The sequence below is a fragment of the Acomys minous genome (assembly GCF_964271855.1).
Source record: "Acomys minous genome assembly, chromosome: 2".
In the NCBI taxonomy this organism is placed as follows: domain Eukaryota; kingdom Metazoa; phylum Chordata; class Mammalia; order Rodentia; family Muridae; genus Acomys; species Acomys minous.
The window spans coordinates 45,454,858-45,526,946 of NC_140484.1; the positions used below are offsets into that span (position 1 = coordinate 45,454,858).

The 72,089-nt window shown below is 36.1% G+C and overlaps 5 protein-coding genes across 5 annotated transcripts; all 5 read right to left on the bottom strand.

Annotated features, from left to right (window-relative positions):
- Nucleotides 1-2,926: 2,926 nt before the first annotated feature.
- LOC311591945 (olfactory receptor 1S1-like) lies at nt 2,927-3,874 on the bottom strand (the record flags this gene model as incomplete). Its single annotated transcript, XM_084771788.1, has 1 exon — nt 2,927-3,874. The coding sequence occupies one exon, from the start codon at nt 3,872-3,874 to the stop codon at nt 2,927-2,929; it is 948 nt and encodes a 315-aa protein (XP_084627914.1).
- A 6,280-nt stretch (nt 3,875-10,154) lies between these two features.
- On the bottom strand, nt 10,155-32,175 carry LOC311591943 (olfactory receptor 10Q1). Its single transcript, XM_084771786.1, has 3 exons — nt 31,203-32,175; nt 30,812-30,846; nt 10,155-10,253 (listed from the first exon to the last, which is right to left on the bottom strand). The coding sequence occupies exons 1-2, from the start codon at nt 32,110-32,112 to the stop codon at nt 30,839-30,841; spliced, it is 918 nt and encodes a 305-aa protein (XP_084627912.1). The 5' UTR covers nt 32,113-32,175; the 3' UTR covers nt 10,155-10,253; nt 30,812-30,838.
- LOC311609370 (olfactory receptor 10Q1-like) lies at nt 15,473-16,408 on the bottom strand (the record flags this gene model as incomplete). Its single annotated transcript, XM_084802431.1, has 1 exon — nt 15,473-16,408. The coding sequence occupies one exon, from the start codon at nt 16,406-16,408 to the stop codon at nt 15,473-15,475; it is 936 nt and encodes a 311-aa protein (XP_084658557.1).
- Nucleotides 32,176-44,203: 12,028 nt separating the features above from the next.
- LOC311609376 (olfactory receptor 10W1-like) lies at nt 44,204-45,154 on the bottom strand (the record flags this gene model as incomplete). The annotated part of the gene is made up of 1 exon (XM_084802445.1): nt 44,204-45,154. The coding sequence occupies one exon, from the start codon at nt 45,152-45,154 to the stop codon at nt 44,204-44,206; it is 951 nt and encodes a 316-aa protein (XP_084658571.1).
- A 15,922-nt stretch (nt 45,155-61,076) lies between these two features.
- LOC311591938 (olfactory receptor 10Q1-like) lies at nt 61,077-62,036 on the bottom strand (the record flags this gene model as incomplete). Its single annotated transcript, XM_084771782.1, has 1 exon — nt 61,077-62,036. One exon carries the CDS (start codon nt 62,034-62,036, stop codon nt 61,077-61,079), a length of 960 nt encoding a protein of 319 aa, XP_084627908.1.
- Nucleotides 62,037-72,089: the final 10,053 nt, after the last annotated feature.

A 72,089-nucleotide genomic window follows, 5' to 3' on the forward strand; every position in this document is an offset into this window, starting at 1 on the left:
AGGTAACCATTGCTGTGGTAATTTCATGTATGTAACAGTCATGCCATGTCCATACATCAGCATTTCAGAGCTCTTCTCCTCCTCTGTTCACAGTTTCTCTGGTCCTTGGGTGGTGGGAGGCAGAGGTAGATTCACTAACGGTGAGCCGAGCACTCAAGGGCTATTTATTCTCAGCACTTTGATAGATAGTGACTTCTCTGTGCTAACCTCTACCTCTGAACTGCAGAAAGAAGCTTCTCTGACCAAGGTTCAGAAGCAGCACAGTGCATAAACATAAATATTTAGGAGTAGTTTGGCAATGTGACAACCTAGAAAAACAGTAGCAGTGCATCCCAACCACCTCATCACCTATGATCTTTCCCAAAATGATGTTTTTCAAGCTTACTGTACTAAGCAGGATGGCTCTTCTGTGGATCAGGCCTCATATTTTACAAGAAAACAGTAATTTTTATGCCACGATTAATCAGTAGGCAGCTTTGTTGGCTTGTTGGTATTGTAGCACACAGGATACAGTGCTGGAAAATACATTTGATTTTTTTCTCCCCCACAAGTCTGCATAGTACTTTATGTACCTACGCTGGCTAATAGGTAGGGAGAAAGTTTCCTGGTCAGCTAAAGGCTGATTTCAGCAGGTCTTGTTTGGCTCCTTTAGTATTGGAAGATGCTGTTCCCTTTTTATCTAATAAAAATAACATGTTTCCCCTGTCTTCTTGTGTAATGCTTCATTTTATATTTATTTACTTTTATTGAGACAGAATCTCACTGGGAAGCTAAGTTGGTCTTGAACTCATAGCCCACCGTACTCAGCTTCTTGAGACTCTTTACTACTTTAGGTTCCTTGGAAGTTTGTCATTTTCTTTTTCTATAGTCATTCCTTAGATAATTTCACTTACTCTCATGGCCTAAAATTTAAGTTGTTTAAATATAATAAATTTCTTTGCCAAAGCTCAAATAAGACTAAATATTGATCATTTATTCCCTCTCTTCTTTGCTATATCTACTTACCCCTCTCCTCATTCATTCTGCTATTGCTCATCCATATCCTATCCTTTGGGTATCACATACCTGTTCACATATAATCACCTTCAGACCACTCTTTCCTTTCTTTGAAATGTGATTTCCATCCTCTCTCCTGCCTCACTGCCTTCTTTCACTCATTTTTTTCTCTCTTGTCCCTCCTTACATAAAACGTGCCATATCCATTATCAAGTTCCCCTTCCTACTATTCATTTGACTATAGACTATACTATTATATTCCATAATTTTCATTTTATTTATTTACATTCATTTGTTTGTTTCATGCATTGTCACATAAGAGTCTTATTTAAAAGAACACACCATTTGTCTTACTTTGTGTTGATTCTCACTAGAGTACACTCAAAAATTTTTGTGTCATGAAAGTAAGTATTGCTGGCATTCTATCCATTCCATTTTATTGGTCATTCTTGTTCAAGCTGAAATACTTCTGTAATTTTTTGGTAGGGAGACTTATTTTACATTTTAGTTAACTACAGTTAGATGACAGAGGTTATTTGCGATGTCTTCACAAAATATCAATTGCTTTTTTTTCTCAGCCTGGCTAGTACAATAGACTAAGCACAGGATAAAATGCAAGCTATGCACACAATTTCCATTGCTTCGATTAATGAGTTTATTTATGGAAAAATATTGTCTTTGCTTAGTAATGTTTAAAATCATGTAGAATTATATTTACTTTTTTTGTTTTGTTTGGAAATACAATGAAATCATGCCTATTCCTTTAGTCTCAGGGACAGATCTAGATACTGGTAAATTTAGAATGTTCTTGGTGGATGTTTGTTGAAAATGGCAAGTTGAGGAATGATTCAGGAAAATACAGTTAGACATAAATCTAGGCCTTTTTACCATGAGGATTTATCAAGGTCATTATGGGAATTTGTGATACTATTTCTTCTAATTTCACATTCTTAGGTAACCTCAATATACAACCCTATTGCCTGTCAAATTAGTCTCTTCGCTTCTTGTGATTCACTGCAACTAGAGTAAAGTCTTTGATATTGCATAGAATCTATAAGAAAGGGGACACAGAGTAGCAGAGCAAGCCCACATGGATACAAACCAATTTAAACATATTTCCTAGATAATTAAGAATATTTTCAATACAATACCTGGCTATTGGAAAAGTTGATTGTTTACCAAGGTGGGGTTTGGAAGATAATGATAAAATCTTGTTTAACATCTTTTTCAGCCTGATAAATGTTTAACAGTCCGAATTTAGCTCAAAGCCCCCATTGTAATTAATTTCCATTGATGAGAAACCTAGTTAATGAGAAATTTATTTTTGCTGAGATCATCTACATCAGACAATATGTAGTCTAAAGTGGGTATGTTATTAGCAGGGATCAAGGAATACCCAAGTAAATCCTCACCTGAAGTGTCTCTGACTTGAGCTGTTCAACACTCTCTCTTCTTCTTTAATTTATTTACTCATTTTTAGTTTTTACATTTTCAATAAATGTAGTTTAATCATTTTACCCTCCCTCAAGTCCTTCCATATTTCTTACCCTTTCTATTCAACCAACTTCATTCAACATCCACTCTTTACCATGCATATTTCAGGTTTGGAATAAGTAGGACATTAAAAAGGCATACCCATAGATATGAACCATTCAATGTAAGTCAACATAAGCATATCACAAAAAAATTGTACCAAAGTTTATAGTAATATGTTGTAATCAAGTTTATGTTTTTATAGCGACTTACCATGGAAATAATGGGCCATATTTCCAATACCAAAACTTATGGTAAAGCATTTGCCACACACAGGTAGAAGTAAGAAGCTACTGTGCAGATACAAAATGGTTCACTAAAATTTGGAGCATCAAAACTATACTCCAAACTCTGGACTGAATCATTCATCTAATTATTCATATCAAAGTTCAGAGGCTTATGACATCAAAGGCTGGGGACGTATTTTATTGATGAGCTTTCTCAAGGCACCTTTCATATCTTTATTCCTCAGGCTATAGATGAAGGGGTTCATCATGGGTGTCACCACAGTGAAGAGTACTGCACCAATCTTGTTTGTGTCCTCAGGGTGAGTAGATGAAGGAAAAAAGTAAACCCCTACAATTGTGCCATAGAAGAGGAATACAACTGTCAGGTGAGAACCACAGGTAGAGAATGCCTTCCATTTTCCCTCTATGGATGAAATTCTCAGTACATCCCTGATGATGCAGACATAGGATAAGAGGATAAGAGCAAAAGGAAAGGTGATGACTGATAGACCCACAATAAATTTCACAAGTTCATTGATAGTTGCATCTGAGCAGGAAAGTCTGAGCAGAGGGTCCAAGTCACAGAAGAAGTGTTGAATGGTATTGTGGTTGCAAAAAACCAACTGATTTGCGAGAAGTGTATGTGTTAGGGCAACAATATTGCTAAGAGTCCATGGACAGACAGTGAGCAAAAGACAGAACCTAGGGTGCATGATGTTTGTATAATTCAGAGGGTAGCAGATAGCCACAAAACGATCATAAGCTATGACCCCCAAAAGAAAATTATCAATGACAACAAACACAATAGAAAAGTACATCTGTGTGATGCAGCCCTCATAGGAGATTGACTGACTCTTAGTCCGAATATTAAATAGCATTTTTGGGACTGAGGTGGAAGAGGAGGAAATATCAGCAAAGGATAGGTTGGCAAGGAAAAGATACATGGGTGTGTGAAGATGTATATCCAAGCCAATGGCCAGAATGATGAGACTGTTTCCAACTACAGTGACCAGGTACATACTCAGGAAAATCACAAAGATAAGTTGCTGTTTCTCAGCCTGGTTGGAGAGACCCAGCAGGATGAATTCGGAGATGGTGGTTTGGTTTCCTTGATTCATATTTTTTCTAATCTGAAGAAAAAAAAGGCAAACTCTTCATACTGTCTAAACAAAACAACAACAAACCCTGAATTGTACCATTTATCTGCAGTTAGTTTGTGGGTGTCACTTCTTTAATGCTGAAGAAGAAATAAATGCCTTCTATATTTAAGTGGAAGGGCTTCTTACTAAGGAATTACCTTAGCATTCCAGAGACTAAAATATTCCATAGCAATCCAGAAAAAATACTTCTCAATGATCATTTTCTGACCAAAATATTTATAAGTAGCTCTAATATGTGTTTAACTCCCTAAACTAAGAAAACAGAAATGTGCTCAATATTGTAAAGATTAATTATACCCTAGCATTATTTACTCCAAATTCAAAAAGAGTCTAGGGAGGTAGATAAGTTGGTAAAATGTTTGCTGTGCAAACTTGAGTACCTGAGTTTAATTTCTTGCACCCATACAAAGAACAGTAATGGTGGTGGTGTGTGCTTTTAATTCCTTCCTCTCTCTTTCTCTATCTTTTCCTCTGTCTCTCCCTGTCCTTCTTCCTCCTTTACTCTCTCTCCTTCTTCCTTTATGTGCAGATCTTCATGTGTGCCGTGTGTGTGTCGTGTGTGTGTGTGTGTGTGTGTGTGTGTGTGTGTGTGTGTGTGTGTGACTACAGGAGGATCCTTGTGACGTACTGTTTAGCCAAGGTTGCTGAATAAGTGAACTCCAGTATATAGTGAGAAACTGTCTCAAAATATTAGGTTAATAGCTCCAGAGGAATATTACCCAAAGTTGACCTTAGGCTCCCACACACACATTCAACACAGAAGGGTACAGATATGTACCCTTCTCATACCAACACAAACACACACACACACACACACACACACACACACACACACAAAGGCCCTGAGACATTCTTCACTTTCATCCTTTAAACCTGAGAAGATGGAGATTTGAGGGTTCACTGAGGTGAAGTGCCTGCAGAAGCATCACAACTGAGGTGTAGGGATCCTTATTGGAGAATACTATTGTATGGGCGCTCCTTGTTACAAAGTTAGAGGCAGATGACTCCCCCAAGTGATCCAAGAAACTTAAGAGACATGGGCTTGCCTCTCTCTCACTTCTGAATATGGGAAGATAATTAGCACTATTGAAGGGTTGGAGAGAGGTGAATGGTAGAAGAGAAGGCTTGTATTATCACTCACGGAGGAAGTAGAAACTATGTGAACTTTGTGTATGGAAGGAAGGACATTAGGTGGTGATTGTACTCAGCTTACCTTGTTAGGACTCCAATAAAGGGGAATACTAGTGGAATGAATGAGGTTAATATGGTAAAATACATGAGGTGGTTCTCTTATGAAAAGTATAATGAAAAGGACATTACACTTGTCAAGGAATTGTATAACTGGTCAGTCTCCAAAGTAGGCCATCTAAAGAAGCCCTAAATGTTCTTACGACTGTCTTACAAAAAGAACCCACAGCTAGTGCTTTCTGGCAACTGGGTTCTGTACTGTTTCCTTAAGTATCTTTGACTCTGTAAAACAAAACTGAAGGATGAATAGTAAAACAGCAATGAAAATGACAATAATTCATGTGATTTGGGGGAAATGAGGTTAAAGAATGAGATCAGAGTAAAGTCCCACTGCCCATTGCACGGCCCCCGATACCCACAGCACAGTCTCTGACCGCCTACAGTTTAGCCATTGACTACACAAGCTGTAGATTCTGACTACTCAGTTCCTAGCCCCTGAATATTCACTGCACATTCCATGACCACACAATACACAGCTTCTGACTGCCTGTGGCACAGCCATTGTCAACCCACAACACAAACCCTATACATACCTTGCATAAACCCTGACTACTCACTGCATGATCCCTGATCATATCCCTTTAATATATGTAGGGTCTGAGACCATGAAAGAAGGCACACACCTTGAACTAAAGTGATAGTGAAGTTTTAAAATGGATCTTAAAAATATCTTTAATACCAAAAATTTTTTTAGACAACAAATAGTCAGAAATCTATTTCAGCTTTCAAGTTGTGACCTAGAGACCAGGTAAAATTTCTGAAGATGTTAGTCTCTGCCTTTCTTCTCTTCTTCCAGAACTTGAATACCACCCTACATTTGCTATCTCTTTCTCTCTTACCCTTTATCGTCCTTCTTCAACAATAATGGTCTTTCAAATGGTTCTCTCTATGGAGAGGAGGCAGTCATTCGTCACCGCTGGGATTCTGGAAACCTAAAGGGTAGTGGGAAAAGAAGAATGTCTGAGGACACCTTACTTTGGAGAAGCTCAGCTTGTAAGTCAGAGGGGAAAACATGCAACATGGAGACTCCATGATAAAACTCAAATGGGGCAAAAGGCTGGCAGGGATTTGCACCTAACATACAGACTACCCTGAGAAGGTGCTGTGGTTATAAGTCCTAGGGTGGTTTCAGTTTTCCTAGAAAGGGAATTTATACAATTTTGAGTGTCTGATTTTAACCTCAATTTTCTATTCTACCTCTTCCAACTCTTAGCAATCTTCCTAAACTGCCCTAAATATCTGAGGTAACTGATAAGATGGTTAAGACCTCAGTTAAATTAAAAAATGCTCACCTCTGATTGATGTTATTTTTTTTTAATCCAAAGATTTGTTGTTGTTGTTGTATTTGTGACTGTAGAGGTAAAGACTGGAAGTAGTCCTTCTGGGCTTCTTTGTTAATGCTTTCATGATGCTGAACTCACATGGGACATTTAGCTCCTCCAAATTCCCCAGGGACACCATCTCCTGAAGTGTTTCCCTCAAGACAAACAGTAATTTTGACATAGTATTTTCCATAGGTAAATGGAGAAATAGATAGGCAATTGCTCTGGTTTTTTGTTTTGTTTTATTTTGTTTTCAAGTCCATTTTTTATGTTTGAAAAGTTCTTATAACAGAGTAAGTCATTAATATGTAGAGTAAATAGTCTGTTGTGTTATTTTCATCAATATCGGAATATTTTGAAATTCCTTTCTTAGTTATTTCATGTTGCCTGATAAATAAGGACATTTACTCACTGCCCTGAGAATTGAGTTATATACTACTGTAAGTGGTTATGACTCCAGTGAGATGACATCTCTAGCAATAGAAGTTATGGTCATTGTATCATTAAAATAATGTCAACATTTGAAGGGAATCTAAAGACTAAGTGTTTCAGATCCCTAAACTCTTAAATTTCAAGAAAAATAAATAAAGTCTATGTTTATAATTTTAAAACCAATGTTCAATTAATATTGAATACTCCTTTATATACTGAGAAACCTGAAGCAGTAGACTCTTATGCAAATAGAAATACAAAGGGCCATATCAGGCAGAGATACAGGCAAAATCAGTAGATGCCCCTCTGAATGCTTACATATGCTCTATAACACAGCACAAGCCTTTGTCATGCAAACAATGGACATTATTCCCCTTCTCACCTGGAAACAACTCAGTCTGTGGGTTACCTGTAGACGTGATATGTCCTGAGAAATATGAATTCATGACTACTACTTAGCAAAATGAGATAATATAAAATAAAACATACCAATCAGCCTATCACTACTCTTTCTGTATCAGCCACAGAAAAAGAAAATGTGAGTAGATCCAAATTCTTCTTTTGATAATTTATTTGTTCACCACCTCTTCTAATATTTTTGAAGTTTTAAAAATTTTAGTTACTCACTTTACATCTCAGTCGTAGCCCTTTAACTCCTCTCCTCTTGGCACCTCCACTCTTTCATCATCTTATACCCCTGCCCCTGCCCCCCGAGAAAAGGGGATACCTCCCCCAAGCACAAACTGGCCCAGCACTTCAAGTCTCATCAGGACTGTGTACTTACTCTTTCATAGTGTTCTGGTAAGGCAGCCACACTAGAGTGAAGTAATTCAAAGGCATGCAACTGAGACCATGTCAGAGTGAGCCCCCATTCCCTTCCTGGGACACCCACAGGGAGGCTAAGCTTTCCATTAGGTATATATGTGTAGAGGGCCTAGGTCCAGTCCATGCCTGGTCCTTGGTTGGTGATTCAATCTCCGCAAAACCCTCTGGGCCCACCTTAGTTGGGATTGTTATTCTTCTTGTGGAGTTCCTGCCCCCTCTGGGTCCTTATATCTCCCCTCACCACTACTCTTACACAAGGCTCCCTATGTTCTACCCAATGTTTGCCTGTGAGTCTTGGCTCTGTTTTGATCTCTTTCAAGGCAAGGCTACTCAGTAGACAGCTATGCTAGGTTCCCGTATCCAAACACAGTAGAACATCATCATTAATATCAGGGGTTGGATCGCTCCCATGGAGTGAGTCTCCCTTGATCTCTACTCTATCTTAATCCTGGCATATTCTGAAGGCAGGGTAAATTCTGGATGTAAATTTTTGTAGGAGGGGTAGGATTCTGTTTTCTCCACCAGGAGTCTGTCTGGGGGGGGGGCGCTCCTAGAGGGTGGCCTCTCTAGTCTTGATGACCCCTGCCACCAGGGGTTTCAGCTAAATTCATCCCCATATCCTTCCAGGAGCACTACCCCCCAGTTGCAGGTTTCCAGCTTGTTTAAGAAGTGCTCCCACCCATGGTTGCTCCTTTCTCTGCAAGGCCTCTATCTTCCTGGCCCCTCTCACCATATATCGGTTCCACACTCATTTCCCTCAGTGATTCCTCTCCTCTCCTATTCCCTTTCTTCAATCACTTCCACTGATCACTCTATTTCCCCTCTGAGTGAGATTTGAAAATCCATCCTTGTGTCTTTCTGTACCTTAGTTTCTCTGGGTCTGTGAATTATAGTATGGTTATCCCTTTCTTATGTGGCTAATATATTCTTATAAGTGAGTGTATACCATATGTGTTTTTCTGGATTTGGGTTACCTCAGTTAGAATGTTCCTTTCTAGTTCCATCAATTTGCCTGCAAATTTCATGATTTCTTTGTTTTAATAGCTGAGTAGTTTTCCATAGGTTAAATGTATCATAGGTTTTGTTGTTGTTGAGTTTTTTTTCCATTCTTTTGTTGAGGGACATCTGGGTTGTTTCCAGTTTCTGGCTATTATGAATAGAGCTACTATGAACATAGTTGAGCAAATATTTTTTGTTGTGTGGTGTGGCATCTCTTGGGTATATGCCCAGGAGGTGTAAAGCTGGGTCTAGAGATAGAGCTAGACACAATTTTCTGAGAAACTGCAATATTGATTTCCAAAGTGATTGAGCAAGTTTGTACTTGGTCTCTTAGGAAATAGACTTTATCATAAGTTAATTCTTGATATTTCATATGGAAGGAAAAACTTCACAGAAGTAAGGAGAAGTCAGTTACTTATATAGGCACATAACACAGATAGCAACAAAAACAAGAAGAAGAACAGTATAATATCAGGCAGTACCTCATTATTGTTTGTTCCAGAGGTGACGCATGGATCTATTCACCTTGCCTGCAGTTATCGTGGAAAGAGAGATTGTGCCTGTAGTCAAATATGTTACATAAAGTCTTCACTGTGGCAGCAGTATCTGAGCTCTGATTTTCCTAATTTACTCTAACAACACACTATTCACCCCCCCCCCAACCACATCTTCACAGGTTCTCTGAGCTACCCTACATTGAATCTAGGTTCCCAAACTAAGGCTTTCTACACGTCTACATTCACAGTAACAGCCATAATTGGGAAGCCAATGATGCAACCTGGAAATTCAAAGACAGCCCCATGGAATGGGCTTGGATTAATTACCCAGAGGAAAACACTCTTAACTTCAAGGTGTTTTGTTGTTGTTGTTGTTGTTGTTGTTTACCACATTATGCTTTATTAAGGCATTTCATCAACTGATCATTTACAATATGTTGTAAAAGGATGAATTCAATTTTAATTGGTACAGTGTTTTATCTTGTTTATCTTAAAATGGGCCCTTTGCTTCATGCAATTTTTCCAGCATGCTCTGAACATGAGAGCTTTCTGATTCAGTGACTGAGGCTTCTAAAATCCTGCAGACAGTGATGAACTGTCAGTATCTAGCCCTGCTAAGTATACATATGAACTTGTGTAAAGTTTAGAACTATTTTCTCAATAATTCTTTTACTCATATAGTTGTAGAACTAGAATTAGCAAAAATGATAACCTGTAAAACTCAAGACAGAAATTGGGAAGGAGGCACTTTTCGTAGGATGCCATGCTTTGTGTCATGGGTGATGGAGAGAATGTAAGTGTCCCAGTGGGTCTACGGTGTCCCTTATCTCCTGTGCTCTGTGTCCTAACATTCTAGGGCTTATTGACTGATAGCACATATCCAGAATGGGCAAATGTAGCAGGGTTAGAAGATCCTAGGTTCAGGTAGAAAGAAGATGCATTAACCATATAACTTACATAAATCCTCTGGTGGGAAGTTGGTGTACTTTACTTGCCCCATTTTCCTGGACAAAACTGAAAGGGGCACATAAAACAGACCCCAGATATATTGCTCTTGAACATATGCTCAAAGGGTGCTCCATCCTACCACAAAGACATTTTCTCAAATATGTTCACAGTGGCTTTATTCATAATAGCCAGACACTGGAAACAGCCTACATGTCTCTCAACATGAATAAAATATATGGTACATTTACAAAATGGAGTATTACTTAGATCTTTAAAAATGATATCATGAAATTTGCAGAGAAATAGACATAACTAAAAAAAAAATCATCCTGAGTGAGGTAGCCCAGACTCAGAAAGACAAACATTGTATGTATTCACTTATAAGCAGATAATAGCTTTTGAGTAAATGGTATTCATGCTATAATCCTCAGACCCAGAAATGTTAAGTAAAGAGAGGAGTCTGAGGGGACCACATGGATCTCCATGGACTTTGTGGGTAGACTGGGGGCAGATGGGAATGGGACCAGGAGAGATCAGGTGGAGGGATACAGAGAGAGAGAAAGAGATAACATGGGGAGAGACAACTGGAATTGTAAGGAATTTTTGGACAACGAGGAAACCTAGTGCAATCGAAACTACCAGGGTTCTATGAGAGTAACATTAGAGGGGATTCCTAATAACGGAGGATATGGAGCTGGTACTGACCATCTTCTGTAACTCGGCAACTTCACCAACCCAGACATAAAACCTTTGACCTACAATCTGTCCTGCCTATAAGTTATGATGGGGCAACGGTGGTGAAGAATTGATGTAAGAGGCAAAAAAAAAAAAAAAAAAAAAAAAGAAAGACTGGTCCAATTTGAGGCCCATGCCATGAAATAGAGCCCATATTTAACACTGCATGGATATCCTGTGACTTAGAATAGAAAATTTCAATAGTATGATTTCTAATGGTATTCCGCTATACTTATAGGTAGGTGCCTAGCCCAATCGACATCAGAGAGGCTTCCTCTGGCAGATAATCAGAGCAGATGCAGAGACCTGCTTCCAAACATTAGGAAGACAGGGCACTGAAATTTGAAATCTCTATTGAGTCCCTGCCCTTGGATCTTGGGGAATCCCATGGGAGAGGAGGAGGAAGAATTATAGGATCCAGAGTAGTGAAGAATACCAGGTGAACACAGCACAAAGAATCAACTAAGGATGGTTTACAGGGGCTCAGAGACTGAAGCAGTAATCACAGAATCTGTGTGTGTTGTCTCTAGGTCATATATATTTATATTTATATTTATATTTATATTTATATTTATATTTATATTTATATATAAATGTGTGGCTTGGTGTTTTGTGGGATTCCTAACAGTGAGATTGGACTGACCAACTCTTGGGACCCTTTCCTTCCCACTGGGTTGCCTCACCCAGCCTTAATATACCTATTCGTATTGTATCTTATTATGCTGTATTTGGTAGATATCTCTGGGAGGCCTATGCTTTTCTGAAGGGAAACAGGATGATCTTGGAGATAGGGGATAGGAGTAAGGTCTGGAAGGAGTGGAGGTGGGCCCTGGGGGTGGAATGTACTATATTAGAGAAAATCAAATTTTAAAATATTACCAATCTCAGTTATTTCCAGGTTCTGGCTATTATGAATAAGGCTGCTATGAACATAGTTGCACAAATATCTTTCTTGCATGGTGGGGCATCTTTCAGGTATATGCTCAGAAGTGGTATAGCTGAGTCTTGGGGTAGAGCTATTCCCAATTTTCTGAGAAAGTGCCAGATTCCTTTCCAGAGTGGTTGAACAAGTTTGCACTTGCACCAGCAGTGGAGAAGTGTTCCCCTTTCTCCACATCCTCACCAGCATGTGTTGTCATTCGAGTTTTTGATCTTCTCTAATCAATAGGTGTAAGATGGAATCTCAAGGTCGTTTTGATTTGCATTTCCCTGATGAGTAGGGATGTTGAGCATTTCTTTAATTGTTTCTCAGCCATTCGATACTCCTATTTTGAGAATTCTCTGTTTAGTTCTGTACCCCATTTTTTATTTTGGTTTTTTGGTTTGGTGGTGTTTAATTTCTTGAGTTCTTTATATATTTTAGATATCAGCCCTTTGTCAGATGTAGGGTTGGTAAAGATTTTTTCCCAATTTGTGGGCTGTCGCTTTGTTCTGCTGACAGTGACTTCTGCCTTGCAGAAGCTTCTTAGCCTCATAAGGTCCCGTTTATTAACTGTTGTTCTTAGAGTCTGAGCTGTTGGTGTTCTGTTCAGGAATTTGTTTCCTGTGCCAATGAGTTCTAGGGTCTTACCCACTTTTTCTTCTAAAAGATTTAGTGTGTCTGGTTTTATGTTGAGGTCTTTAATCCACTTGAACTTTAGCCTCATACAGGGTGATAAATATGGATCTATTTGCATTTTTTTACATGTAGACATCCAGTTAAACCAGCAGTATTTGTTGAAGATGCTTTCTTTTTTCCATTGTATCGTTTTGGCTTCTTCATCAAATATCAAATAGCCATATGTGTGTGGATGTATATCTGGCCCTCAGTTTGATTCCATTGATCAACTGGCCTGTTTATATGCCAATACCATGCTGTTTTTATTATTGTTGCTCTATAGTACAGCTTAGATCAGGGATGGAGATTCCTCAGTAGATCTTTTATTGTATAAGATTGATTTAGCTATCCTTTTTTTTTTTTTCATATGAAGTTGAGGATTGATCTTTCCATTTCTGTAAAATATTGTATTGATATTTTGATAGGGATTGCATTAAATCTGTAGATTGCTTTGGTAGGATGGCCATTTTTACTATGTTGATTCTCCCTATCCATGAGCATAGGAGATCGTTCTATTTTCTGATATTCTCTTCAATTTCTTTCTGTAGGGATGTGAAGATTTTTTCATAAAGGTCTTTCACTTGCTTGGTTAGATTTACACCCAGATATTTTATATTGTTTGAGGCTATTGTGGAGGGAGTAGTTTCCCTTAGACCCAACAAGACAGGAAAGACACTTACTTCTGATGGGTCGAATGCAGATGGCCAATTCCCTATGAATGTAACATGTATAGAATTCATTATTCTCATGATTGTCACATGGTTCTCCCTGCTGTGTGTAGTTTGTTTTATACATGTGTAATAAAATAAAAGTATTTTTAAAACATCAAACATTCAAAAAATTGGAATAATGAAATAAAGAAAAATCAATCTAAACCATAGTCAAGTGGGAAAATACAATAGAATTTTAAGATTAAAAAATGTGGTCTGACTTTCACACAAACTCTGGTGACCCATATTTGACCACCGTCTCCTGGATGGGGAGGCCTGGTGGCACTCAGAGGAAAGATACCAAGAAGAGACTTGATACCCTATGAGCATATACAGGGGGAGGAGGTCCCCCTCAGTCACATTCATAGGGGAGGGAAGTAAGGGGAAAATGGGAGGGAGGGAGGACTGGGAGGATACAAGGGATGGGATCTCAATTGAGATGTAATATGAATAAATTAATAAAATATATTAAAATAAATAAATAAATAAAAAGGATTAAGAGAAAAACAAAACAAAACGTGTTAAGAAAAAAGCCTTGTTTGAGTTGAAAACAGATAATTACTACACAGAAAATTCACCCTGAAGAAAAATGCAAAAATAAAATATCTCAGGCACAATTTATAAACCTAGAAAAATTATTACCAAGAAAATAAATACAATGGAGAGGAAACGAAACAAACCTCAGAAAAATAAAATTGTTCTATATGTTTTAATTCACTTTTTACATACTTATTTAGCATTTACACTTTAAAAATACTATCTTCTAGTTGTTGGAGAGTTGGTTTAGTGGTTAATGCCTTTTTCTGTTCTTGCAGAGAATAGGGATTCAGTTCCCTGCATCCACGTGGCTGCTCACAACCATCGTAACTCCAGTTCATGGGTGGGGTGCCCTATTTGGCTTCTTTTGGCAACAATACACATACATTTATGCAAGCAAAATACTCATACACATATCTTACAAATAAATAAACCATTTTACTCTTTTTAAAGAGAAGAATAAAACTAATATGAAAGCAAAGAGTACAGAAATGTCATCAATAACTAGAGTGGGGTTTTGCTACCCTCCCACAGCTGCAATATAGCAGATGCTAAGACAATGGAAAATCTGGTCCTTGTGCTAGATGATAGAAAGAAAGAAAATGAAATCAATTTACTGAAATGCAAAAATAAAGACAATTGATGAATTATGTAATTTATGCATTTGCATGCCATTATGTCTAAAATGATAGGGCCTATATCTTTGAGAATAACAGACATCTATATAATTTTCCTTAATGAAGACACTTCCACTGTGGAAAGCTTGTACAAAGCCATCAGTCTATCACATGAAGATATTAGTTGTGTCTGATAACTAATTGCAATTGCTAGAGCAATTGCTGTAGGAGGACATGGAAATTTTAAACTTTAATTATATTCATGGCAATTTGGGAATTAGTGTAGATGTAGACAGAGTGCACAAAGAGAGTAAAGAATCAACAGCTAGAGGGCATCTATGTTGTGCTTATATCCACTTTTTAGTGAGGATCTACCACGTGTGTCTTTCTGGGTCTGGGTTACCTCCTTCAAGATGATCTCTAGGAAGTCCTGTACAAACTTTTTCACCAACCCAAGGACAATGCATACAGTAAACCTACACCCTCTGTTCAGATATAGCCAATGGACAGCTCATTCTCCACGATTGTAGAGGGACCTGGGACTGCCTCTGACAGGAACTCTGGTGTCCACCTCCTGGTGGGGAGGCTGCGCAGGCACACAGAGGAAGGGTAAGCAGGCTATCTGGATGACATCTAATAGGCCATGGTCAGATGGTGGGGTAGGAGGTCCCCTTCTGTCAGAGGTCTATGGGAGAGGAATAGGGCAGAAAAAGGAAGGAAGGTGGGAATGGGAACATACAAACTAGGAGGTAACAATCTGGATATACTCTGAATAAAATAAAATAATAAAAAGGAATCAAGAGCCAAATGTAAAAGGAAAATAAATGTTTTTGTTTTGTTTTGTTTTGTTTTTCAAGACAGAGTTTCTCTTAGTCTTTAGCTGTCTTAGATTTAATATTTAAGGCCAGACTGTACTCGAACTCACAGAGATCCACTTGCCTTTGCCTCCCGAGTATGGGGATTATAGGTGTATACCACCATGTCTGGCTAAGTCTTTTGTTTGTCCTGTGGAGTTGATAGGTTTAACTGACAAATACTCTGTTCAGCATTTCCTCACTCAAGCTACCAACTAGTGTCAAAAGCTGCTGCCTAGAAGACACAGTTCCTCAGAGCATCTTTGACATCTTTGTTCCTGAGGGTGTAAATCAGAGGGTTGAGTAACGGGGTACCAAAGGTATAAACCAGGGCAATTTGGCGGTCCTCGTCATCTGAGGTGCTTGAGCGAGGCCTCAAGTACACCAAGCTACAGCAGCCATATTGCAGCAAAACCACAATGAGATGGGAGGAGCAGGTAGAGAAGGCTCTTTGGTGCCCTTCTGCAGAGCGCATGCGCAGAATCGTAGAAGCTATGAACACATAGGAAATAAAGATCAGTAGGAATGGGACTGTCAGCACCAAAATGCTCACTACATAGAGGACTGCCTGGTTTACATAGATATCAGCACAGGCTAGGCGCATGATAGGAGCCACATCGCAGAGGAAGTGGTTGATTTCTAGGCGATGTCTACAGAATGGCAACGTGAAGGTGAAAGTGGCAAGCTGCAAGGAGAGAAGGAGTGCTAGGCTCAAGGAACCCAGCACCATCTGGATACACAGCTTCTGGGTCATGATCTGGGTGTAGTGTAATGGATGGCAGATGGCCACGTATCTGTCATAAGCCATTACTGTCAAGAGAAAACAGTCAGTGCAGCCAAAGACAGAAAAGAAGAACATTTGTGTCCCACAACCAGCCAGTGATATGGGCTTCTGGGCCCCAAAGATGTTGGAAAGCATCAAGGGCACCACATCTGTGATGTAGCAGATTTCTACGAATGACAGACTGCCCAGGAAGAAATACATGGGCGTGCGCAGGGAGCTGTGTGTGCACACCGCCCAGATGATGGCGGTGTTGCCGCAGAGGATCATCAGATAAAGCAGGAGGAAGAGGATGAAGAGGAGAGCCTGGAATTCAAGGACATTGGTGAAGACGCGGAACACGAACTCTGGTGGGCCGGATTTGTTGAATAAAGGTTTTCCAACCACCATGTCTTCTGAAAAACAAAAATGGAAACAAAAATCAAGAAGCAAAAGCCAGAAAACAATGATTGCTGACTTTAGTTAAGGGCAGGGATGCTGAATCAGAGTTTTGATTAGGGGTTATCTATTTAGTATTCTTGTTTTTGTTTTTGTTTTGTTTTGTTTTCACATTTAAAAACTGTATTTTTATTTTATGTGTATAGGTGTTTTGCCGCCATGCCTGTTTGTGTAGCACATACTTGCAGTGCTTATAAAAGTCAGAAGACGATACAATATGCTCTGTAACTGGAGTTACCCAGGACTGTGAGCTATCTTGTGGGAATGGAACTTGGGTCCTCTAAATGAGCGTTTCATACAGTAAACATTTTACTAGTATGTCGAGTGCTGTGTCCAGAAGTTGCATTTTAAAATAGTTTTTTTTTTTTTGTCTTAGACTCACCTACGCCCTCTCCTCCTTCTTCCCATCCCCTTGTCCTTAGAGAAGAGGAGGTCTCCCCTAGGTACCAACCAACTCTGGTACATCAAGTCTCAGCAGGAGAGGCTTCCTCTCCCTCTGAGGGTAGAAATGGAATCCCAGCTAGGGAAAAGGGATCCAAAGGCAGGCAACAGAGTGAGAGACAGCCCTGCTTTAATCGTTAGGGGACCAACATGAAGAACAAGCTCTACACCTGCTCCTTATGTGTAGGGAGCCCAGGTCCAGCCCATGAATGCCCCTTAATTGGTGGTTCCATCTCTGTGAGCACTAATGGTTCCAGGTTAATTTACTCTGTAAGACTTCTTGTGGTGACCTGATCCCTCTCATTTCCTCCAATCCTTCCTGCAAGTCTTCCACAAGACTCCCTGAGTTCCACCTATTGTTTGGCTGTGGGTCTCTTCGTCTGTTTTGATCAGGTGCTGGATGAAACCTCTCAGAAGACAGTTATGTTAAGCTCCTCTCGTGTATGTCTTTCTTGGTCTTGGCTACCTCACATAGGATGATATGTTATATTTCCATCAATTTGCCTGCAAATTTCATGATGTCCTTGTTTTTAACAGTGGAGTAGTATTTTTGGTGTGTGGGTGCAAAATACCACATTTTCCTGATCCATTCTTTAGTTGAGGGACATCTAGGTTGTTTCCAGTTTCTAGGTATTAAAAATAAAGTTGCTACAAACATAGTAGAGCAAGTATATGTAAAGAACTCAGGAAATTAATCACAAACAAACCAAATAACCCATTAAAAATGGGATACATAGCTAAGCAGAACATTCTATACAGGTGAATTTCTAACGGCCAAGAAACGCTGAAAGAAATGTTCAATGTCCTTAGTCATCAGGAAAATGCAAATCGAAATGACTCTCAGATTCCATCTTACACCAATCAGAATGGCTAAGATAAAAAAAAAAAGTCGTGAGGATGTAGAGCAGGGGACTACTCCTGTATTGCTGGTGGGAATGCAAACTTGTACAACCACTGTAGAAATCAGTCTGGAGGTTTCTCAAAATATTGGGACTAGTACTACCTTAAGACCCAGTTATAGTATTCTGTTTTCATAGAAAACAATGGAGATTCACTCATAATATACTTTTTTCAAATGGCTTTCTCTGGACATATCCAGAGTCTATGAATTCTCTTTACAGGCCATACCAATAGGTTCTTCTCTTTATATAGCCTCTTGATGACATTTTAAAGACAACTGTCACGAGCTAATACTTTGCTTGTGTTTTATTGTACTTAATTAAATAAGTATAGTTATGGATATTTTATTTATTTATTTATTTATTTATTTATTTATTGTCATAGATATTTTAAAGTTGGGTAAATGCAAATTTAGGCCATCTTTTTGGCTAAGCATTTTTGTGCAAATAATACATACACAACAGACTTCTGAAAGTCTAAGTAGAGAAGTGAATTTTCAATATTTGATGTAGACAATGAGTATTTCAGTATAAAATGTGCCAACATTAAGAAATTGAACAAGATAGGCTGTTTATCAACTAAGGGAAGGGCACATGAGGGTGAGACTACGAGGAGAGGTGGAAGAAGGCTAGGATCAGGCTATAAAGTGACTAAACAAATAAAAAAAACTGTGTAAAAAGAAACAGAACCATTTCATCAATCAATAACATCATTCATATTTCTCTCCTTCATTCCTCATAAGTAGTAACTGTTCTTGACCTTTACCACTGCAGATTAATTTCACTGTTTCAATTTTTGTATGTGATTATAAGGCATGTAGTTTATTGTTTCTGCTAAATCCAATTGAAACAACTCCCAAACAAAGGTTCTGATTAAGACTAATCAGAATGTGTGAATCACAGTAGAGATGTTGTAAGGTAAAATAATATTTTTGCACCGATCAATAATAAAACATGTTTAATGTTAAATTGTTAACTCAAATCTTAAGTTTAAATTAATTTTGAATACTTTTTGAAAATATAATATTATAAATTATAAAAAGTCAAATAATTATGATATTTTATATTATAATTTATATAACTGGCAAATTTATAAAAAGAGATAAGAGAAAGTATAGCATACTAAGGTCCTATTGAAGAGGACTTAAGACAACACTTTTAATATGTTGTTTTTGTTTTATTTATTTAGTTTTTTTGAGAAAGGATTTTACTACCTAGCCCTGTGAGACATGGAACTCACTATTTAGACCAATCTAGCTTTATGAATACTATGATTATGGCCATGTTCCCCAAACCTGACAAGAGGTACTTTTAGAGCTGTCAGTGAGATACATATTTGTCTAATTAATCTTTCTAGAAAACCATGGATAGTATAAACCAAGCATCTTCATTCCAAATAGGCAAGCAGCGATTTAAAACTATAAACAGTAGAGTAAAAAGGGCTGAAGATGAAGGAAAGAAAATAATAGAGTTTAAAATGAGCTGAGTAAAATGTTTTGTTAGTGAAAATAAGCTTTTACAGGGATTTTTATTTCCCTTAAAGACAAAATATACAAGCACATGAGACAAAGGATCTGAGCAAAGTCAAACATAGTGAGACAAAACTTCACCATCACTTTTGTTTATCTTTGTTCCGTTATTGTCCAATAAAATATACATAGATACCAATGACTTCATTATCCAAATGAAAACACAAGAGAATCAATTGCACATGTAAGGCCCAACAAGAAATCCACAATGGTCGTTACTCCGAAAAGAAATGGAATAGAGACTCTCTTAACTGATGTTCACTTACTGGATGTGTCAGGTCAGCCAGTGTTCCTCATTTTCCCTGCACAAAGTGCCTCTTGCTGCCCTTGACCATGAACACAGAGACCCACAGTTTGCTATCCAGTATAGCAGCATAGCATTTCTATCTTACAAAGTATGTTGCTGTACAACTCACCTGATTTTTCTCTCAAACCACTAAATCACATGGCTTTTCTTAATAAGGTAATTTTTATTAAATGTGAAAAGAGCTAATAAAACATTGTGAATTTGAAAGTGTTTAATGAGAAACATTTCAGTGTTGGAGAAATACATGCTAGTTATACATTGCTAGAAACTGTTGTATAGTAAGGCATGAACCATACCACAATAATATACTAGAAGAACTCTAAAAAATATAATCACATATATTATATATAATCATATATACTACATTATGTATAATATTATATATAATAACTAACCATATATAATCATATTTGAATCTAATTTAACACTTACTGTTAAAAATTAATCTTGCAAATAGTACAAACACACTGATTTTAAATTTATAAATTACAAAATTCTCAGCATTATGTTAAAAGATTGATAAGTATGTGTTCATCTTCAGAATTTACTTTGAGAAAAAAATGTTTAGGGGAAGTATGTCATTGGATTAAAGGATCAGCAGGCTTTCTGTTTTTCTTTCTTTGCTTGTTTCTTTATTTCCTACATTAATTATACCAATTAACAAACATCCTTCTCTCCAAAACAACAACAATGAACAAACAAATGAATAAAGAATAATAAACAGCATGATGGTGGGAAACAACAAAAATAATTATGAATTTATAAACTATTACATTGAATATCATAACCAAATATAATTATTACATGTCCATAAAAATTATAACTGAAAAACGGAATAGATATATTTGATGAAAGGTACTAAGCTTTTTACATATGAGTGTAGATGGAAGAACTCAGTATCTTATTGTGAGATGACTGCCATGACATTCCCTATCAAAGTTCCCATTCAGGTTCTTAGAGAAAAGGGAAGTAATAAGTAAGTAGTAAGTAAGTAAGTAAGCAAGCAAATAAGTGAGTAAGTAAGTAAGTAAATAAAATTCTCAGTCATGAAAAATAAAGTACTGAAGGAAATTAGGCTGGATAATTATAAAATCAAAGCAAGCCTAAACTACACCTTCAAAAAGAAAGTCCAGGTACCATGGCAGATTAGAAGTCTCCTGAGTCAAATCTGATAAAAGTAAACAGACAATACACCACAGTCTCTATTTCTTTAAGAGATAATATTAAAAAAAGACAAGTTTACATCTCCTTCATTAAAGTCAGTCAAGAGTGATCCTGGCCAGTGCTGTCCTACACCACATAGCCCACAGATTTGCCAGAACTACAATGGAGGTGCTTTACACTCTTACATGGATAATGGAGGAACAGTAACAGTGAGTGCGCTGCAGAGAGATGCATCAAGCTACAGAGATGTGACCAGGAGCTGGATACTATGCTGTGGTTGGAGAGATTGAGGATAAACACAAGCTGCTGAGCTGGATCCTAAAGAAGCTTTGGCTCATTATGTACACCTGGAAGATGAGACTCCAAGCCTACACTATCTCAAGTCAGCTTGGGTGAGTGACTGTGCCAGAGCTGAGAACTACATAGCTGAACTCAATGTAATTATGACAAAACCTGACGAATCTGAAACTATGTGGAGATAATGGAGACAGATGCTAACAGGGAAAACTAGAAACCTGGTAAATTGGACACCTGCAACAGGAAAGGTAGACACAACTGGCCTTCAAAACCAAAGAAAGGGAGATGTGGCCACAAGCTGAAAACCAGCTGTTGGAAGTTTTCCCCAAAGCGGCATTCTTTATGGAGGATTCGAGAACATTTTTGAAGAAAGGGCTGACATCTACCAGGACTTGAACAAAAATTCAACACGAAGTCAATTTGAACCCCACTGGAATAGTGCAAATGCACATGGCTTATATTTCAGGTTTGACATGGGGCTACAAACTGCACCTCTCCCATCAGTGAAGTTTTCTACTTGAAATATTATATCAACTGGAAAAATTCAAAACCTATCCTATCAACAACAACAGCAATAAAAATGCTGACTGATAGGAAAGACCTTTAAATCTATTTTACTTTTATTTCTCTTTGTCTTATTTCAAACTTACACTTGCATAAATATCTCTTAATAGTTTTGATTGTGTTTGTTTGAGTGTGTGGGTTTGTGCTATTGTGCTTGTATATATGTGCAGAACTTGATATGAGAACTTATTGCTTGCTTTATAGGACATTGATAAGTCACACTGAGAACTTCATTCCTACTAGCTATATGTTAGAGTGCTATAAGGTGCTATGTGGGTTATTGGGGGGGAAGTAATCAAGTTCCAAAATGTGAACACTTGAGCCATAGTACCCAGTCACCTAGCATGATATGTTTGCTAGTACTGTAGTGACACTCATGTTATAGGAATAACCAACCATATTTACTTGTGGCTTTTCTTTCCTCAATGACTGTCTACTCTTGTTTGTTATATGCAACATGCAGCACTAGAGAGTTTTGTTGAGATGGATTTGGCTGCTAAATAGATAGTGGAAAGCAAAAAAAGCTATTGATGTCCTTGTTGAACAGGCCTGATGAGTTAATGATGAGAAATGCATTTGTTTTATAGTTACCTCTTTGTTGGTGATTGATAATGCCAATCTACAAACACTGTATATATAAAACGAAAATAGCAGAGAATCATCAGACCACAGTTATAGGTTATATATATGCTCACTAACAAATTACACATAAAATAGAATGTCTAGAGAATGTAAGACATGTAATCCTACTTTTTATAGCCGGTCTACCACAGCTGAAGTCTCAGGAGATTAAGTCCACTGCAAATGTATATGATGGTTATTAGAATTTCTGATGCCAGATGGAGCTGAGCCTGCGTATGTACCTCAAGACTATTTATATACTCATTTACACTGGTGAATTTTAAACATTGTTAAGAGAGTATAGACATCAATTAAAGAAAACATCAGTGTTATTCTGATAATGCAGCAAAAACAAACACTAAAGCTGAAGACACAATTGATAGGACATTAATCAACAAACAGGTGGCTGAGGTAGAAGAAAATGTTACAGAAAGAATGATGTGCTTGCTGTCATATGCAATAAGAAAGTTTTCATAGAAAAAGGAGAAACATTATTATCAGGGAATGAAACAATTGCATAGAGTCCAAAAGGGGGACTCTTAACGACTCAAAATCACCACATGAGAAAATTTGCCTGCTGTATATAAGGAATCAAATGATACCTTCTGGCAAGGTAACTAAATTGTTTGGGTTTTCTTCTACATTTTCCCATCTTTGTATCTCTTTGAGAAGCTTGGCTTAGAAATTTGAGAGGGAAGTATATGTTGAAATGTGACTTCATGACAAAACTACCATAGATAAAAGTCAGCAAGGATCTACACCTAAGGCATAAGGCAACTTCAAACGGCCACTTGATAATTACATTCTAGGTTGCTTTAGGATTGGCCACAATGGATACTATTTTCTTTCTTCTTTTTAATATTTTGGGTTTTTTTGTATACAGAGGGCAGTTTCTCCTCCCTTCTCTCCTCCCACTCTCTCCCTTCCACCTTCCCTCTACTTTCCCCATCCAATCCTTCAGAGAAGGGCAGACCTCTTATGGATATCAACCAAGCATGGCATATCAAGTTACAGTAATACTAGAAAGCTCCACAACCAGTATATCCCTCAATCCAAAGAATAGACAAATAAACGGTGGTACATTTATACAAAGGAGTATTACTCAGATGTTTACAAAACATGAAATTTCCAGACTTGCATATTTTCATTTGATGATATCAAATCTAGTTTTCCTACTCAACTCTGCTAATCTATCAGAAGTCTTGTGCAAATTGTTTTGTATCTTTAAGGTGACTCTCTAGGTGCTTAAAATCAAGGGTCAAATTCCAGCAGCCACACATCTGACTGATGACGGGATCATAGAGGTTAATGGGATCTAGACCATAAAGCTTTTTGCACTTACCAGAGCAGAGGTAGAAATGAAAGCACCTCTACTGGGCTTCTCAAAACTAGATTCTTTATCTGAGTCTCAGAGTTAATGTAATCATGGACTCACAGTGGCTCACATGGGATATTTGACTTCTCCCAGCTCCTTAGGGACAACATCCATGCAGTGCTTTTCTCAAGAGAAACAATTATTTTTACATTGTTGTCTGGAAGAGGCAATTGGGAACAGCCAAGTAACTTGTTTTTTCTCTGCTTTTTCTCCAGTGCTGTTGCTACACTGTGATTTTTTTTCCTTATGACTTAGTTAGATATTGCTATTTAGAGAAGGTGGACTGAGCCGGGTGTGGTGGTGCGCGCCTTTAATCCCAGCACTCGGGAGGCAGAGGCAGGCGGATCGCTGTGAGTTCGAGGCCAGCCTGGTCTACAAAGTGAGTCCAGGACAGCCAAGGCTACACAGAGAAACCCTGTCTCAAAAAAAAACCAAACAAACAAAAAAAGAAAAAGAAAGAAAGAGAAGGTGGACTGTTGGGCTGTGTATATTTTATATTCCTAGTGAAGTGGAGGAATGTTGAGAGTTGCTTTTGTACTTTCTTCTTATGCTGACTATGGGGGTATATGTAAGAAATGCCTGGAATATTGAGATGGTCTGCTCTGCCACTAAATGAAAGAAACCCCTTCTCTATCAGAGTAACAGGTAGTTTGTAAAAAACCAATGATTTAACACCCAGAGCTTTAAATGTAAAACAAAAATATATTGGCACTTAAAATACTGAGAAATAATCTCTAAATATTAATGAATTGTTTCCTTGATCACTACTAAATATGGAATAACAGATGCTGAAATGAACCAAAATAAGGGAAGCCCTATAGACATACATTAATATGCCCTTTATCCTAATATCCCTCATAAAAATTTGAAGTTACTTCCTACCTAAGTCAAGAATAATCATTCCATTTTTTCAATAAGTATATCAATCCTATGGTTTAACAAAAAAGATGATGGATTTTCAATCACATGTGCTCATGGTTAATGTTGAAAACAATTATATGCAGGCAAAGAACAATGGTACTCTATTATCTATCATCTACCTCCATATCTATCAACTAATATCTATTACCTATCAATCATCTATTTTTTCTGTATTAGCTATCACTTACTATCTATTTGTTTCTCTATTTTTATCTGTTATCTATTATCTATCAATCATCTATATGCCCTGGATAATCTGTCTTCTCTCTCTCTCTCTCTCTCTCTCTCTCTCTCTCTCTCTCTCTCTCTCTCTCTCTCTCTGTGTGTGTGTGTGTGTGTGTGTGTGTGTGTGTGTGTGTGTGTTTATTTATACTTCTATCCCTATCCCTTTATTTGTTTCTCTATCTAGTATGAGCTAGGAAAGAAATGTGATAGAGATAGAACCCTTGATTTCCTGGTTTTTCCATAGAAGATAATTCTGAATTGTTATTTTGGTCATAGTTTTAGGATTAACCTTCCACGAAACACACTGGAAGGTGAAAAATTAAGTGTTTTATTTAGAACTAATGTCAGGGATGTTTGGAGGATGAATATAGCAAAGGAAGACCTAGAAAAATATTTTTAAAATTTAATAGAATGCATCGCCTTTTAGTGTATGGCTACTATGAAAAGAGAAAACATAGCTGGTAGTTGTTCAGTCAGGAGAGAAAGAAAAGCTTCTTTGCCTCCAGGTCTTTTTATATACCTATCATGTGTTCTATTCTTTCTTTCTTTCTTTCTTTCTTTCTTTCTTTCTTTCTTTCTTTTTTTTTACTTTTTGAAAAAAAACCATTTTATATCCTAGTCATAGCCCCATACTTCCTCTCATCTCAGCCCCACTCTCCCTTTCTCTACACCTTGCCTTACTAGAGGATCCTAATGAAGCCTGAGCTGAACACTGGCTACATCTATGTAGGCGGCCCAGGTCCAGTTGTCCCTGGTTGGTGCTTCAGTCTCTAAAAGCCCCTCTGCACCCTTGTTACTTGGTTCTGTTGGTCTCCTTTTGGCACTCCTGTCAACTCCAGGTCATTTTGTCCTTTCCCCACTTTTCTACAGGGCTCCCTATGCATCACCCAGTGTTTGTCTGTGAGTCTTAGTATCAGTTTTGAACAACTGTTGGGTGGGGCCTCTCAGAAGACAACTCTGCTAGGCTGCTTTCTGCAAGCATAGTATAGTGTCATTGATAGTGTCAGGGGTTGGCTCTCCCTCTCTCATGGATTGGGTCTTGGCTTGGGCCAGTCATTGGTTGGACATTCCCTCAATCTCTGCTCTATTTGCTCTATATTTTCCCTGCACACCCTGGAGGCAGGGTAAATTGTGGGTGGGTGGGTATTCCACTCCCTATACCAGTTAGAGGATTTCCTCTTCAATCACTTTCTACTCTTTCTATTTCTTTTTCTATTTGCCATGGATATAATTCACTGGGAGCTTTTATAATTTCTATGTTCTGGTGCATTGGAAATCAGGAACCACTTTCTACCACTATTTCTCTGAGGCTCTTTGTGGGTACATGTTTTCGTGTAAGTTAGAACACGGTCTCAATGGCAGCTACTCATGATTATTCAACACTCTCTTAAGTGCAACACTAATCATTGGACTTTTCTATTGTCTATTCCACAGAATCAAGCACTTACCAACATTTTTGCCAACTTTAATTAATCTTGGAAATCAGCACAATAATCTAAGTTTTAGGATTTCATCACATAATAATGTATATTTTGCCATTAAGGGGGTGATGTTATCATTGTGGTTTGGATAAAATCATTGATGCAACAAGTACTAAATAAACCTGGGGAGTTCAGTCAGACTTAAAGATAAATGGCTGGTTGTCCTAGTCACAGAAGAAGCCCATACTTTTTGTAGTCTTTTAATCCAATGCAGAGTTTTGAAGTGGCTGTGACTTCTGTAGCCTCAGCATGAAACATACTTTATTACTTTTTACATCTTGAAGCATGATAACCAGAAGATATTTGTAGATGAAATATATTGTTTTAGACTTAACTACCTTTGGAACCGGAAAACACAGGTGTATCCCAACTTGGTCTCTGGGAATACTATAGCAAGGTAATCTGGTAGAAAATGGCCATGAAATTTAGAGACACAGATAAAATACAGAAAGAGGAAGGTTTTGTATAGACTTACAAAAGATAACTATTAGATATTAGTTACTTGTCTTGTTGCTGGGACAAAATATCTGACTAAAGAACTAAGCATGTTAATATATTATATAATATATGTATTATGAGTGTATACATACATATAAATATATACTAAAATTATTGAAAAAAGAGGCCATAAATTTCATTAAATAGGAGTATATTGGACAGTTTAGAAACAGGAAAGTGAAGGGAAAGTTATATAATTAATTTATGTTATGTTATGTTTTAAGGACAGCTTAAGAAAGGCTATATTTCAGATCATAGTTCAAGGACAGATACACCATCTTGGTGGTAGGAAATTCAGGAAGCTAGTGGTCACTCTCCAGTCAGAGTTCAAAAGGAAGTAGAGATGAATATTTGTGTTCTGTTTTCTTTCTCCTTCATATTTATCTCAGTACAAGAAACCCATAGTGTAGTGTTGCCCAAATATAAAGCCCCCTTTCTAGCTCAATTTACCTAATCTAAACTCTCTAACAGGCATGTCTTGAAGCAAATGTAAGGGTAGATTGAGGCTAGGGTCTCTCTGTTCTCCTTTTCAATGAAAAGCAAATTCAAAATGAAATCTAGAAAACAGAGAGTAGGAATACAGAAGGCTAAAGGCATAGGGCTATTTACATAAAAACAACATTATACAGGCTGAGAACGTCATAATTAGGAATAGCAATTAATTTTAAAAAGAGGCCATGAAGTTGAAATCCAGCAAGGAAAAATATATAAAGTTTGTAAAAAAAAAAAAATGAAGAGATCAATGTGGTAATTCTAATCTCAAAAACAAAAGTGTGTAAAAACTAATTAGTGAAATTAAAAAATTGACCAGATTATAGGGAAAAATGTATGTACATGAGGCATTTAGAATCTCAAAAGAACAAGGATAAAGTAATATGATAATATCTTCAATTCTAAGAGTACAGACAAAAGATGTAATATTTAAAGCTGCAGCAGTGAACTACTAAGGTTTACTAGGACAAATTACATTAAGATTATTTTAAGGTGATTTAAGTATTTTCTGCAGTGATGACTCAGTGGTTATTAATTCCTTTGTCTTTCATGTTTTGAGAGGCCTTTGTTTCTCCATTACTTTGAAAATTTCTGGTTCTGGTTATTATTATTATTATTATTATTATTATTATTATTATTATTATTATTAATTATTGAGACCATAAGATCAGAGGTAAAACCATCAGAATAACAGTAGCTCTTTAGCAGAAATTTTAAGTGCATGTAGGTATGAAATTATGTATTTCAAGTTCATGAAGAAAATAGCTCTCGGCTAAACAAGAGAGAATGTTACTGGCACAAAAAACAAACCTGTTGATCAATGGAACAAACTTGAACAAACACACATAAATCCACACACTTATGGACACCTGATTTGTGATAGAGAAACCAAAATTCACATTGGAAAATAGACAACATCTTTAACAAATGGTGTTGGTCAAACAGAATGACTGTGTAAAGAAGTGTTCAAATAGGTCCATACCTACCACCCTTCAAAAAAATCAACTCCAAGTGGGTCAGACTTCAACATGAGACCAAATATACTGAATCGGGTAGATGAAAAAGTGAGAATGTTCTCACTTTCCTTGCGAGAATTCCTATAGCCTTGAACTCATTGGCACAGAAAAAGACTTTCTGAACAGAACATCATTAATATAGGTAATAAAATGACCCCTAACGGCATTGTACTATACTCATAGATTGTATTTTCTTTAGATGGATAAGGGTTAGAAAAGATAGGATGAAGAATATAGGAAGCTTAGCCTGAGGTAAATACATATCAGTGTAATGCAGTGTGCTCCTGAAAAAGTCGTTTTTCACAAAAAAACACTTAAATATTCAGAACAAGTTATTCCTCAGATCTAGTCATGTAACATGCCATCACGATAAGAAGGGGAATTTACACTTGAAGTCCATGGATCAGAGAAAGGAATGTATGTTTATTTTTATGTCCCTTCTTAGTTTATGTTTTCCATTAGACCTGTTTCAACACAGAAACCATTAATGAATTTTCAGGTTGTGTCTGCATCTGGTCCCTTGGCGGGAACATAGGAAGGTTAAAAACTTTATATTTTGCAAAGGCTTTTCTTCGGAATTTGGAAGACAAACAATATTTTTTCCAAGTTGTATATTATTTTATTAATTTGTTCTTGTTACATCTCAATGGTTATCCCATCCCTTGTATCCTCCCATTCTTCCCTCCCTCCCATTTTCCCCTTATTCCCCTCCCTTATGACAATTCCTGAGGGGGATTTCCTCCCCCTGTATATGTTCATAGGGTATCAAGTCTCTTCTTGGTAACCTGCTGTCCTTCCTCTGAGGGCCACCAGGTCTCCTCCTCCAGGGAAAATGGTCAAATATGAGGAACCAGAGTACATGAGAAAGTCATATCCAACTCTCCACTCTACTGTGGAGAATGTTCTGACCATTGGCTAGATCTGGGTAGAGGTTTAAAGTTTACAGCCTGTATTGTCCTTGGCTGGTGCCTTAGTTTGAGCAGGACCCCTGGGCCCAAATCTGCCTACCATAATGTTCTACTTATAGGTTTCTAGGACCCTCTGGATCCTTCTACTTTGCCATTTTCCCATGCTTCTCTCATATACACTATGGAATACTACTCAGCTATTAAAAACAAGGAATTCCTGAAATTTGTGGATAAATGGATTGAGCTAGAAATGATAATAATGAGTGAGTTAACCCAGAAGCAGAAAGACTCAAATGGTATATACTCAATTATATCTGCATATTAGTCCAAGGGGCATGTCACATGAAAGCCTTCAATTACCAGGAAACTGAGATAGAGGGGAGGACATCCTATTGGGACTCTAGATGAGACAAACAATATTTTGTGTGGGAAGTTTTGGCACAATAGTTCATTATCAGCTCAGGCAACTTGGAATGTAGCAGCAGAGACTGTGAATTAGGTGGCAATTAGCTAGTCAGCTAGTGAGATGAATCAATTGGTTATGGTATCTGTTGTTAGACTGACAATCTGAATTCAATTCCTGGTCCAAGTAGGGAATCGATCCCTCCAAGTTGTCCTTTTCACCAGGGCATATAGTTTTTATTATGTCATTCCATCAAACCAACAATCACATGAACTATATGGTTAAAAATAATTTAAATGGTCATTAGTGCACTACTGTACCATGACGGATTAAATTAGTTTCTTGGTTTCTTGGTCTCAAGATATTTCATTGAGACATTGTTTTAACACACCAGTAAATTATAGACTCAAAGACCAGACACATTTCAGGACATGGTATAGGCAGATTCATATGATATTCAGGAAATATATGATAATTTCTCAGACCAATTCAAAAGCTCATGGGTTTTAGAGCTATTGAGTCTCAATCTCTTCATCTTATCGCCTGGATTTCACACACACACACACACACACACACACATACACACATAAACACACATATATACACACAAAAACACATATATACACACAAAAACACACATACACACACACACACACACACACACACACACACACACGCCTGCTCTAAAAGAGGTTAACACTGTTCTTGGCAATACAGCAAGAGATTGAGCAGAAAGAATCCACTATGAACTACAGAGTTTAGTGATTTCTACTTAAATGTATATTTACTTGAATGTTATGTGACTTAGTCTATACACTGAAAAGCAGACTTCAGCCTTGGACAGAAGTGGGAGGAAGAGTAGCTGAGTGCATCCAGGACCAGAAGTCATCAAGAAAGGAAGTAAGTGGAAAGGAGGGTGAAAGAGCCAACTTCAAAGACAGAATTTCCACCAGGAAGTCTTTAAGCTAAGCAACAAGTGTTAGGTCTTGATGCACTAGACTAGGCATCTATAAGTGCTTGGCCAGTGGAAGCTAATTCCTGTTTCCTTCCTGTTTCCTTACCTGAAGTAGAAGATGAAGTCAGCAGTGGAAACATCTGACACAAAGGAAGCCCATTCATTAAATAGGCAATTGCTGACTATATTGTCACACCAAACACAGAAAAGGAGATTATTTTGGAAAATATTCACCCATTTAAGAATGTAAGTCACCTACTTTTATAGAATGAGCTCTTCTGCCTCCTCAGGAGCCTGCATAGAAACAGACAGCAGCCTTTATTTAAATGCAGCATGTATGTGAGATTTCCCAACAAAGCAACTCTCTTGAATGAACTAAGAATCTTTAAAACAGTGAAGTATAACAGGGCTCTCATATTGGAAGCTGTCTTCAAATTTTAAAATTATCCCCTGAGTTCAAAAGAGTGAGTATGGCTACCATGGACAACACATGAGTTTAAAAAATTGCAAAGTGATGCTGAAAACAGTAAATCCCTATTTTCCATTTCTGTTGAATCATATAACTGACAGTGATCCAAGTCCCTTATTACCACCTGACGTCTTTAACCAGCCTCAGACCGCTTTATGGAATATGGAGTTCCTCAGTGCACCTTTCACATCTTTATTCCGAAGGGTGTAAATCAGAGGATTGAGTAATGGGGTGACAAAGGTGTACACCAGGGCAATTTGGCGGTCCTCGTCCTCTGAGGTGCTGGAGCGGGGCCTCAGGTACACCAGGCTACAGCAACCATACTGCAGCAAGACCACAGTGAGGTGGGAAGAACAGGTGGAAAATGCCCTTTGTCGGCCCTCTGCAGAGCGCATGCGCAGGATAGTTGACGCAATAAACACATAGGAGATGCAAATCAGCAGGAATGGAACTGTCAGCACTAGGATGCCCACTACATACAGGACTGCCTGGTGCATATGGATGTCAGCACAGGCCAGGCGCAGGACTGGGGGAACATCACAGAGGAAATGGTTGATTTCCCGGTGACGTCCACAGAAGGGCAAGGTGAAAATTAAAGCAGTGAGCTGCAGGGAGAGAAAGAGCGCCAAGCTCAAAGAGCCCAGCACCATCTGGACACACAGCTTCTGGGTCATGATGAGGCTGTAGTGTAGAGGGTGGCAGATTGCCACATATCTGTCATAGGCCATGACTGCTAGGAGAAAGCAGTCAGTGCTTCCTAGAGTTACAAAGAAGAACATTTGTGTCCCACAACCAGCCAATGATATGGGCTTCTGGGCCCCGAAGATGTTGGAAAGCATCAAGGGAACCACATCTGTGGTGTAGCAGATTTCCAGAAGAGACAGACTGCCCAGGAAGAAATACATGGGCGTACGCAGGGAGCTGTGTGTGCACACCACCCAGATGATGGCGGTGTTGCCGCAGAGGATCATCAGATAGAGCAGGAGAAAGAGTGTAAAGAGGAGAGCCTGGAATTCAGGGACATTGGTGAAGACGCGGAACACGAACTCAGTGGGCCCAGATTGGTTGAGGACAGATTTCCCAGCCAGCATGTCTTGTGTGGAGGAAAAAATAAAAAGTAAATGGGGTCACTCATTTGTTGAGTTGCTCCAAGCCCCAAGAAAAGCAGGTAGGCTGAATCTTGAGTTTGGCCCTGTGATGTCCTTCTCAAAACTTAGTTTCAATATTGGGAAATTAATTCACAATAAAGGTCTGGCATATTTTTCATTGGAGTCTTCATTAGTAATGAAGATGGTTATCTATGGACAAATTCCCAGGTGGGCTGGTAGATGTTTCTAGTCAAATACCTTTATCCAATTATTTAAGCATTTAAAAAAAAACTGAAATGTGCTATCATATTGTTTGCATGTAAAATGATATGTTTTGCACATATCTTTAGGTAATACAGAAATATATTTTAGGCAAGTTTAAAGTTAGATAAATGCATGCAATATTCACATTTCAGGATACATTCTTTTTTAAGCTGACTATTTTATATCATTAAGCAGATATTAGTATGTAAAGCCCAAGTAAAGATCTTAATTATTTTTGCCATAAAATTAAATTACCATCAAGATGAAGATATATAATATAATATCCCTTTTTTCTTTATGTATCAGAACTGTAACCACTCTTTTGGCCTTTCTTAGGGCCAATTAACTATGTTTTGATTCCTGTATGTAATGATAATGTATGTACTTTATTGTACATGGCTTCTATATCATATATGCAAATGATTCTTAGATTGTTCTTGGGATTCTGAATACTAATAATACTTTGTTATTCTCATAACTTATTATGGCCTACATTGTGACCATACTAAAATTTTCATGATAATTCACTTTACATCCAGTTTGCACTCCATATCATACTAAGCAATCATATTCAATCTGATTTTTCATTAATATATTTTTATATATATTCCTCTTAATTGAATTGATTTCTAAACTTTTTTATTCTGGCCAATTCAGATAAAATTTAAACTATAATGAATTAAATAGAATTGTGTTAAGGTTAGAGTAGTGCTACCTCAGATATGAACTGATGAAAAAGAAACAAAAAATGCAGTAGCAAAATTGAATTATACATTAAAATCAGTGTGTGAATTAAAGAGAGCATAATATTCATTAGGGATTGGATAATAATTATAGGTTAAGCAATTTCAGTTTTGGTTGCAATTGTATTTAAAAATAAGAAAGCAACAGAATATTATATAGTTTAATGTAAAAGTGTAAAAATAATTCTATACCTAGCCATAGTGGATTGTGTTCTAAAGCAATAGAAAAACTGGCTGAGATTTATAAGTACATGGAAATATATCTTGTTAACTGTAATCAAAACAACTTTTCAATCAAGACTCTGAGGTCCTGGGTTATTAATCAGAATATATAACTCCAGACTAGGAAACTATAGTGGAAAGTAATATGTTTTTTATCTTGGTGTAACTCTAAACAAGCAAGTGAAAGATTTATATGAACAGAACTTTAAGTCTCTGAAGAGAGAAATTGGAGAAGATTTCAAAAGAAAGAAAGATCTTCCATGCTCGTGGATCAGAAGAATAAACATGGCCATCTTACCAAAAGCAATCTAGAGATTCAGTGCAATCCCTATCAAAATACCTATATGATTCTTTACAGACCCTGAAGGATCAATTCTCAACTTCATAAGGAAAAAATAAAACATCCAGAATGCCTACAACACTCATGTACAATAAAAGTAACATGTTTTGAATAATCACACATAACATATACATTAAAACTGAATCATTAATGTTAAAATTATGAAAAGGAAAAAAAGACTGTTACCAGGAATAATAAAACATATATAGCATGAACATGTGTACTTAACAAATATACACATAATATAATAATGTACAAATGTAAAATAACTATGTGAGAAGTGAAATTATACAAGTAACCTCAACTAAATATTCAGAAGATATTTTATTAAGATGTGAATAACTAGGGGATATATATTTCAGGACAATTATGTATAATTTAAGACTCAGATTATTAATTTCTAAAGACGTGATTAAAAATATATTACAAAGTACAAATGGCTGAAAGTGAAGAAAAATGTGATCAAACAAGGTAAATATGATGCAAATAAATCAAGAAAATAGACTATTTCACTGATGAAAATAAGTTCAATAAGGTCTATGTTTACCCAATGAAATGAATGAAAGGATAATATCACTTTTAGAATTGTGCCTTAACCAGTCTCCAGTTTCTGGCCATCTGGGAAGTGGTGGAGTGGTGTGTATACTTTTTCTTTCATAGCAAGGGCTTCAACTTAAACCAGACATCATTGGTTGGTCACTCCAACGTTTGCCTTTTTTTTTTTTTTTTTTTTTTTGGTCATAATTGGTTGCTGTCTCTAGGAGGCCTGCTGCGTTCTGAAGGGAGGAAATGGAGATGGAGTAGAGGGGAAATGATGGGAGCAGGAAGGAGTGGAGTGAGACAAAGCTGTGGTAGTGAGTGAAGATTCTATTTTTAATAATAAAAACGTTCTTTATACATGAAACACAAGGAAACTTAAACAACAGAAAAACTATTAGCTGAAGAAACAGACTACACTAAACCAATTAGGGTCACTGAGCTATCTACAATCATGAGCAGTCTGAAGTGAACTTTAATGAGGACTTCTTAGCCAACAACCACTTAATTTGTGTGACATACCAACCAGCATTTCTTTTTTTTATTTTTAGTTAATTTATTCAGATTACAAATAAGTTATTATCATATCACTTGAATCCTCCCGTTCCTCCTTCCCGCCCGCATTCAGCATGCTCCCCTCCCCTAGGTCTATTTTTAAAAATAATTTTATATTCATGCTTGATATGAGTATGTTTTCTCAATTTATATTAAATTAATACCTGATGAGCTGAAGAAAGTCTTTTGTTTTAGGTAAATTTTTAATCAAATAAAACTCTTGACACTCTGTCTCAAAGTTGATGAGTTCCTTCCTCTCAACCAACCAAAAATAAAAGAACAATAAAATAAATGAATAATACATAGCTTGTTCTTGAATACACTTTAATAATAAAAAACAAATGTGTACCTGCATTGAAAAATTATGCTATACCTCAAAATGAAGTACATTATTACCTATGAATTAAAACAAAGCTAAAAGCACATATAATGTATTTTTTTGGGAAAACTAATTTTTCATATTTTCATATCCATGATTGAAAAAGCTTCAGTGTTTTCATCTTAATTTATTCAGGAGTAATGAATTCTATGTAGTATTTCACAGATGAGGAAATCGGCCATTTTCCCAAGGCTACAATATCATGTACTGTAGTGAGAATTTAATCATAGGCACATGATGGGTAAGTATCTCACCTTAATCACTTTATTTCTTGACCTCCAGTACTGTTCTCATTACTTTTATTATCTGTGAAATATATCTGAAAAGAGAATTCTCTTCCCCCTTGAGTTTCTGAGAGATGTGAATGAAATTACTTAGGACAGAACTGGCAGAGCACCCAGTAAATGTATATCAATTATCAATCACTTTTAATTCAACACATCTGCAAAGTCTTGACATTCTAGCATGGTGACAGAATTATCCTTTTTGTAGATATTTTTCAAATTGTATGCATGAAAATTCATCCCTGTGGGGAGAATTTAAGTATATTGAAAAGAAAACAAAAACTAAAATTTAGTTCAAGTGTTTTTCAAATCTCAAGGTACATAAATATATTTAACCAAATGACTTAATTTTCGAGCAAGACAATGTTAAATTCTTTGAATGAAGAACACATTAAGCAAATGTAGTAACAACTGAAGTTTTGTAATTCAGCAAAACTAAACTTCCCATTAGAAAAAATATTAAATTTTAAGAAATGTAAAAGAAAACAAACACATAAAAATTAATTTCATTAGTATTTAAAAAAATAGACAAATGGGAAATGACTTTTTGCATCCAGACTGACTATAACGGTTGAATTATAACTGCCTATGGCATACAAACTTGAGAGACAAGTATATTCTCAAATATCCAAAATGAATGTGATTGCAGTGTTCTTCTTTTGTAATACAACTTGATAATGTACAATGAAGGACTAAAAGAAAAGCATTCACTTTAACGAGGAATATTGTTTTTATATACCACCCTTGTATAAAATGCAGACAGGAATATTTGTTGCAATTTTCAGTAGAATGGAGCAAAATTATAAAAATCAAAGTATCAACAAGAGAAGAATGCTTATGCCTATGGTGTAAGTCTCTAAAATAATTTTAAATGGCATTGTGGAAAATCTAACAAGATCAGGAAAGCCTTTGCAAATGAGATTGTAAAATAGCATTCCACATAAAAGTATTACATATACACATACAATGAAAAGACAAACCTGGAAATACTAAGTGTTGGCATTGTGGGATTAATGGACTTGTCTTTCTGTTTATGGCTCTATCTTTCTTTGCATAAATACATTATAAATATCATGCACAGTTCTTCTGTTATATTATGAAAGATGAATCTTAGTTTTTTTCTTGACATTTCAGAAAGTATGAGACTACAGGATGCTATATTGCTGATTGTTTAGATTTGTGGTCAGATCTAAGTTTGAAGCTGTGTCCTTACCTACTAATTCAATTTTCACAGTGATCATATCACATGATATTATTTCACTCTCCAAATGTATGACAGGTAATGCAAATATGAGCTCTATTTACAAATACTGAATGTTTTAAATGTACATTTCTGGGTTAGCAGGGTCTAGAGTGTGCCTGCTTTCAGCTCTCTCATCAGGATGGAGTTCTCTTTTGATACTTACTCTTTTGTCTTATCTTTTTTGTAATGGGTAGTTCAGTTCTTAAGCATTATGTCTTCTCAGATCTTGGGTTTTTCTACTAAGCTTTTAATAGTAAGGAAATAAGTAAAAGATAAAGAACTATAAAAACAAAATAGAGGAAGGATTTCAGCAGGAGAATTATGAGAACATATCAGCAAAAACCAAATAAGATAAAACTTAGTTCCAAGAAGCTTTTGAGAATGGTTGTCTTCTTAAAGCACGAAAATCAAGGTAGTACCACTGCACACATGAGGAGGTGGCTGTGACCTGATTCAGAATATATTCTTTTTGTGGACCAAGTAAGACATAGATGTTTAGAGTTTGGTGTCTGCCAGTTCTAATTTTAATAAAGGTATGTCAAGGAAAAAGAGCACATATGCTTAAGGTCAAGATATGGCTTAAACTATTACTAAAATTAAAATTTATATTTGAAAATTTGATATTGACCTTTCTAAAGCTCACTATTAAAGGCTTTTAAAACAACTTGTGTGTGAACATATGTTTCTGTGTGACACTCAAGCACTTCTTTTTTCCACTACACTGGTTTTCTGAAAACCCAGTGATTTCACTTTTCATCATTAATATTCTATAGCTTTCCCCAAGACTGTTTTAAGAGACCACTCCAACTTTGCAATCATCTTCAAGTAAAGAATACATGTGTATGAGTGTTTACATAGACTTTTAGGAGCCTGATGCTAAAATAATCAATTTTTTTGTTAAAGCAAACAGGATAATAATTTCATTTATTATTATGTTAACTTCCACAACATCACAGGATATTTGTTCCATTTATTTCTACATTCCTGCTCCTTTATTTGGTTTTGTTTGACCTAAATTATATTAATTTGTTAATATGAAATTCTTTAAACAGTCTTTCAAAGCAAATACTCAGTGGCCTTTTCTACAACCCACTTATGACATAATTACTTTAGACCATACAGACTGTTACTTCTCACTTTATTTTACTTTGTCATTTGTTTATTGTTTTTCTGGTACAGATAATAATATTTAACCCTGGGGAGATCATTGATTAGTCATTGCTCAACTAATCAATGGATAGTAGAAAACACAAAAATAAAATTTGAGCTATCTTTTATACCAAATCAGTTCTGGGATGCTCAGTTGGCTGTAGAGCAGTTATCTTTCAGTGCTTAAATGCCATCACAATAACCTTGTATAAAGATACACTTAAAATAATTTCAATCCACTGTACATTGTAAACCTTTCCCTAATCACTATGTTTACTCAACTCTGGTGAAAGACATGGTATTTGTGAAGTTTATAATAAGACTCATCTTCATCCATTGTAGCTTATCACCAAATAAAACAACAAGGCAGGTATTAATTGAGTATAAACTATTAACTCAAGTCTTGGCCACAAAAGAGAATAAAAAGTCATGACTACTAATTTTAGCTTCATAATATAACACAAAATATAATAGAAGAATTTAAAGACTCTGAAGAAGTAATTCTTAAACTTGATCTTTAAGACAAGAATTATCTATCCATCTTTGGAAATGAAAAGTTTGCTGTCAATTTGAAAACATTCCCTTATATAGAGAGATTTACAGTACATGTTATGATGATAATATTTTATGAGAAGCCAACATAATTAATTTACATAAAATTTCAACACAGCTTATATAATTTTCATATAGCACTTTCTATGCTACAAGGGCATGCAGAAAATGCAGATGAATTGAGTTTTAATCTGATCTTATTATATATGTGATATTAGACACATCAATCAATCATGGATCATAAGTCTGTTCTCTATGTCTGTGAACGCAAATACAAGTATATACTTTAACAATTCGCTTGTGCTCCATACTTAATGTTAATAATCGTGATTATTTCACTTTCAATTATAAAGCATTGTATACATTTAGTTTTTCTTATTTGTGGAAAGAAAATAAACCAACAAAATGCATTCTTTTACTCTCTCACTAATTTAAAATTATTTTTCTTCCATTATCTATAAGGATACTCACCAAAGATGAAGTCAACTTTGCTGCTGAGATGTTGATTCTATAGGTGACTGAGGGAGCTCCCCCAGAAAGACTTGGTCAATCTTCTTATAGGTGAAAGGAGAATAAGAGTCCATGAGGTTTCTGGTCAGCATCTTACAAAGGGAACTATAATTCAGTATATGATACTCTCATAAGGTCCACATGACAGTAGGAAGTGTTCTTTATATGTTGACAGACAGGAGAAAAAGGCTCTTTAGAAATCAATGACTTGGGTAGACTGAATGGGAAGGACATCCACGGTACCCACGATGTAATGGAGTAATGCAAACTAAATCCTGACTGAGCAGATTTATGTCCTCATCAGTAATGTAGAGTAGATTCTGATACATTTACTGAGCCCAGTCTTGGCTGATCTAGTTAGATATCTGAATACCCTTTATGGAATCTGTATGAAATTAATGAGTCTCTCAAGAGGAGAGAAATCCCTAGTGGGGCCCCTTAACTTAGGTCAACTTCAGAGAGACAAAGGTTAAGGAGAAACTTTTCCTTGTGGTCACTATAAAAATTGCTCCCTGGGGATTCCAGGCAAGTATTAGTAATTCCTATCTGGCACCCAACATGGAATTAATAGTGTTACATTCCAGATAGTCAATTTAAATAGAATTCCTGAAGGCAAATGCACAGTCCAGATCCAGACCCTGAAGCATGTGTAACATCCTTGCCTAACACTGGCCCAACCACGTGGAAACCAGGATATTATTTGCAGTTCTAACATTTAATAATAATCATCCTCCCTTCCTGAGGCCTCCAGAGAAGTTCTTAAATGAACATTCTCATCTGTGATGGGAGATGATGGACTCCATTGATTCCATAAGTCTGATAGCTTTAAAGTGCAATGCATTGTGACATTATTCTTGAAAAGCAGAATGTATGAAGTACTTCTCAATGGTCTTTTTTGTGGTCTTGGTTATGATTTTTCTTTATTCTACCTCCTTTTCATTTCTTAATGAAGTTTCCTTTTGTTTGTTTTTTATTGTTTTTATTTCTTTCTCTGACAATGACTTTATGGAGGCCAATGAGAGGTAAAGGATGTTCTAGTCCACCTCATTCTTTTAAGAAGAACTTGGCGCTCAGCTTATGTTCTAGAAACCCCAAAATTCTCCTGTATTCTCCCATAGTACTGGAGCTATACGCACGTATAGCATGCCCAGTCTATCATATGAGTTCTAGGCATTTGATCACAGTTCCTCATGCTATTATCACAAGGGCAGATCTCACTTACTGTGTCATCTGTCTAAACAGATTCCTCTAGTCTTCAAAGCATTTTTTAGCATTTTTTAGAACTTATAACAATACTCCAATTCTAGGCTAACCCAACTCTTAGCCTCATTATGCTTTTCTTATTTGTCTTTTCCTTTTAAACTCACTCATCTCTCATGTTTAAATTCATGTACTTTATTATGGATCTAGGTTAGTTGACTCTATTGGTTTTCTTACTCTCTCTCTCAGTATTTCTACACCCTCTTCTTACACAGGACTTTCTGAGCTCTGTCTGATGCTTGCTTGGCTGTGAGTCTTAGCATCTGATTCATAAGTGATCTCCAAATTTCTACTTGGGAACTCCTACAGTTAGTAAACTCATTCAGGAAACTGGCTGGACAAAAAAAAAGTAAGAAAAAAATCAGTAGCCCTGCTGTAAACAAAGAAGTAATAGGCTGAGAAAGAAATTAAGGAAACAAAACTCTTCACAATAGGTATGAATAATATAAAGTATCTTGGTGTAACTTTAATTAAGCAAGCTAAAGACATGTATGACAAGGATGTAAGGTCTGAAGAAAGAAATCAAAGAAGATATCACAAGATGGAAATATCTCTCATGCTCACGGATCAGTAGGATTAATATAATAAAATGGCCATCTTACCAAAAGCAATCTATAGATTCAATGAAATTATTATCATGTCCCCTTTTTAAAAAGTACAGAGAATTGAACCCATGGCCCAGAATATACTTATCAACTTTCCTTACTTCCTGCATTCAATTATTTCAAAGCCTTCTTCATATCAGTAAATTACTTCTTATTATTCACTGATATAGATGAAAAAATATTTTGGTCAACATGGAGGCCACATCCTGTCCATAAATTTCTCTACTCTAATATTTCAAACGTGTCTGAATATGTTTGCTTGGTGGTAGCATGGCAATAGAGAAGTTAAATGTTTGTGTTGTTGTTGTTGTTGTTGTTTCTTTTTCTGAAGGAAGAGAAGTTAATTATAAATGCCTGATAATCCGAACACTCTGTTTTGAGTTTGCATCTTCCTTAGAATTCAAAGAAAACAAAAGAATGTACTGTAGTCTGTATCTCGTGAGTTTTTTTTATCATGGGACAGAGGTGTAGATTTGGCAAAAAGAGAAGTTCTGACCACTTGTTGAAGTTCAAGCAAGTGGCTGCAAGGAGCTCAAGCCATCTTAATTTATAAAGATTTTAGAGCATTCAAACATAGGCAGTTTCAAATTTCCCTTTAATCATTATACAAGAATCTTAACAAGTATTTATTAAAATTATTTTTATGTTTCCCTTGTTTCCTTATAGTTAGTGGTTAATATTTATCCATATCTAAGTAGTATCATATTACAATCCAAGTGATTATGCCATAACTAAGCATTCCAAATTATTGAAATATTGTATTGCAAGTCAAATGATCATATCTAGCCAGGCACACCTAGGTTGAATTATGTGCAGGCCAGCATCAGGAGTGCAGTTTCAAAGTAAAAGACAATTACAATCCAAACATAAACATTCAAGAGCAATATAAGCTATGCATCTTAGCACAGTGTAATTCAGTATGCTTACAATATGTTTTAAGTTGTCCTATATGGCATTTTTATCTGTCTAGTTTTACAGTATGGTCATGCTCTATACAGCTTTTTCATAAAGAGTAGAAACTAACAGTGAACATTTCCTTCATCATCCCAATACTATTCTCCCTTCTGTGTAATCCCTTGTCTAAGGCAAAGATTAATCTATCCAACTTATAGTTCTTTTAAGAGCATAGAAACTTTTATTTAGTAACTTGTTCTGAGAATGAATTCTTTACTATTGACCTTCAGGTCCTATCTTTTTAGGTTCTATCTTCTCTTTGAAAGTTTTGAACTGTCCTTTACTCCAATTTATTAGTCTGCTTAGATCCTCAGGGGAAGTAGTTGACTTTTCTGAGTCTTTTCTTTCTTCCTCATAGATTCCTATCAATTGTTTGAGACCATGTACTAAGAAAATATAAGGTCTAGGTAAATCATGTCTTTGCTTGACCTTTAATTAAGCAGGAATAATGGCCCTGTCTCCTGAAGATTTACACAGTAATTCTAGATATCATTCTCACCGGCCCTTTCTAGGTGGTAAGGAAGCTCCAGGTGCCTTGCCTTGAGTAGGTCATTCATGGAACCCTCATGTGCTTTTCCTGGGAGATGCAACATGGCTCTTGCCAAAAATGGCTTTTCCCCCTCTGTATTACCTTACGCTTATTTCAGAAATGAAGGATACTTCTTTGGAAAGGTCCATTTTTCATTACAACGGAACATTTTATAAAAACCCATGCTTTACAACCCATCCCCCTTTATAAACAACATTTAGCTAATTTCTTATGCTATAAAAACAAAAATAGAACAATTTCCCAAATTAATTTATTCTTTTGAAACATGTTTTTCTGCCTAACATGATAAGTAGTTCATGGATTTCATGAGGTTCTCTTCACTAATTCGGGGTCAAAACCCCCTCAGATACCAAGTGTGTATATAATCTTATTCCCTTTCAATTGAGTTGTGATTATAAATGCTTTATATAGACTAAATAATTGCAGATTTTTGTAGTTTACATTATGGTCTATGTTATTACCTAAGAGTGGTAGCTCATGTTTATATTCCCAGCCCTTGGGATCCTGAAACAGAAGAATTGCAAGTTTAAAGCCAACCTGAGCTACATAGTGAGACCCTGTCATCAAAATCCAAAACCAAATGAAAACAAAATCCAAACCATATAGTATTAGCTAACGTAAATATATAAATATACTTTGTGATCTACATAATGAATACTCTTTCTAAATACAAGGGAAACATTCAATTGATCAGCTATGGTGTCATGAAACACACCTCAATTCTACAAACTTCAAACTGCTCAAAGTATATGACCATGTAATAAACACCAATCCCTTATCTAAATTACATACACAGCTCTACATAGAAGTTAAAGAAAGAGGAATTACTTTGGAGTCTTTGTCTGTATAGTACTGGATTTAACTGGACATTTTGACAACCTCTTAGATCTGGTATGAAATTACATATCTTTATTATGAAGATATTGTCTATTACTTAGTTAGTAATCTTAGTTATCTGAAAAATTTGGCTACATCATACCTTTCTACTGAAATATTCTTCTAGTATTATGAAAAAATAGTTTTGAAGACTTATTATATATATGTATATATATACACATATATGTGTGTGTTTATAGATGTGTATATTATATGCTGTGTTACTTATACATCTTGAACACTGTAAACATTTAATGATAACACTACAAATACATAGCATTTTAAGATAAATAAAAAACTGAATCACATTCCTTCATGCAAAAATCATTTAAAAACACTTTATTTGAAGATGTACTTTTTTACATATAATACTATAATAAAATACATGAGTCATTTTGTCTGTTTTTAGTTCTTAATGTGCCTCTTTATACAGTTTACATCTCAAGAGATTGACCTCATGATAGAATCACACAGATACGATGCACTCTTGCATCTAGTTGCATTTTACAGTACAAGGCTTAGCAAGAGATGAAAGAGAGGTTGTAGCTCTACCATCTCTCATTTTTCTTTGTGTGATCTTACTGGTTAAAAGATTTGATACTTCAATAAAAGATACTATTCCATCAATAGATTCCATCCTGAATCCATTTTCCTGGGTTTGTGTCAACACTGTACCTTTTCTTACTTTTTAGGTGTCTTAGTGACAATGGTCCCTGCAGTGAGTAATGTTTAAGAGCTTTTATATTCCCTCTTTCCTTCGTGCTGCAGACATTCTTGTTATCTTTTTTCTAAAACTTATGTAATAACCTAGTTTTCCTAATACCTAGATCTATTAGGCCATATACCTGCCACTTACCATTACTTTCTGCTCATGTACTTGCTTATGTCTTTCTTACAAAACACAGTCCTAAAGCAGCACTTAGTAAAGAATGTCAGAATGCATAGGAAAACATTCAGGTACTTTATGTTTATTGTTACTGATCATTTCAACATCAGCAGAGAAAATATACTTTTTTACTAGGACAGGGATTGGCTTTGGGTGGGACTAAACCATATTATATTTGATTGTTCCTATTGTGTAATTTTCTGGGAGAGATAATTTCTGGTAAGAACTCTCACTATAGCCCCTTTCATCTCACTGTTCCTCAGAGTGTAGATGAGAGGGTTGAGGAATGGGGTTCCCAGAGTGTAAACCAGGGAGATGAACTGATCTTGCTTAGGATGGTAGCTGGAACAGGGGCGTAGGTACATGAAGGCACAGCAGCCATACTGCAGCAGCACCACAGTGAGATGAGAGGAGCAGGTGTTGAAGGCCCTGTGACGACCAGCTGCCGAGTGGAGCTTGAGCACAGCAGCTACTATCAAGGCATAGGTAGTAGCAATGAAAAAGAAAGGCACAGCAATGGCCAGTGTGGCTGCCACTAGCACAGAGAGCTCATGGATATGACTTGTTGCACATACAAGGCGCATCACTGGTGGCACATCACAGAAGAAGTGTTCTATTCCCCTGTCCTGACAGAATGGCAGACAAAAGATGAAAACCACCAGCTGTAGGGAAAGGAACAAGCCAATGATCACAGAAGCCATAACCAAGCGAACACAAAGAGTTACAGTCATGATGAGAGGGTACTGCAAGGGATGACAGATGGCAACATATCTATCATAGGCCATGGAAGCTAAGAGGAAGCAATCAGCACTACCAAGTCCAATGAAGAAGACCATCTGAGTGGCACAGCTCAATAGAGTGATGTTCTTCTCTGATTGGAAGGTATTGGCCAGGATGTGGGGTACCACCACTGCAGTGTAGCATAGTTCTATCCCTGAGAGGCTGCCAAGGAAATAGTACATAGGCGTGTGTAGGCGGGCTTCTGTCTGGATGGAGACTACAATAAGGATGTTCCCAGAGATGATCAATGCATAAGCCAGGCTGACTCCAATAAAGTAGAGCATACATAGCTCTAGGCGGTTGGGATAGGCAAGGAACACAAACTCCATCAACACTGAGTAGTTCTTCCAGGTCATTGAATCCACAAATGTTTTCTTTACAGTGGAAAAATATGTGTTAGATAGGTGATATATTTACCTTATAGGCAATGGTTTTACTTCATTAATCAATTCTAGATTTATCTGCAAAATAAAATAGAGTAGATCTTTTGTTTTGTGTTGTTATTAAATTTGTTCACGTACAAACCTACCTGTTAATTTTTACTTGCACTTTAGGGGTGAAAGAATACTAAACAAAAGCGTAAGAAGAAACGGATGGATAAAGGAATGTGTTTTCAGAAGACATACAGCAACAAATTACTTATGTAAACTAATTTGCAAGAATCAAGGAAATATTGAAACAAAAACCATTCAGGAATGGTAGGGAAGAATGGAAGAATTCCATCCATTTATCCACACAAACTGTGTGTATATATATATAGTCTTCTGAGGCATAAAGTCCATGAGGTATGACACCTTTGTATTAGGTTTTATCTTAACATATTAAAAACATGAACATAGCTAATAGAGTTGCAAGAAAAGCTTCTGTGAGTTTGCACAGGACTATAGAAGACCAATGCAGAGAATTTTCACATATTTCCCTCTATTTTACCAGAGAAAATGTGAAATCTAAAGGGGGAAATGGATTTTCCTCAAAAGGCAAAGCAGAACAAAATAACATAAAAATCATTGTTTAAACCACCAAATTTTAATATTGGGCTTTAGTAAATATATTCTTTAAAAAAGAAATCTCTTCTCAACGATTCCTCCTCACCACAAATATTATTTACCGGAAGCCTTGTCAATACCACATGGGTCTTCAGCATAGGTGGATCTCAGTTATTTCTATAGTTAAGAAATGAACTCTGCTTCACTTATGTTCTCTTTGAATTATAGAAACCCTTTAAATAATTTCTCATTTAGCGTTTTGCCTGTTTCATACAGTACCAGAAGGAAGGGTACTGTGTAAGTATGAAACCAATGTTTGTTGGGAATGTTAAGATTTGTTTATTTCTTTAGCTACTCCATGAGCCTGGAGAATATGGATCTTCTCTGAATTTCACTTTCTTTGTTTGAAAAGTGGAGATGATAGCTGTACTTTATGCAAAGCTATTATTTTGAAATTTAATGGTATTGTAATAAAAAAAACTTAAAATCTGACTCTATAATCATCTATAAGTTCAAGGACAAACTCCTGCTTTGTTTATATTTTTATCTTTCTTTAACATCATGGCAAGTGATAAATTATATTATGCATAAGAATACCACATTGAATAGATAAACATGCTTTAAATGTAATTTTATTTTAATTTTTAAGATTATTTCATAACAAATTTTTTCAGGAGCCTTATGAAAAAAAACCTCACATTTTATATTTGAACTCCAGCTTGGAACCAGTTTATTACTTAAGAACATACTATTTTGGTACATAGAATAAACAAACATCTAAGTGCTAGTCTACTACCTCTTGTCTGATGATGGAGGGGTTTAAAGTCCACACAAGAATTATGAAGTCTGATAATGTTATTGAAATCCAGCAAACTTAATATTCATAATAGGGTTGTTAATTAACTATGCACATTGAAATTATGAGAGGTCATGAATTCTTAGTGTTGAAAGAGACTTTAGAAAATATCTAGTGTACTTTTCCTCAGATATTTCAATTCTTAAGAAAGATAGTGGACATCAGGGCATCCTCAATGTACAATATAGGGAAATTTCCAATTCTTGCTTCAGTAATAGGAGATAGGATTATCTGAAATTTCATTCTGTGATTAACTGCAAATGTCACCCATATGACTTCTATCTGCTCTGCCTCTTCTAAACATAGGCACATTTTCTTTACAAAAGCACTTCGGACATTGAATAATGATGCCTTTAGTCTCAAGTATTCTTTCTCATTTATTTTTAGTACTTTCCACACCATGGTTTTGATGTGTGGTACAATGTAAGCACATTCCTCTCCACCTTACTTCTTTAGAAAAAATAGAATAAGTAGGCAAGCCTGATATGAAAATGGTTACCCCTGCACATTCTCAAGACCCAGATAATCTAAATTAGAACATCATTGCTAGCATCTAGTTAGTGTTAGATAAAGGGGGATTATGGATTTGATATACCGAACACCCCAGTTATACTCTTACTTTCCTAACAATAGCATAATCCACTGGGAAGATCATCTCATATAAATTTCCCTTTCCTTGTGTTTAAAGATGTGAAGCTAATACTAACCTAGTAGGGCAGTGTTAATAAATTTTGAGGCAACAAATACTTGGCTTGATGCATGAAACCCATGAAGGTGGATAATGCAGGCTTTCTTATCTCATTTTTATGTATCTGCTGTAGGTGGGATATTAACAATAAATATCCACTTCCCAGAAGAGGATTTGATGAGGTCCCACACGAGGACAAAGCTTCTATTAAACTGTAAACATAACCATATTTAAATATTTCATACATTAACACTTTTTAAAGATTGGTTATTAATATTTTAGTCAAAGTAACTGGACTTTGAAGTGAATTCAGAGAAACACTGAGTTCTGGGCTAAATTATTTCTGACATGCTAGAGTCTATTGATAAAGCCATCACTTTTCTAATAGTATCAGTAGTTTGCAAGTCAAGAGATAGAAGAATATTTCCCTTACCTTCAATGTGAAGAGAAGGGGGATATAATATGTTTGTCTCCTCTGGTGTACCTGCAAAAGACAGGACCTAGAATATGTTGAATGTTTATTCTTGTGAAGCAGCTTGTGAAGACAATGATCTTGGGGAGACTGCTCCTGTGGGATCGAGTCTTGGTAGACCACCCCGAACGAAAGCCACAGAAGAGACCAAATTGCTTTGGGTCCTAGAGTCTTGTCTCATAGTTTCCATTTCCCAGGAGGTAGCTCAGTGACTTCGAATATAGCCCCTTGTTGCTAAATAATTCTGAGGAATTTATTGATTAATCTATTTAAATAAGCATGGGAGTATGTGTGAGAAGTTATAGTGAACTGTCAGTACAACACTAAGCATTGCAAGTGGCATCATTTTCATTCATTGTGTGAAGATGTTTTCAAAAAATGACATGTTGTGAGGAAGAAAATATGCCAATGGGAGATAATAAAATAGGAATTATCAATGAAAACCTTGAAAAATCAAAATAGCATGGAGAGAAAAATAGACTCCCTGAGACAAAAGATTAGTATGAATCTAAAATAAGTGAAAATATATTTGAAAAAAAGATGACGCGTCACTAGAACAAATCACAAAGCTGGAAGACATGCCCTTAAGTGTGTAAGAAGCAAGTCTATGATGAAGGTGATATCTTACATATGTTTAGAAAGCACTTATTGAACTTCTGAGGGTAGAGCAATTCAATTTGTGGGGATGAGAAACATAAAATTTATCTCATGACTTACAAAGCAGTTAGCATATATCCAATGCCATAATATACCCAAGAAAGCCTTTAATTTCTTTCAAAACACCTGGTGGTATATATGTTTCATTTGAAACTTAAATTTTATTTATGAGATTGTAATATAATTAACATTTCCCTCTCCTTTCCTTTCCCCAAACTCCATGTACTTCTTCTTGCTCTCATTCAAATTCATGGCCTTGTTGGTTATAATGTTACCTTTATGCATATTTTCAGAGATAGCCATTTGCTATTCTATACCTAAGTGGTATGCTCTTTCCCAGGGAATACCATTTCTTTCACCCTCAACATTTCTTAGTTGCCCGTGTTCTTTTAAGGTGTAAGATTTAGATTTCTTGTGCTTTCCTCTGTCCTCACCAGCATATCTATTTTCTCTGGTCCAGGGGTATAATTGATATTTAGGAAAATCTAATCCTTAAACATAAAATTCAAGTAAATAATATAAAATATTTGACGTATTTGTGTAATTGTCTATAGTAAGTGTTTAAAACTAGATATGTAAAAAGCTATGCAAAGTTGGGAAAATCAGGTAAAATAATAGTTCACACATACATCACTTTTTGTATCACCCAGGAGCCCAAGTTTTCAGGTAAGCGATAATAGATTTAGCTAATGAGATAAATTAAATGAAATCACAGAGGCTTAAAAGAATAAGGGTTTGTTGCTTTTGCATGCTGTCAAAGGTGGTCTATGTGTTCAATGTAGCCTTACAAAACTTCTATGACTCTTCATAGAACAAGAAAAGCAACTCTTAGACTCATATGAAAACACAAATACTCATAATAGTAAAAATTGATGGGGGTGACAAGAGAAGCAGGGAAGAATCATCAAAATAAAGTATTCATAGAAATCATGTGGTATAATAATTAAGATAAAAAATGCCCAGTTGAAAAAGATAAATAGAACTATGACATAATCCAGCTAGAATACTGCTGTGCACATTCTCAAAGGGGACAAAAAGGAACATAGCACTGAGTGATTGCCATATTCGTTTTTATTATAGCACTATTTACAGTATTTCAGTTATTGACCAAGTGGAAGTCTCCATAATGAATAAATGAATAAAGGGGACATGCTGTATGTGCACAGGCAAATATTTTTCAGGAGTGAAGTTAAGATCATCATGGTAAATGACAATTCAGGTTCAGAAGGACAATTACTATGTGCTTTTCTCATTTTCCTTTCTTTTATTGTGAACTTTTAAAACTTTAAAATAGATTGTTTGTTCATACATTACATCCCAAACACAGTTAATGTCAGCATACATAGGAAAGATTCCCCTCACCTGCCCTCTCCCTCAGATCCACTACCCTTCCAATTTCCTTTTTTTTTTTCATTTTTCTCCTTTATTAATTTATTCTTGTTACATTTCAATCGTTATCCCATCCCTTGTATCCTCCCATTCTTCCCTCCCTCCCATTTTCCCCTTATTCCCCTCCCCTATGACTGTTCCTGAGGGGCATTACCTCCCCCTGTATATGCTCATAGGGTATCAAGTCTCTTCTTGGTGGCTTGTCTCCAAGAGATGATAACCAGACAGAACAAAACAAGATACAATAAAACAAGGCAAAAATCCATCATATTGATTATGGGCAAGGCAACCCAATAAGGGGAAAAGAGTTTCAAGAGGAGGCAAAAGAGTTCCTATTGTTAGAAGTCTCACAAGACCACCAAGTTAAAAGCCACAATGTGTATGTACAGGACATGGTACAGACCCATGCAGGCTCCATGCTTGCCTTTCCATTCACTGAGAGTCCATATAAGCCCTGCTTAGTTGATTTGGTGAGCCATGTTCTCCTGGTGTCTTCCATCCTATCTGACTCTTACAGTGTCAGGCTCTTTATGGGGTACACTGAGTTCCAAAGGGAAGAACCAAACTGCAACCCCCAATTTTGACTCTCTAACCACATATTGGCTGATTGTGGGCCTCTGCACACATTCCCCTATGCTCCCAGAGGAAGCATCTCTGATGACTACTGGAGAACACACCAATATATGAATTTAGAAGAACATCATTAGGAATAAATTTTATCAATTTTCTCTCTTTCTTTTCTTTTATCTTTCTTTCTTTATTTCTATCTTTCTTTCTTCCTTTCTTTAGCCAGTTGTGTTTTGTTTTACCATAGGTAAATGGAATGGATTCAATTCTCCAGTTCCTGGCCATCAAGGAACTGTAGGACGTGGGAATTCTTTTGTGGCCCAAGCCCTCAAGATAACCCACACATTTGTTGGTCACTCCCATAAGTACTGCACTTCCATTGCCCCAGCACATCTTATAGGCAAAGTAGGTCAAAGGTTTGTGGCTGGGTTGTTGCCTGTCCAGATTTCTCTTTCAGTAGCTTGTAGACTATCTTCCCACAACAAAGAGCTTAGAATGTAAGAATAAATGGTCCATAATTTAAAAAATGAGTAACTGGGTTAGATTCTTTTTCAGTGCCATGTGCTCATTCGAGTCAAGGCTCCTATAGTCAAGAATTAGCATGCTTTGGGAAGTGTTGGATACAGGATGACAGTCCTTCATCGTGCTACTTAAGACTAATGATAGATTAGGATGCCGGCCTGTCATTCCTGAATTGAATTCAGTAAAGATCTGCCTACCCACAGACAGAATATCAAAGAACAGGATCAATATCTGCAGCATAGATACTGAAAACTCCATCACCAGCAGTGGAGAGATGTAACTTTACCAGGTTGATTCCATATACTGTAACATATCAGGAAGGTTCAGGAATAAATGAAGATAAGTAACAGTAGCATATTTCTTTTTTAAATTTTAATTATATTTCTTTTTACATATACATTTATATTACTACACATAAATAAAATAAACTATATACAGCAAGAAGAACCATGAAACAGTCAGGAATTATATAAAGGTAACATTCAAAGTGGTTTGGCTATTTGTATTTGGCCACCTTGGAAAAACATATTTCCTATCTTGTGAGTATAAAATTCTGAATGTAAATCAGTATCTATAATATCTCATCTCTGTCAACTTAAAACATCTATCTAGATCTAAAAACACATTAACCCCTAAACATCTAGTCTTAATTGTAAGATGAAATTATCTGGTCTTCAAGCCCATTAGGGTCTTGAGAAGGATTAAAATTAATTAACTGAGTATAGAGGGAATGCAGGTTAGCACCTTCCCAAATGAGAAGATGAAAGAGACAGTTTGCTGTTTGAACAGTAACTCCAAACTCTGTATAATGTTGTAGCATTACTTTTAGCCATCTGGCTCAATATATCTGAGAGACACATTGGCAGAGTTTGGGCATCGACACTGCTTGCAGCAAAACTTGCCCATTTTAGGCAGAATTATGCCTGGGGTAGAAATGAAGGCATTTTGGCCAATAGCTTGTTTGCCACATTTAAAGCCATCTCTATAAGGAGGTTCTTTGATGCACCTCATCTTCCTTGAGATAGGCTGGGTCTTGTCAGGAGTTAACCTCTGTTGTTGTAAAAGAATCTTTAAAATAAATTTTTTATTTTTTTAAAATTTATTCTTGTTACATCTCAATGGTTATCCCATCCCTTGTATCCTCCCATTCTTCCCTCCCTCCCATTTTCCCCTTATTCCCCTCCCCTATGACTGTTCCTGAGGGGGATTACCTCCCCCTGTATATGCTCATAGGGTATCAAGTCTCTTCTTGGTAACCTGCTGTCTTTCCTCTGAGTGACACCAGGTCTCCCCCTCCAGTGGACATGGTCAAAGGTGAGGCACCAGAGTATGTGAGAAAGTCATATCCCACTCTCCACTCTACTGTGGAGAATGTTCTGTCCATTTGCTAGATCTGGGTAGGGGTTTAAAGTTTTATGGCGGATTGAGCTAGAAATGATCGTAATGAGTGAGTTAACCCAGAAGCAGAAAGACTCAAATGGTATATACTCACTTATATCTGCATATTAGCCCAAGGGGCATGTCCCACGAAAGCTTTCACTTACCAGGAAACTGAGACAGATGGGAGGACATTTTAGTGGGACTCTAGATGAGAGAATGGGAGAATGGCAAAATAGAAGGATCCAGAGGGTCCTAGAAACCTACAAGTAGAACATTATGATAGGCAGATTTGGGCCCAGGGGTCCTGCTCAAACTAAGGCACCAGCCAAGGACAATATAGGCCGTAAAATAATTTTTAAAACCTCTTTAAATGGTATATTCTTTATGTATCTGAGGCTTTTGAAGACCTTATCTATTTTACCTTATATGTATATAGAATCAAATCTATCTGTTAAACTTGGATGTATAGTCTTGTGATAAAAATTGACTAGTAATTGACATGACCATCATTTGATCAACTAGCAATTAGCTTGCATTACTTAATTATCTTAAACAGACTACAATACCACTTTCAAAGTATTGAGTGGAGAAGGAGATCTAACTTTCACACAAACTCTGGTGCCCCATATTTGAACATGTCCCTTGGACAGAGATGCCTGGTGGCACTCAGAGGAAAGATAATAGGTCACCAAGGAGAGACTTGATACCGTATGAGCATATTCAGGGGGAGGAGGTCCCCCTCAGACACAGACTTAGGGGAGGGGAGGGGAGTAGGGGGGAAGTGGGAGGAAGGGAGGAGTGGGAGGATACATGGGATGGGCTAACAACTGAGATGTAATATGTATAAATTAATAAAAATGTATTTAAAAAAAATAAATAAATAAAAAATAAAATAAAAAAAAAAAGAAAGTATCCACTTGTGAGTGAGTATATACCATGTACATCTTTCTAGGTCTGGGTTACATCACTCAGGATGATTGTCTCCCATTCCATCCACTTGCCTGCAAATTTCAAGATTTCCTTGTTTTTGATAGCTGAATAGTATTCCATTGTGTAAATATACCATAGTTTCTTTATCTATTCTTCAGTTGAGGGATGTATAGGTTGTTTCCAGATTCTGGGTATTGTGAATATGGCTTCTATAAATGTACTTGTTGTACTTTGGAATATCTTTAGGGTATATACCCAAGAGTGGTTGGTCTGGGTTGTGAGGTAGAATTATTCCCCATTTCCTGAGATAGTGCCAGCTTAATTTCCAAAGTGGTTGTGTAAGTCTGCACTACCACCAACAATGGTTGAGTATTCTTTCTCTGCATCCTTGTCAGCATGTGCTGTCACTTGAATTTTTATTTTAGCCAATCAGATAGGTGTAAGATGAAATCTCGGAGTCATTTTGATTTGAATTTCCCTGATGACTAGGGATGTTGACCATTTCTTTGTTTCTCAGCAATTCAATACTCCTTTGTTTAGAGTTCTCTATTTAGTTCTGCACCCCACTATTTAATTGATATATTTGTCTTGGTGGTGTTTAATTTCTTGAATTCTTTATATATTTTGGATATTATCCCTTTGCTAGATGTAGGGTTGGTGAAGATGTTCTGATCTGTAGGCTGTCATTTTGTTTCATTGACTGTTTCCCTAGCCTTAAAAGCTTTCTGTTTCATGAGATCCTATTTATTAATCATTGATCTTACAGCCTAGGATGTTGGTGCTCTGCTCAGGAAGTTTTGTTCTATGTCAATGAGTTCAAGGCTCTTCCCCAATTTTTCTTCTAACAGATTTAGTGTGTCCAGCTTTAGTTTGAAGTGCTTAATCCACTTGGACTTTAGTTTTGTGCAGGGTGCATTATTCTACATGTAGCCATCCAGTTAGACTACTACCATGTGTTGAAGATGCTATCTTTTTTCCACTATATGGATTTCACTTCTTTGTTAAAAATTAAATGTGTGTGGGTTTATTTCTAGGTTTTCTATTTAATTCCAGTGACAAATCATGCCAGTTCTACACTGTTTTAATTATTGTTGCTTGATATCCAGGAGTGTCCTTCAGAAGAGCCTTTATTTTGCATGGTTGGTTTAATGGTTCTGGGGTTTTTGTTTTTCTGTATGAAACTGAGAATTGATCTTTCAAGTTATGTAAAGAATTATATTGGTATTTTGATGGGACTTGCATTGAACCTGTAACTTGCCTTTGGTAAGATGGGCATTTTTATTATGTTGATTCTCCCAATACAGAAACATGGGAGATCTTTCCATCTTCTGATGTTTACTTCACTTTCTTTCTTTTTTTATTATTAAATTATTCAGATTACAACTCAATTGCCATCCTATCACTTGTGTCCCCCCGTTCCTTCCTCCCTCTTGCTTTCACCCTTCCCCCCCCACAGGTCTTTGACCGAGGGGGACCTCCTGCCCCACTATATGGTCATACGCTATCAAGTCTGCCTGCTTATTCTTTCTTTGAGTGCCACAAGGCTGCTCCACAAGGAGATGTGGTCAAACATGGAAGACCAGAGTTCAAGTCAAAGTCAGTTCCTGCTCTCCACATAACTGTGGAGAATGTTCTGTCTATTGGGTAAATCAGAGTAGGGGTTCAATGTAATATATTGTCCTTGGTTAGTGCAATAGTTTGAGCAGACTCCCCTTGGCCCTGATTTCTCAATTGGGTTATTTGGTTTGGTGGTGTTTAATTCCTTGAGTTCTTTATATATTTTGGATATTAGACCTTTGTCAGATGTAGGGTTGGTGAAGATCTTTTCCCAGTCTGTAGGCTGTCGCTTTGTTCTCTTGACAGTGTCTCCTGCCTTACAGAAGCTTCTCAGCCTCATGAGGTCCCATTTATTAATTGTTGACCTTAAAACCTGGGCTGTTCAGGAAGTTGTCTCCTGTGCCAATGTGTTCCAGGCTCTTCCCCACTTTTTCTTCTAACTGATCTAGTGTCTCTGGTTTTATGTTAAGGTCTTTAATTTACTTGGAATTGAGTTTTGAGCATAGTGACAAATATGAGTACAATTGTATTTTCTACATGTAGACCTTAGTCCATGCCAGACCTTGCCACACTTTCTGTATATTCCAGAATGATGGGCAGTTTTGCTTTGATTATCCTGGAAAAAACATTGTTTCTAGAAAAGTCTTGCCTACAATCCCTCTTCAAATGGCATTGCTCATCACAATTAAAACATCTGCCATTTTTTATTTTTCCTAAGTCGTTTTGAAATTACTTCTATCAGATTAGCATCTAAACATGAGATCCAATATCAGTCATATGTCTAATCTATTCCTCTATTTGTGTTGATATTGCCTTTGAATATTTAGTCACTTTTTGCATTCTGAATTAGCATTTTCAAAAGCCAAAGATTCAATTTGTACTATTCTGAGTTCTGAATATAATACTATTCTACTTAAAACTGCAGTCAATCTTTGCAAAAAGTCATTGAAGGCTTCTTTTTGGCTTTGTATAATTTTAGAAAATGACTCAGACATCTTTCCTGATTCTTCAACTGTATCCTAGCAATTAAAGCTGCCAGAGGAACTAGTAACAACATGTCAAAATCAAACTGCATTTGTAAATCCTTCACCTAGCAAGTGATCCTGAGAAATGTTAATACAGCTGGCCTGATCTTGTTCTATGGCCTTCACTTTTTCTTTCCACCATGATTGACATTGTAACTGAGGACCACTTTCGAGTATTGCTGTTGTCAAATTTTTCTAATCTTCAGAGATAATGCTCTTCAGAGTTGCTCATGAATTTAGAATTGGCTTCACATAGGATAAATTCATACTATTGGAGACGACTGCTTTCTCCAATCTTTTCAAATCTAATATGTCTATATGATAACACTTAAATTCAAAATAACCTTAGGGGTACCTATCATCTGCTGGCATGTCTTATAAAGTAACTGGATAAACAAAGGCTTGTTTTCTAATAACCTTCCAGTTTCATTATGCTGTGGCATTGTAGGCTCTTTTCTAAATTCTTCTGTTTGTGTCAGAGAATTTCACTTAATCTTATTTATAGGTATTTCTTTTTCTCTTTTTTAAATTTAAGTGATTTATTCCAATTACATCTCATTTGTTACCCCCACACTTGTATCTTCCTGTTTCTCCTCCCTTCCTCTTTTATCCTATTCCACTCTCCTAGGTCTGTGACAGAGGGGGACTTTGTCCCCTCTCTGTGAACACAGCCTATCAGTTCTCTTCCTGGTAGCTTGCTTACTCTTCCTCAGAGTGTCACCATATGTCCCTCAGTTGAAGAATGGATAAAGAAACTGTGGTACAATTACCCTATGGAATACTACTCAGCTATTTATAGGTATTTCTAAGGCTTGCCTAAATCCTTCTTTCTATATTTGACTGCTTTCTTAGGTCTTTCTAATATGTGTCTAAATTCCTCTGTCTGGGTCTGATTATTTTTTCTTATTCTCATTTATAATTCTCTCTAATTTTCCTTCTATGGCTTGTATCTCTTCAATCTGCTTTTCATATTTTTTGTTTGTTAAGGTTCAGTAATAATCACATACTGACCACTCAAACACCAGATTCAGATCAGAAGATATTTAATGTATACTTAAGCAAAAACTGACCAGCCAGGGGTACAATGTGAACTTAGAAGTCAGGCCATGTCATCGAGCCATTTTCAAAGTGAGTTTTTAGAGGAAAAAACCCACAACTACACAGGAAAAACAGTTTTTCAGGTACAGTATGTTTATCCAACTGAGAAAAGTTATTTTTTCTGTTGTATGTAGACAAAGCATTTTAAATTGATTACCTGGGAAAGGGTAGGGCAGCTCTTGGGGACTTTTCAGCTCTCTGGGAGTAAGGACCATAAGAGGATGCTGCATCTTAACTCTAATAGAACATACATTTCTCTTTAACCAAAGCAGAACTTGCATTTATCATCTATCATTTTATTCTAAGCAGCAAGCATTGAACCTTCTTGATTTCACCCAAGTAGGGCTTTAGAACTTGAACTTAATTTCACCTTATAATCAAAATGGAGAATCAGGAGTAAAATGGCTTCTGATATGTTGTGTTATAGCTGGTTTTAACAGGGGAGCTACGGTGGAAAATATTCTTAAACTTATTGGTACAGAAACCAACTTTCTGTACAGAACACAAATAGCTCATAAACTAATATAAACAATTAATAAATGGAAACTCATGAAACTTAAAAGCTTCTGCAAGGCAAAAGATACTGTCAATAGGACAAAACAGAAGCCTGTAGAATGGGGAAAAATCTTCCCCAGCCCTACATGCAATATTTTGTCTAATATACAAAATATATAAAGAACTCATGAAATTAAATGCCAACAATACAAATAACACAATTAAAAATTGGTCTACAGATGTAAACTGAGACCTCACAACAGAGGAATCTCTAATGGCCAAGAAACACTTAAAGAAAATTTCAGATTCCTTAATTATCATGGTAATTCAAATCAAAATAACTCAGAGATTCCATCTTGCAACCATCAGAAAGGCTAAGAAAAAAATCTCAAGTAACAGAACATGCTGGCAAGGATGTGGAGTATGGGGAACATTCCTCCATTGCTGGTGGGAGTGCAGACTTGTACAACCACTTTGGAAATCAATCTGGCTCTTTCTCAGAAAAGTAGGAATCATGCTACCTTAAGATCCAGCTATACCACTCCTGGGCATATACCTGAGAGATGCTCCACCATACAACAAGGGCATCTAAAGTAGTTGGAAGTAGTGAAGTGGATGGGAGAAGAGGTATTATGTTTACTGACTACATTACATGATAATTATCAGCTTGTCAATGCAGATTCCAAATGCTTTTATTCAGGGGGAGGGGATAAGAGGCAGTCATGTGATAGAAGACAGTATGATATTGATTTGCTATACTGTGGATTATTTATAAAGGTTTTGTAAGATAGACTATATTATACCCATTATTCTCAATAAGTCTTTGCAACCAATCAGTAGAAATAAGGGAACTCTCCCCCCAAAACTCTGATGATTCTTTGAATCTACTGGACATTGTAATGGTTGCATCCACAACAGCTTTTTATTTCCTACCCCAGGAACAGTTACTGGAATACAAAAATAACCTTTACAATGGCTTGTATGAATAGTAAAACTACTAATATTACAGCAAAAAATTTGAAGATTGTACTGTATAAATATCCTGGTAATAAAATGCCTAATATTAGACGTGATAGAAGTTCCATACAGGCCGACTAATTCAGCCTGAATTGAGTTTTTTATTCTTACCTCTTTGTGAATTATTTCTCTGCCTGCCATGGTACTTGCAAGAATCCCCTTCAAATGATTTCTAAGGACAATTTCTCAACTCACAGATTATTCCTCCTCCATCCTACAGATTTTTATCATGCCACCAAAACATTCTGTGTATTATATAATGTATGTATTTAAACGTTAATAACATAGATTTATGTCTATCATTGCTTCTCTTGCTTCTAAGCTACCTATTCAAGGTATTTTTGAAATACACTAGTGATTAATAGGTGCAAAGAGTATAAATGTTTCAGGACATTTAGTAGACAGATTAATATAATACTAAGGTATATTTTGTACATTTACCAAGCCAGCTCCTATGCACATGGACATAGATTCTCATTACCTTTATCTTTATGGCCTGGACATACAGATAGCTGTAACTCTTGTTCTTGGCCATACAGCAGAATGAGCAGAGAGAATCTACTGTGAATAACAGAGTTCAAGGACTTCTACATAAATGTATATTTATTTGAGTGTTAAACACCTTAATCTATGCCTATAAACAAGTCCCAGCCCCAGGCAGAAATGAGAAGAAGAGTCGCTGAGTGCATCTTGCACCAAGAGTCATAAAAAAAAGAAAGGAAATGTAGAGGGTGGAGAAAGAGCCAAGTTTGGCGGCAGAATTTCTATCAGAATCTTTATGTTGGATCCACAAGGGTTAGCTCTTAGCACATTAGTATAGTTGTCCATAGTTGCTTGGCAGTGGAAGTTAATTCCTGTTTCTTTACCAGTAGTAGAAGATGAAGTCCGCAGTGGAACCATCTGACATGAAGTAAACCTATACACTAAATAAGCAATTGCTGACTATATCTTCATACCAAACACAGAAGAAGAGATTAATTTTGAAAAATTTTAATGCACACTTGAAAAACATGTATGTAACAGGTGATCACTGCCCAGAGCCCGAGTCAACCACAGATCTACCACAACATAGACCTGGGCAGGCTGACCACTCTTGATCATAGTACAGAAGACTCTTGCTTGTGCCACACTACACAGGCAGGGCATGCACTCCTAAGATCACTTCTGAGATAACTCGAAACACCCAGAGATCCTGGGGTCACTAAAATGAGCAATACATGGTGGAGTAATGAAAGATAAGAGAAGCAGAAGGGTGTAAGCCCAAAGAAGACAGGAAGAACTGGAGACTCATACATAGGGAGAAACAGCCTGTTATGAGTAACACGTGATGCCATGCAAGGCCACAATGAAGTCCTTGCCTGTGCTGCCTCTGAGAATCATGTCTGTGTTTATGGCCTTTCAGTAGTGGAGGGTCTGTTACCACCAAAGGCCAGGTCTGTTCATCCTCCCAAGGCTATGCTGACATCTGAGGGCTGTGCATAGTTGGACCCCACTCTATCCTGGAAATAATGGGACATGTGGCCTTGAGGGTGTGAGAGTAGGAGAGCTGGGCCTACCGCTCTCTAGCAGCATTACTCAGGAGATCTGGCCGTATACAGTAGAGCTGGCACTGATGGTGGGGCCTGTGTGAGCCAGCCCCAAAGGTATGAGCATGGGAGAGCTGGCTCTGCCTCCTGGTGGCTGTGGCATCGGATGAACTACTTGGGGCAGAGCTGGAGAATTCGCCCTGATGTTGATGCAGGAGAGCTGGCTGACTGGATCCAGGGCTACCCTATTGATGAACTGCTGGAGCACAAGAAGGAGCCAGTCCTATAGATCTAAAGCTGGTAGGATCTCCATGACACCGGAGAACAACAGGATATCTGGAAGGAGTCCCAGTGAGGTTCCATTGCTGATAGTGTAGCAGAAGCCAGAGGCCTCATTCCAGACCGATGACTCGTGGCAATGAACAATTTCAGGCAAAGAAGTGTAGACAAAAGTGTATATTGTGAGGTACGCTATGACACACTACAGCTTCCACAATGAGTTTTTCTTTTCTTTTTGATGGAGACGTTGCAAAGGCAGAAGGCAGGTATGAGGGGACAGAAAAATGAGTGGTATTGGGATACGTGATGTGAAATTCATAAAGATCCAAGAAAAAGTTTTTTTAAATGAGGTAACTTCCTTTTATAAAATGAGCATTTTTTCCTCATGCAGAAGCAGCATATAAACAGACAGCAGCCTATATTCAAATGTAGCATCTATATGAGGTTTCCAACAAAGCAACTGTCATGAGTGAACTGAAAATCCTTTGTAAAATAAGATAGTCTTTTATTTATACAAGCAAATTCATTGGTAAACATTCCCAGGGGTTTGAGCACTCTCTGTTTGGCTTTCATAGCTATTCTTTTCTCTCTCTCTCTCTCTCTCTTTTTTTTTTGAGATTATGTAATTATGATATTTGTCACTTGTCTTTTCTCACTCCAAGTTTTCAGTAAGTTCAAGAAAATAAATATAGCTATCCTAGTGGCATGGACATTAAAAATAATAATAAAATGTGACATTTAGGAAAGCAAATAATATAATTCTCTTTCTCCTTTTCAGTTGATTGGTTTACCTGACAGAAAACCACACTAGTCCTTTGCTACAACCTGAAGCCTTTAACTACAGCAAGAAGCTGCCTTACAGAAGACAGAGTTCTTCAGAGCACCTTTCACATCCTTGTTCCTAAGGGTATAAATCAGAGGGTTGAGTAATGGAGTGACAAATGTGTACACCAGGGCGAGTTGGCGGTCCTCATCATCCGAGGTGCTGGAGCGGGGCCTCAGGTACACCAGGCTACAGCCACCATACTGTAGCAAGACCACAGTCAGATGGGAAGAGCAGGTAGAAAAGGCCCTTTGGCGACCTTCTGCTGAGCGCATGCGCAGGATAGTGACAGTAATGAACACATAGGAAATGAAGATGAGCAAGAATGGGACTGTCAGGACCAGGATGCCCACGACATAGAGGACAGCCTGGTGCACATGGATGTCAGCACAGGCCAGGCGCAGGACTGGGGGCACATCGCAGAGGAAATGGTTGATTTCTGGGTGATGTCCACAGAAGGGCAAGGTGAAAATTAAGGCAGTGAGCTGTAGGGAGAGGAATAGTGCAAAGCTCAAAGAGCCCAGCACCATCTGGACACACAGCTTCTGGGTCATGATGAGGCTGTAGTGCAGAGGGTGGCAGATCGCCACATACCTGTCATAGGCCATGATTGCCAAGAGAAAGCAATCCGTGCCACCTAAAGTGAGGAAAAAGAACATTTGTGTCCCACAACCAGCCAGTGATATGGGCTTCTGGCCTCCAAAGATGTTGGAAAGCATCAAGGGCACCACATCTGTGGTGTAGCAGATTTCCAGGAGAGACAGACTGCCCAGGAAGAAATACATGGGCGTGCGCAGGGAGCTGTGTGTGCACACCACCCAGATGATGGCGGTGTTGCCGCAGAGGATCATCAGATAGAGCAGGAGGAAGAGTGTGAAGAGGAGAGCTTGGAATTCAGGGACATTGGTGAAAACACGGAAAACAAATTCAGGGGTCCCAGACTGGTTGAGAACCGGTTTTCCAGTCAACATGTCTTCTGGAAGAAGAATAGTTAATGAATTCACAGAAGTACATCTGTGCTGTGTGTGTGTGTGTGTTTTTTTTTAATCCTTAGAATCTCCATGAATGATGGGATTGTTAATCTATAGACAAACTCCAAGACCAAAGCCTTTAGTCGAATAACTTTGATCTTTTATTTAGCACTTTAATTCAATGGACAAGTGTATGCAAAAAAAAAGATTACTTTGTATATATCTCTTAAAAAGTATGTTAGTATATTTAAAATGACATGAATAGATGTAGTGTTCACAGATTTGGTATACATTCTTATCCAAATAAAACATAGACACTGAGTGTAAATAATAGGTTTTTGTTTGTTTGTTTGTTTTTGTTTTAAATGAAATTCCATCACCACCAAGATGAAGATATATAATAATATACAGGCACCTTTCCTATCTCCTTCATCTTTATGTATCATAACTGTCAGTATTTTTGTCTTTTATCACTACAGATTAGCATAATTTTCCTTTCAATTTCTGTATGTACTGATAATGTATATACTTTATCGCACCTGCCTTCCACATCATGCTTGAAAGGTTTCTTGGTTATTCTTACAGTTCTATATACTGATACCCTTTTCCTTCAACAGATTTATGTGGCTCTACATTATTTCCACACTCTAATTTTCATGAGAAATTCACTTTGCAACCAATTTTTTGTACTCTGTATCAAACTAAGAAAGAAACTTTAATACCATGTTTATGATAATATAAATTTCTTATAATTTCTCTTTCAGTTTTTTTTTCTAAATTTTCAACTGTTAACCAAATCTTTTTGTATGAGACCATGATTTCTATGACAAGGAACTAAAAAGAAATGTGTTTAGAGTACTGTTACCTAAGATATAAATTGATTAAAAAGAAACAAAAAATTCAGTATCAGAATTAAATTATACACTGAAATTAATGGATGATTATAAAAAAGTTTTGTGGGCAGAAGGCATTAGAGAGTCATGGTAGATTATTCACTTAAATTCGATTCCAATTTCATATTTTAAGAATAAAGAAACAATAGAATGTAGGAGTTTAAAGAAAAATTAACAACACTATACTGAGACATAGTATCTTGTGTCTTAAAGAATTAGACTTTCTGAGATTTACAAGCACATGGAAATACATATTATTAATGTAATCAAAACAACTCCTCAATAGATTCCACATTTCTGGATGCTTAATTAGAATATAAAATATGCATTAAAATTTACTGGTTAATGTAAAAATTCTGAAAATCAAAAAAGAAAGAATATGAAGCATAAGGAAACACACTTAATATAAAACATATGCACATAAGAAAAGACACATGTATAATGATATAATCTGTAAAAATAACATATATGTATATATAATTAAGAGGAGGCAATAGAAATGAATATTTCATTAATAACTACGGATATACATCTCTAATTGTACATGGTTGAAGAACAAAATTGTTAACTCCCAAAGGCCATGGGATTGAAAATATAATAGTGAGAAAATAGCTGAAGTGAAAAAAGTATGATCAAAATTAAAGACAAATTTCTGCAAATAAAACAAGAATGGTAACTATTTCTCTGATGCAAATAAAGTCAAATTGCTTTTATTTTTCTAAGAGTCAAAAAGAAACACTCAAATTGTACACACACACACACACACACACACACATATATACAATTCCCATTGAACAACAAAAATAAAATAGAAAACAATGGAATAAATAAATAATAAATAACATGTCAGGGAATACACATAAAGAACAAGTGTACATGTACAGCATATCTTGTTAAGCAATACAGAAAAGAACCATTATTTCATGTCAATTAAGAGAAAACACCAAATTATTTAAATTGACATTTTAATGAAATTAAGTTTCATTGGATAAAATTTCAATGTTTTAATATTAATTTACTTAGGAGTAATGAATTTTATGCTGTGTTTTATACATGAGGAAATCAGACATTTGCTCAATAGTACACTATTATATATTGCAGTGGGAATTAAAACCTAGGCACATTGAACCTAAGTCTCCTCCTGTAATTACTTTATTACTTGACCTCCAGTACCCTTTGCATCTCCAGTACCAGATTAATTGTCTGTGAAATGGAGCAGAAAAGAGGTGTATGTCCTCTTTGACTTTCTGAGAGAAATGAATTACTTAAACAGTGCCAATAGAATATCCAGCAAACGTGTATTATTATTTGATACTATTTCAGCATAACTACCAAGCCTCAACATCATAACATGACAATGAGATAATCACTTTTATGGTTATGTTTCAAATTATATACATGAAATTCATTCTTTTGTGTAGAATTTAAGTACTTTAAAAATAAAAATAATAAGTAGTTAAAAGCTAGAACATAAAAATTTCCACACCTCAAAGTATATAAATATATAAAGAAATGAACAAAGAGCAGAAACCATTTACTTCAGAAAACAATAAATGTAAAAATCCTTTAAGGAAGAATATATCAAGTATTTTAATAACAATTAAGTTTTACTATTCATCAAAAATAAGATTCCTATTAGAAAGATGTTTAACATTTTAATATGTGAAGGCAAAGAAATATTTAAAAATCTAATTTCATTAGTATTCAGATAAATATACAAACCAAATGAGAAACAATTTTCTAAGTACTGTTTGTAATCATTGAATGATAATTGTTGGTGCTTTCAAGTTTTTGGCATGGATTTATTCTCATATATCCAAAGTGTAATTGCTATAAATATTTTTATGTAGTATAAGTAGATATCATGCAATGAAATACTTGAAGAAATGAATTCACTTTGACCAGGATTATTATTTTTGGAAATTGCTTTTATAAATTATACATAAATATATACAAGGATGTTGTCATAGTTTTCAATGAAATATAGAAATATCATAAAAATCAAAGTATCAACAAGAGAAGAATGTTTATTGATGTTTTATGCCTATTGTTCAAATCTCTGAAATAATTAGAAATGACACTAAAAAATCTCAAGATTAGAAAAGTCCATGAATACCAGATAGTAAGACAACACACCACTAAAAATAATAGTATACATTCATAAAAATGAAATATGACACTTATACAACATTAAACACTGGCATTGTGAGGTTGAAAGAGTCATGAGTATTTCTACTTGTGGTTATGTCATAACTAAGGAATCTTGTTTTTGCTTGGCAACTCAGAAAGTTTGAAGATACAGGGTGTGAGAATGCTGATTGATTAGATTTGTGATCAGATCTGAGTTTGAAGCTCAGTGCTCTAACCTACTAAATTTCACAGTGATCACATTGAGTGACATTACTTCTCTCTTTAATGTGTGACAAGGAATGTAAATATGAGATCTATAATCAATTTACAAAAAGCAAATATTTTAAATATGCAACGTTTCTGGGGTAACAAAGGTCTAGTGAGTGCATCATCCAAACCCTTTTCTGGGGATAAAAGTCACCTTGGATACTTACACTTTCATCTCCTTTTTTTGGAATTGAGGGTGAGGCACTGAAGAGCTCTATCTTCTCAGACCTTGTACCATTCTGCTAAACATTCAATAAGGAAATTAGTAAAAGATAAATAAATATGAAAACAAAATAGAGGAAGAATTTCAGAAAGAGAATTACAAATATATATCAGCAAAACTAAATATGGTAGAACTTGGTTCCAGGATGCTTTCAAGAATGATTATATCTTCTTAAAGCATGAGAACCAAGGTAGCAATATTGCACACATGATAAAACAGCAAACTGATACAAAACTTACCATTTTTGTGGATTAACCAAGACATGGTTTTGGAATTCTGAATCTTCCAAAACAGCAAATGATAGACTAGGGCAGTGGTTATTAAACTTCCTAATGCTGCCACAGCCCCTCATATTGTGGCGATCCCCAACCATAAATTTATTTCATTATTAATTCATAATCGTAATTTTGCTATGTTATGAACCATCATGTAAGTATCTGATATGCAGGATATCTGATATGAGACCCCTGAGGTGGACACAACCTATAGATTGAGAATCACTTGACTTGCCTTAAATTTTCAACACAGAACTCAGTGGCTACAGTTCTCCTTTAGAGAGAATTAAGTGCAGTTCTATTAAAAAGCATTACTAGTAACTTTTTAGCATTTTGATTATTATTTGATAATTTACAAGTATATTTTTGTGTGCCTGTGTTTATGAAATGGCATAAAGAAAGAAAAAAAAGTTAGGCTAAGACTTAAAAACATATCATGCAAATGAGAATTTGTGTTTAAAAACTATATTTGAATATTTCTTAGTGACTTTTTTGGAGGTCTGTGTCAGAGGCATTTTAAACATCTTTGCAATATGTACATATGCCTGTGTGTTACATTGAAACATTTTCTCCATTACTTTACAGCTCCTCCAAATAGAAAGTTTTCATTTTTTCATCCTGAATATTTTATGGATTTCCTCAAAAACATTTTCAGAGACCACTACAACTTTGTTATCATCCCCATGTAAAGACAGTTGGTTATGAATGGCTGTATTGCCTCCTTGAAGGCCTGATCCTCAAAAATGTCAACTTTTGTCAAAGACAAGTTAACAAAGATTTATGTTGTAGTTATTTTAAATTCTCTAGGCTACAGAATATCTATCCCATTCATCTCCTTACTTATATTTCAGTATTTGTCATTTTTTAACTTTCAAATCCCATAAACAAACTTCTAAACACATATTCATGAATTATTTCTACAATTCAGTTTTTCTATGATTAGTTCAGAGAGACTGTGTCTTTTCTTTGTCCAATGGTCATTTATTTATATGTGTTTGTTACAGTTGAAAATTTAAGACCTGGATGTATTGCATGTGATTAGTCAATGGAGGAAGGAAAGCATAAAAAATAAATTTAGATGTATGTTTTTACTCTAGGAAGTCTAATAGTGATGAGACACCAGCTGTGTAAAAGCTGTCCCTCAGTGCTTGGTGGGCATCACAGTAATACATTACATAGATATATGTATAATAGAAAAACACTTAGCCTTACATTGCCAACCTTTCCCTTATCCTCATGTTTTCTCCACTTTCATGATGGAGATGCCATGTGTGAACTTCCTAGTGAGCTTATCCTTAATTCAACTATCAGTTCATGGCAGCTTATCAACAAATAAAACAATAAGATAAGCATTGCTTTAATGGAAACTGTTAACTCAAGTCTTGCACACAAATGAGAGAATAAAAAAGAATGATAGACAACCTTAACATCATAAAAGAACACTTCATGTAAGTTATGAGTTTAAATATTCTGAAGAACTAATCCTAAACTCTTTTTCTTATAACATAAATTTTTGTTCTTCTTCAGAAATGAAATATATAAAGGTCAACTTGAAAAATGGTCATACATTCTCATACATTTGCAGTATATAGTATAAAAAATTGGTAAGTCCTGATGTAAATATATTCATTTTATATAGAATTTTAATGGAAGATATGTAATTTTTCACAAGGAACAGTTTGTCCTCTTATGTTTCAATGACATGCATAAAAGCCACAAGGACCAAACTTTAGCATGGCCTTATCAGATATGTAAAACTAGACAATTCAACCGTGTATCACAATTCCCTTTTCTGTATCTGTCAATGCAAAATATTCAAATAAAATTTGAATTTCAAAAATATTCAATAACTTATTTGTGGCCTATAATTTCATGTTGATATTAATGGTTATTCATTTAAATTATAAAGCACTATAGAAATTCTTACTTTTATTTATAATAGAAGAAAACAATCGTCAAGGAAGTGGGGTCTCTTAGACACCCCTTAACACTTTCAATTTTGTTTTATTCCATTACTCTTGTAAGGAAACTCACCAAAGAGCAAATTAGCTTTGTTGCTGAGATATTGCTGCCACGGATGACTGGGGAAGCTCCCCCATGAATTTTTGGTCAGTGTCTTACAGAGGGAACAAGAATTCAGGATATGATATCTTCATAAGGTCCACATGACAGTAGGAAGCATTTTTATATGCTGAAACTCAGGAGAAGAAAGGCTCCTTAAGAATTAGTGACTAGAATAGAATTAAGTGAGAAAGATATCCATAAAAATAATGATATTAATTTAAGTCTTGACTGGGAAGACCTGTGCCTTCCTTAATATTATATAATATATACTGAGTGATTACTGAGTCCAAGCCTGCTTCATCCAGTAATATTTTGAATGTCCTTTAGGGATGTCTATAAAACTAATGAGTCCCTCAAGAGAAGGAAAACCTCAAGTGGGACCACTTAAACACAATTCAATGGGAGAAAGACAAAAGTTAAGGAGAATTTCTCTTGTGTGGCCAACTATGAAATTATTGCATCAAAAAGACAAAAAAATCCTTCATGAAACTAATGCCAGCATTTCAAATCAACCTCCAAAGACACAGTGTCTAAAATCCATACAAGCAAAGATGGTTTGCTTTTATATCCATATGGTTAATCCAGGATTGATACTGGATCTAAGAGTATGCACAACTGAATGGTAGTTCATTGTATAGAAAGGCTGTGCTCAAATTCATTTTTTTTATTTATTTATCTGTGATTATCTCTAAGATTCTTGATATTTTTAGAATTAGCCATGACAAATCCAAAATATGTAATTCAGGAGGGTAAGGACTGTGGTGGAATGCCTTGAGCGGATGTAACAGTTGTCAATAAAACACTGTTTAGCCAATCAGCTGGACAGAAGGACAATCCGTGGAAGAGTAGGAAGAGCTTCCTGGAGAGTAGGAAGAGCTGGAGGAGTCATTTGAAGTAGACAGTTGACAGAGGGAGTTGAGAGAGAGAAAGCTGCCCAGGGACCATTAGATTGGCAAGTGCTTGGAATAGAGTAGGTTATGAGGACATAGGGTTAGACTAGTTTAGTTTTAGCTTATTAGTACATTGGTAGCAGTATAGATTCTTCCCAGCATAGTGCCTGCAGCTTTGAATTACATTTCAGTCTCTTTGTGTCAGTTATCGCCTTCCTAGGTCATACACAGATACAATTAACCGCAACAAAGTACTAAAGACGATGCCCTGATTTTCAACTGTATAATCAATGGCAGGTAGAATTGATCACTTAAAACACAGTTGAAAACGCTGATACCAAATGAGGTCTCCTTAAAATTCCAGTAAATGAAGAAAACTAAAAATCTTGAATACATAGAACTCTGGAGATGTGTAGCCAAATGAACATGAGGATTTACTCAAGGAGCAAAGGTAAAATAAAAAGACGGAAAGGTTTATTTTGTTTGGCATTTTGCATGTATTATTTTTAAAAATAATTTTATTGGACATACTTAATGTACACAACCTAAATATTTGAGATGCATATAAACTGAAAATTCATTCCTCTAGGAAGACAGGCTCATGCCCATCTTACATGTCCATTATTCTTCAAGTTTTGCAGGGCAAAAACAGCTAAAATACACCTGTTAACAAAAATTTAGGCACAGTGAAATTTTATTAACTATAGGAGAGTAAGACTAACAATGAGTCAAGATTTCTGAATTGATTTCTGTAGCTATCACTTTCCTTATGCAGACAGTGTCTAAATGTCCCAAAAATTACCAACACAACACTTGCAAAGCAACAAGTGCACTTCCTTCACTTTATCATTGAGGATTGAAACCTGTACCCTTCAAAATCCCAGATATTTTTCAACTTTCTGTACTACAATAAATTCTCTAATAGGCTTAATCTTTTCATTAAATGAAATCTCAGCATTCACTTACACAGATCAAATATTTTTTTTTACTGCTATCATTGACATCACACTTAGTCCACAAAAAATTCCATTGTTTAACCTTTCAAACACATCTGAACAAGCTTGTCTGCTAATAGTGTGGAAATAGGATGCCAAATAATCATTCTTTAAAAATACAAAAGTTTTTCCCCTGCCAGAAGCATCGTTTATTAAAGTGCAAACCTGTTAATTCTATCTTTCTGTTCAAATCTCTGCTGTTCCATTGCATCTTGCTCAGAATAAAATCTTTTCACTATGATCTATAAATGTGACCAAGATCTTGATTCTTTTTACATTATAACATCAAACTTTCCCATCCCACTCTCCTTTTGTTCTCTCTTCTTTTGGACTTCCAAAACCCACAGACTTCTTCCTATATGCAAAAGAGTGATGATATGTATATGCATAGGTGCCACTGCCTGGCTCTAGTCCCAATTATGTATTGCACTACTATATTTACTTGAATGATATTATAATTATTAATATCTGTCCTTTTTATGTATAAATTGGAGAAAAGGATATTCTCCTCCTCCTAACGGATTTGTAAAGGTAAAAGTTAGTCAAAATATAACATCTATCAATATGCATTAGCTTTCAATACTCTTCATGATCATCATCATCTCCATCACTACAGTCAATATCACCTCAATACAACCACTATCACCACTTCCACTATAATCACCATTAGATAACATGACCTCCACCATATGGCAACCACCACTACCATCATTATAAGTTTTAATAATTGGAATCTATCACTAAAGCATCAGTATTCTCCCCTTTTTATCCTCCCTTTCTTCTTCCATCTTTTCTTCCTCTTCCTTCTCTGTAATATGTGATAAATGCATATTATTCGAACAGAAGTAAAATGATGGTTCAACTATTCTTTTGCCTAATGCAATAAAACAGAAGAAAATGTGTTCTCTTGAAATCTAACAAGCCATAGTCCCTTAGTTTTTAACAAAAGAAAATGCTACATAAACATGGAAAGATGGAGTTGGTCAAAACACATTAATACAGAAAATAACTTAAAAGGTATCAAAATTTATTTACCTTTATCAGATAGTCTACATTTGAAACATGTGTGCATGTTTGTCTACCACTTAAACATTCAAATACAAGGAAATAAATATACACCAACATATATCACTATGTACAGTAAGTATATGTCCATTAATTTTAAAAAGATCATAATTTAAAAATTGTTAAATATTGTATTAACATTCAAATTATGAAATTCACAAGCAAATGAACAAAAGTAGGAAAAATTCTGAGTCAATTAACATAAATTTCAAAAGAAAAATAGTGTATATTTTTCTATGTGAATGTTAGCTATTTAGTATTTTATTTAGTCTGCATTAATCTGTTTAACCACAGAGATTAGGTATGGAGTAAGGGATAATGGGGAGGGATTTCCCAAGAAAGAGAAATAGAATAAACAATTATGGAGAGACTTTGGGGAGAATGGATGGCTGACAACTCTAGTTAGGCATCAGTTAGACTTCTTCATGTTCAATGTGATAGGTAAATGGTGTTTTCAGCAATAGGACCTTGCCTTGTGACTAATGTTAAGGATGCTGAAATATACTTTGCATGCTACAAGAGGAGAAGAGTAGCACACATACAAGCCCTACAGTCTAGAATGGTGATCTGTCTGCATGATTTGCTTCTGCAATAGTGCCACAAATACTGTAAAAGTAACCAAGCACTCTCTGCTTGGATTTAAGGCCCACTCCATAAAATGAAGTCCATTCTTGACACTGCTCAGGTATCCAGGAACCTGAGAATTAATAGTTCATGGGCCTAGATGAAAATAAGATAATATTCTGCAAAGGTAACATAGCAAAAAAATTTACTCCTATTGATATTCTTCTGTATTCTTTGATTAGTGTCTTGATCTGCCATCATCAGAAACTTCCCCTTGCAGAATTTGGGAAGGATTACATAAATCCACAACTGGATGATGTGCAGAGAGATGTTGGCACAATGTGGTGTCTTCATCAACCTGCTCCTTTTGGGGCTCAGATAGCTCTGTAAAAGAGAATGCAGAAAGAATGAAAACACTGTGTTTCTGACACTACAGGACTACTGTACATATCCATAGAGACTGTGGTAGCATGCACAGAGCCGGCACAGGTTCCAGCACAAATAGTCCCAACACTGATAGGCAATGTGAAGAGTTCTCTAACCAACAAGCCATATCCAATTGATATTCAGTTGCAAAAGAAAAATTACCTCTCTCCAATGGAATTTCACAAATTACATTTACCACACTTAATGGTAGGCCCCATGTATAGTAGTAGATGGCCAACCCAAAATGAACTCAACAGTAGT

What these genes read in the sequence shown, in the direction of transcription:
- LOC311591943 (XM_084771786.1), bottom strand. Translation starts at nt 32,112, where the DNA reads ATGCTGGCTGGGAAATCTGTCCTCAACCAATCTGGGCCCACTGAGTTC.